Genomic DNA, 72,089 nt, shown 5'->3' with positions numbered 1-72,089 from the left:
TGCCCCCATCTCCACTTCACTTTTTAGGCTGTAAGCATATTTCCAACCGTGGAATTTTGGTGGTAAGTTGCTTGGCTGAACCTCTATTTCATCATGGTCCCAGAAGTCTCATATTTATCAGTGGGTACATCTCTATAGCTAGTTTCCAACAGTTTGGTCATACCTGAAGAGGAAGCTATTACTTAGAATTTTCTGTGACACTAACATTTCTCTGGAGGACAGTCTAGAAAGTCTTCTGGGAATTCCCAGGAGAAATACAATAAGCACTTGATGGATCTCATTTCTTCATGTAACATAAGTATTTAGACACTTCTTGTTCCTTTTTCCATTTAAACTATTTCTGGACTGCCTGATATAGCAGTTCAGAAATTTTAGCTTCTGTTTATCATGGCCTACCACTTTTACAGGTTTCCAGGGACATCCCTAAACAATAAATTGTCCTAAGGTCTCAAGTCCTTGCTTGTTAAGTGAGTGTTCCTGCATCAGTGATTCTTTGCCTTTTATCTGATGTCTTGCTCTCAGCTCAGATATTGCAGCAGTCCCAGAGGCTATCAACTAACTATGTCCTCATGGATGAATGACAAACTCTCTCTCTCTATCTCTATCTCTCTCAAAGGGCCATGCCATCTTCACACTTCCATGGCTGACCTGCAATAGTTGTCAATTTCCCCAGGGTCATGCAGTGAGCTAGTGTCTGATGTTGCAGCAGTTTGATGGGAGAGGCACAATAGTTAAAATATAGAAATATAGCAGATACTGTAAGGACATAAAACACATAGAATTGGGATGTTGTGAAGAGTTTAATATAAAATGGTTGAGTTGTACAATTGGTTGGTTGGAAGGTAGGGTACACTGAAGGCTGGTGTGACCTGCTAATCCCTCAGAGCATAAATACAAGATATATCTGTCCTCAGTGACAGAGGCAAAGCCAGGCTGTTATTCTGCCTAAGCTTAGAACAGGGATTTGTTTAAAAGGAAATCTCTAGATTCATATTGGAGCTGGATGGTAGATCAGGAACAGGGGGAAATGATGATTTTTATCCTCTGAGCTGTGAGACAGCTACACAAAAATGATAAGTGTAATATAGTTATAAGGAATTGGTCAAACATGATTGAGAAGTGAAGCCAGTTATACCTTGAAAGTATAGCTAACTGAATTGTTTGTTCCACTTTTACACATGTAGCTTAAGTGAAGAGAGTTCCCATCGAGCTAAGACAAGTTCCAATTAAAGAATTTCTTGAGAGTATATAATTTATCATTATGAGAGATAATGAGAGATAAAGAAGAAATGGAAGAGTTTTCTTCCAATCTTTCCTTTTATCCTTCTTTTCTTCCTCCCTCCCTCTTTCCTTCATTTTCTTTTCTTTCCTCTTTCACTCTCTTCCTCTCACATTCCTCCCTTTGCTTATGACATATTTAAGTGTTCAAGACATAAATCAGTCTGTCACTATTAATATTAATTAATATTTGTGTAGGAAATGTTCACAATCATAAGCCCATAATTTACAGTCCTGGGATTCTATCTGGTGACACTGTTTAAAGGATACTGATGATCTTGGTGCATATGCATTAATGGATTTATTTGCATATATATATATATATATATATATATATATATATATATATATATAACTTACTGAGTCCATATAGCTCTGATGGGTTTGACTTGACTATTTGGCTTATTTTCAGGGCCCATTGGTGTCGTTTGTCTTGGTCTTATACTCTCTGATCTTCCTACTATGAAACAATAATGACCCCCCTTTTTGGGAACCCCATAATCATGGAGCTTTGTGATAAAGGTCTCATCCAAATCAAATACTGAATAAAATAAAGCCTGGCAAGCTCAGTGCAGAAGCAACCAGCTGAGATCAGTTTAATAGCAAGTGAATTAAGTTATGGTTCCTCACTGGGCCAACAGGAGCTAGAGGAAAAAAGGAACAAGTTAAATGCTCCAAACCATGAAAAGCGTGTTGCTGCTTTTTTATTTCAGCTCTTTCTACTGCCATGCAAGAAACCCTGATAAGTGTCTATGTAATGGGCTTGTAGTGTTAGCCAACATATTTGTTTGCTTAACAAACTTCTAAAAGAAGATGCTTCCTCAGTACTGTACTGGGGTTTTCCTTCCCAGCATTAACAGAACCACAAGGAAGCTGACTGGCAATATGGTTCTTTTCAGAACCAAAAGGCCCAAACTAAAGAATGTGACACAAAGGCCTGGGACCCTGGGACCCTCTAAAATTTAACATGTCTTTCTCCCTGCCTACAGGCTACAACTTCTTTGTAACCAGTGTATTCCTAGATTTGTGATGTATAGATTTGTTATTGACTGTCTGCAAATCAGTTATGCATAAATAATATGTTATCTACATTAAAAAAGCAAACAGCTCTTTTCAATATGAGATCATCATGGTGATTGTACAAGCTTGTAGTTAAAATGTAAGAGCCAAGGCAATATTCCATATCCTAAAAGTGACATCATGATGTTGATTTAGCATCCTCTACAATAGCCCTGAAAATGTACCTCATGATTCCAATACATTCAGTAGCTGTTGGCATATAATAGAATATAAAGTAAGTTAGCATATTGAGAATTATAAATTAGTTGATTTTGATTGTCAAGTTTTTGATACTCATTTGCCTCAACAATATTTTTGATGTGGATTAGTTTACTAATATTGCTTATTTTTCTATAATATGATTATAGCAACTACAAGGAATGATGCCCTGAATCATCTTTTAAAATACATATTTGCAAATTATATGTTCTTACCACATGGCATTGGCTTAGATCCTCAAAGACAATGGTTAATAATGATGAGTTAGGACTCCTTCTCTCAATTTTTATAAAAACCAAGGTTTTAAACTTTCACAGTTGGCTGTGGTTGCTGGTGGTACTTTGTAAGTAACTATTGCATATAATGTGTTTCTGACATTCTTGTTACTTACATAATATATAGGTTTTTGGATGTGAGGTAGGTTATGCATATTTGCTTATGTTTCATTTGTTGTGATAAATTACCATTTTACTGCATAGCTAGCAATGAATTGATAATGTGTCATTAGGGGTGGTTCACATCTAAAATCATGAATAAAATTATACTACAGGCTCACTTATTTTATGCTTCAAAAATGTCCCATACATATTAATGGTAAATATTTTGATGAGAATTAAAAATTCTAATGAGAACAAACATATTGTCTCTACTATAGTGATACTTCTGCAATAAATAAGATTAAAATTTTAAGAAATTTAAAACTATAGTGTGATATTGAGGTTGTTAATGGGAATGGTGGATAAAATTTAGGCAAAAAATGGAATGTCTGGAAATATTTATTGGAAGAATTTCACACATTTGCATGAAAATACACGCCACCAGCTAAAGCAACTACTCTGAAAGGGATGTGGAAATTAACAGATCTAAGGCAAGAACAGCAGCTCATGCTGGGCACTCAAGCACTGACATGACTGAAAATTTGTCCATAATTCAGAATGTCACTTGATTTGATAAACACTAGATGATTGTAAGCAACAGTTTTTAGTAGGTAGTAAATATATAATCTATATATAATCTGGAGCACAAGATGTGTGTTATAGTTTAGAAGAAGGCAATCCTAACAGGGCACATTATCCCTCTCAACACACCCCCGTCTGCTTATTCTAAGGCATTCTGGTGTACTTCGCATACATACCTGAAATTGGAACACTTTAGCTCAAGTTTTTAGAGCATTAAAAGGCTACTAATCTGGCACTCCGGGTATCTGCTCATGTGTGTCAATAATGGAGCCAATGTGCCAATAAGAATGACTTTTGTGATAATTATCCTCCAATACAACTAGAGGAAGTAAAATAATTTACTCTCAAAGCTGTCTGCACTGCATTGCACTTAAGCCAGATCATACAATAGTTTTATCTTAGTGGATTCATACTTCAGAAAAGCATCCATGCCGAAATAGTATAAACCTGTCATTCTACTATTACTGTGGAGTGCATAGGCAGAAGCTGTAATTGTGACTATGCCACCCCACAAGGGACTGTTGCAATGCCAAATTTATTCACTGTCTCCATTATTTACAGGCCTGTTAAACTCCTTTGTGGCAGTTTTCACTTCCCCTGTTATTTAGCAGTTGATTTTAGGTCACCCCTCTTTCTCATCTGTGATATTGGACACAGGAGGACCTCACAGAGTCTTTGTAAAGAGTCCTGGGAACCCATTGGGAAAGATGGCAGTGCACTTTAAAACAAGGTGGGAGTGAATTCCAGCAAAACGCTCACCAGGAAGCACATGTGTTTTAACTAACTCACCACATTTCAGTACAAATAGAAGATGTCCGAGAAGCAGACTCCCATGCAGGTGTGGGAAGGGAACAACTTTCATTTTCACATTTACAGGCACACATTAATCATTCTGGTGTTCTTTTCAATCAAATATATATATATAATCATCCCTGTCAATAATGACAGTAATAATAAAGTATTTTTATCATTAAATAATTATTAGCTATTATAGGAATAGTTACTTTTAAATAGCTATTACAATCATTCAAAAATAGAACTGTTCTTTCATTTACCTTAAAACCTTGTACATATATGTCAGCATTACCAGATTGAAATGAAATATAACTATCTCTTAAGATACACAGTCTCTGACCTAAGTTGTTTATGATAGCAAATGCCTGCTTTCAACTTCTTTGCAATCATGATTTTTTTAAAAATCCTTTCTGGTTTTGACAGGGAATAATAACCACTCTTGGTCGCATCCTGATTTGTACCTTAAATGCATTTAAATATTAATTTCATAAGAAGGAAAATTATTTAGTTCCAATAAATGTCCAGTATACTTGGATAATGTGACTGAATTGAAACGTGAAAGCTTGCAAAAACTACCTGTTACTATAGTGTGTTTTATTGAATGACTATGTCTAAGAATGAGAGTGGCTAAATATGAAGTCATTTTACAAAAAAAAGAAACATGAAAAGCATGCACTCTGTCAGTGAGGTTCACCCCTGGCATCAAAAAACATATAAAGAAGTAAATCAAAACAGAAAACCCAAAAACTGAACAGCAAGTAAACAAACAACACAAAAAAATTAGATACAGATCTATATAGAAAACTCTCAAAAGAGAAAGAAAAAATCAATCAAACAACAACAAATGGCTTGGAAGTGGGAAGCACTTAAAATCATGTTTATCATCCTTAGTCATCAGGGAAATGCAAATCAAAACTACTTTCAGATTTCATCTTTCACCAATCATAATGGCCAGGATCAATAAAACAAATGACAGCTCATGCTGGCAAGGATATGGAGTAGGGGAATATTCACTCATTGCTGCTGGAATTGCAAACTTGTACAGCTGCTATGGAAACCAGTGAGGCAGTTCCTCAGGAAAATGAAAGTCAACATACATCATGATCAAGCTATACCCAGATTATTGCTTATTGTCCACAAACTAACAGTAAGGTCTTATTGCTGAGGATATCACCTACATAACTCATCAAACATAGAGGACTAACTGGTGCTTACATAGATGCTTTACTCTTATGAACTAGTGTTCTTGGTGTTGAAGGTACTTTGCATGATACCACAGAAAAAAAATGAAACATCCACCCAGGTGAAACCTCTTGAATTTACTAGCCTGCAAGATGTTCTAGTGCAATAGTGGCAAAAAGCTTATGGAAGTAACCAATCAATGCCTGACTTGATTTAAGGACAACTCCATGAAATGAACTCATTCTGACACTGCTTGTGTGGCCAAGAACCTGATACTAGATAGGTCAGGGACCTTTGCGAAAACCAAATATCACTGTTCTGCTAAAGGAACATAGCCATGGAATGTCTCCTAAAAACATTCTGCTACACTCATAGATCATTGTCTTTCTCAGCCATCATTAGAGAAACTTTCTTCTGCAGTAGATTGGAGGAAATACAGAGACCCACAGCCATACAATATGTTGAGAGTAAGTTGCTTTGGAACACTCTGTCCTAAATGGAATATTTCCATCAAATCCCTCCCACAGGGCTTAGGAAAGACTGCAGAAGAGGAGGCAGAAACAGTGTAAGAGCCAGATGTGATGGGAAGACACCAAAGAAACAAGACCTTCTATATATAGCAGGGCAAATGTACATATGACCTCACAGAGACTGTGGTAGCATGCATGGGGCCGGTAATAGTCCACAACAAATGGGGTCCCAGCACTGAGAAAAGAAGTTGGCACAAATTCCTATCTCTAACCCAGAATACATTTCCAATTAATAGCCATTCACAAATGAAAAATTAGTTCTCTCCAATGGAGTCTCACTGGTGATATGAATGAATCTTAAGGACATGCCCCATGCCCAGAAATAGATAGCCAGCAATAAGGAAACTCAGTGGTATTTTGAGGGTTCTTTGTCTCATAATACTTTGTCAGGGCTTGAAAATTTTTTTGATGTTGCAGGTCCTTTTCATATATTTAATTGGCATCTATTTTGTGCTCTTATGGGATTCCATAAATATGAACTTATATCTCTCTATGTCTAAATGTGTTTCTTTCGATTTGTTCTTTTACTCTTTTTCTTATTTTTCTTAATTTATCCTATTCAAGCTTGTTTGTTTTGTATTATTTTATTTTATCTTATTAATATTATTTAGATGCCTATTTTCTAACAAGGGACAGAAAGGGTGTAGATTAAGATACCAGGGGAATTGGGGATGATCTAGGGGAAGTGGGAGAGGCAAACCATAAACAAAATATGTTGTATGAAAAAATCTATTTCCAATGAAAGAAAGATGGGGTTGGGGAAAGCATATATCCCATACACTGGCACACATTTGAAACCTTAGCAACAGCAGAGAAATTATCACTTCCATCTAATAAGTTGAAATTAAAGTGCTGTCCAAATAAGTCTGTGAGGGGAATTGGAAATTCTCTAAGCTGAGCAGCCCTCTAAGATCTATGTGTGTGTGTGTGTGTGTGTGTGTGTGTGTGTGTGTGTGTGTGTGTGTGTGTGTGTGTTTGAGAGAGAGAGACTGAGACAGAGACAGAGAGAGACAGAGAGACAGAGAGAGAATGTGCCTGTGTGTGTGAGTGTTTGTCTGTGTGTCTGTGTGTGAGTGTGTGTGTCTGTCTGTCTTTGTGTGTGTGTGTATGTGCCTGTGTGTGTGTGTGTGTGTGTGTGTGTGTGTGTGTGTGCCTGTGTGTGTATAACATACACGTGTTATATAAAAGAAAATAGGGTGGAGGAAGGAGGAAAAAGAGAAGGGAAAGTGAGATAAGGGGAGAGGACAGGAGGGAAGGTAGGAAGGGATAGTGAATAACAGACCAAAAATATTTGTAACAAAATTCATCTAAACTAAGACAATTAAAGTTGTATCAATTCAAAAATTCCAATGGCTTATGAAGCCTCATAGTTTCACATAATTCTCAAAAATACACACTCACTGGAATCCCAGTTATTTAGGAGGTTGAGGAGCATTTTGAGTTCAAAGCCAGAATGAACTACAAAGCAAATTCTAGATCAGTTTGGCCAAGGCAAGGTTCTGTCTTGAATTAAAAAGTGAAAAAGCACTGTAGGTATAGGTAGAGGACAAAATCTTTCCCTAGAAGCGTCAAACCCTGAATCCAGTTTCCAGCAAAAAACAAAAACAAAAACAAAAACAAAAACAAAAAGAGTAAAAAGTAGTATCTTGAGAACTTTGAGTGTATTTTCAAATGTAGATTATTCCCATTTGTACAATCAGCTGATCTGATTCAAATTTTTACTTGTGTATGTTCATGCGTGTATTGTGTTTGAGTGTGTATCTACCTGATTATAGTCTTGCCACAGGCATAAGTAGGTAATGTATGGTTTAATTTCTGTACCACTGGAGGCAAATCATGCATATTTACCTTCTAATTTTGATGTATTGGAAAAGTATCATATATTCTGTGCCTGATCTGCTGTCTGTCTTGCTTCCCTGTATTTTTTTAACCTCTGTTATTTGCAGGTTATCTTTATGAAACATTCTTTTATGCTGATGAAGGACAACAGATTTAGGGTTTTCTGAAACAGGTTTTGGTGAAAGAACTAAAAATGACACTATATTAGATACCTATAAATATGTCCATGCTTATCAGAATCTGCTCTACCAGTCAATAACTGTAAAATCAGCATCTAATGTAAAATTCTACTATATTTTTCTCATTCCCTAAAGGAATCATTAATTTTGTTTATCTTTGTTTATCAACACCTCAAGCTTCCTGTAGGCCGGTGTTATACCTCACTTAATTTTCTAAACTCAGTGTCAAATGATTGGAATAAAGTAAGCCTTAAAATGTATCTCCCAATGGAGGCCGACTGTAGTATGAGATAAGGTGAAGGGGAGAAAATTGTTGAGTGATGTTGTACACACAGTGCTCACATTAACAATATTTATAGTATCACCTCCCTTTCTCTATAAGATCCACTGCTTTCTTCAGAGAACACCATGTGTTCAAGAGCATAAGAGCTTGAATTGAGTTTCAAGACTAGAAACTCACACCTTTGTGTGAAGAATCATTGAATTATTGCCCAGGACTTGCAGAACATAAGGCTGTATCAGCTATTTTGAGATCATTTCAGTTGAAAAACTAAAACATAAATTGCAACATTATTTTGAACAAAAAGAATCAGAAGTGAGATACAAGCCAGAGAATAAGCCAGGCTATGGATTATCTAAAGGTCATTTCAAGACTCATAATCCTCATGATCTTTCCACCCATCATGAAAAACCCAAAGAGGGGATACTTACTATAGCAATTTCTAGAAAATAAGCTTGCTTAGAGTGAACCAAAGACAGTCTGTTTCCATTTTATGGAGGCCCACCCACATCTCTCCACTTTCACCTAGCAGCCTTTCAGAGGCTAAAATGATAGTCAAAACAGATTTATTATTGTTTCTAACCTGCAGTTCTTTGTAGCACTCTTTATCATTTATTAAGTCATTCCCTATGTTATGCTGAGAGCTCTAGAGAACTGTCCTTTGAGAAGAAACACAAACCGTTTTAAGGACAGCAACAGACTGTCCAGTGGTTCATGTTAGCAAAGAAATTTAGCACAGGATTAAGCAAGTATTTTGTTTTTGTTGTTGTTGTTGTTGAGTTGATGTGCAGTGTGGGGCCTTGCTAAGTTCCTTCACAGCATGTTTAATTTTGGTCTTGGTCCACAAAAGTTTCCTTATTTGAGAAATGGGAGTGATTACAGACTTACTGCACATAGATTTCCAGTAAATAGAAGCTTGTTAGTGAAATACTGCAATGGTGGCTACCCATAGAAAGAGCTCATGAAAATGAAACCACGATTATTGCTATTATGGGTATATTTGAGGCTCTTCAGAGCAAATGCTTGAATTCTGGTTCTGTAAAGATGTTGAAAGCAGACTTTACATCCTTGGTGCTGGGCATGTTCTTATTTGCAGCAGGAAATCTATATCTAGAAGCAAAACCAACATTTTTGTTGTAGTATCAGGATGAAGGAGGAAGGCCTATGATTATGTTCAATGACATACAGAATTAGATGCTCAGAGTACACACCTTTGGCAATATGATGGTATACTTTATCATGTGCCATAATTACTACAATGTCTGATTTAAGGTACTGTTTAAATGATATCACTAAGGATCAAGATTAAGAAAATGTTTAGCTTTGAATTTGATACTTCCCCTTATAAAAATGTATTTTCAGTTTCAAAATGTCCTATCTGGAACCATTGCTGTGGTTTGCATGATCAAATAAGCAACAGATACTAAGACAGAGTGTCACAAAACACGAGGAAGAGAAATTATATTCTATAGAGCCAGATGAAAGACAGAAATTTGAGAAAATTTAGTTTGACATAGCAAGACAAGGGCCACCATCCCTAAAAGTCCATGTGTGCTTATATTAAATAACTTTGCAGAGCTAGAGAGATGACTCAGTGGTTGATAGCTCCTATTGATCTTCCGGAAGACCTGGGTTCTGTTCTCAGCATTCCTATCACAGATCTTTAACTCTAGCTCCAAAGTACCTTAAACCTTCTTCTGGCCTCCCCAGATACATGCAAGCACATGGTGCACATACATAAAAGCAGTTAAAATACTCAACCATGTAAAATAATAATAATTTTTGAAAAATGAACATTTTGGGCAATTTCTATTTCTCTGTATCAATGGCTCAAATATTTATGAATGTTTCTAAAGGAATTTGGAAGAATCTTTAATGCCCTTTGAAAGTCATATGTTTGCATTTTCTTTTTATTTTGGTGAGATACTTGGGACATATTTTTGTAAACATCTCTATGAACATTGTGATAACCTCTATTTGAGATTTCCCCAAACATTATCAATATTAATGAAAGGGAGTAGGGCAAATAATAGTAAATGTATACTTGCATCCTCAAATAAACAAATTCAGAGCCTACACACAGTAGCACAGGCTTGCTTCTCTTTGACATGAGATATTCTTGTCAACTGAAAACATGTGTGAAAAAAATGTTTGCACTAAAATTGTTACGAGTGCATACTGTAATGTCAGTTGCTTGGTAAGTAATGCCAACAAATTGAAACATTCTTTGTGCTAATGTAATAGCTATCATAGGTGATGTTTATTGAAGTTTCTACCCTGTGACATGTGTACTTTGGTAGACTCACATGCCTGATCTCTCATTAAATTTTATTAGCACGTTAACAGTGTGAATGTAATTTTCTCTTTTCTCTGCACTTAATGAAGAAAAGCAAAAGCCTCCAAAGCACAAACCACACGTAAGTGTGCTATATAAAAATTTTATCTTTGCCATGCTTAAGAGCTTGATAGAGGTCCCTCCACTCTAACTCTGATTTGGCTTTTTTACTTCTCTGAAGAATTAGCTACTGAGAAGTGATGTAGGTCTACCCAGGAATTTTAGAGACTAGGAGCTTTGACTTCTGATTCTCCTACCTGCATCTTTCTAATACTTTGACTTTGTCTATTAATAGGTGGCTTTGAGAAAACTTAGTTCTGGAACATTACTTCATAAACCACTGTGGTGAAATTGTGTCTTCCAGGTGTGACATGACCAAAGTCATTGTAAGGCAAGCAATGTAGTGACCTTTGGGAGAAACTCAATACAAAGTCATGACAAGAAACAAGCAGAAAACTTCAGTGACAACCAGATCTTTAGTAACGGCAACCAGAGCAATAACTCAGTGGCAGCCAGATCTGTGGTATTGGCAACCAGGGCAGTAATTCAGTGGCAGCCAAACCTGTGGTAATGTTAATTATAAATAATCCTTCCTGGAATTAGAGGGTCACAGCACCCTCATCAGAGATTCATCCATCAGTTCCTCTAGCCAGAGCTAAAAAATTCTGAACATTTTAGCATTGTTCTAGGAGGTAGAGAAAGTTGGCCAAGAATTGAGTCTCTTTGATGATGCAGTTATGAGATGAGCTCACACATTGGAGGAATAGGCATTCCATGTAATGTAGCCCTAAGGAACCCCAATAAACTCATTAATTTCCCATGCTGAACTTGGGTGGAACCTTGTATTTGGTCAGTTGGCTTCCTCTCTGTTTTAGGTGAATAGATGTCTCTTTGATTTTTTTTTTTTTTTGGTTTTTTGAGACAGGGTTTAATTGTGGAGACTATCCTGGAACTAGCTCTTGTAGACTAGGCTGGTCTTGAACTCACAGAGTGCTGGGATTAAAGGTGTGTGCCACCAATGCCCTGATAGATGTCTCTTTGAAATATCTTAAGATAATGCTACAACATCTTTCTAATTCAAGAAATTTATCTGTAACATTTTTAGAGCCATGACTTGTAAATCACCCAATCAACTAAGACAAGTTGATACCAGAAGTAGGGTGTCATTAAGAAAGACCTGATCATATTGTTTTTGGAAGGATTGTAGAAGGACTTTGGGAACTTTGGGTAAGAAAAACCATTGTGTGTTCAAAGCTTAATGAGCTGATCTTGGGAAGCTTGGAATATTGAGAATATTGAGAGTAGTAACAGAGGTAGAACTTTTCTTTTCTTCCAGCTGCCAGTCCCAAATAAGCTAATACTGATTACAAAATGTTTGGCCTATTAGCTCAGGCTTATTACTAACTAGCTCTTATATTGAATTAACCCATTTCTGTTTTGCCACGTGTCTCCTGTCCTAACTTGTGCTCTAGTATGTCTTGCTTCCCTGTTAGCTGGCTCACATGTCAGCAGACTTCCCATTTCATTCTTCCTGATTTTCAGTTTGGCTTTCCTGCCTAGCCTTATTCTGTCTTGCTCTAGGCCAAATCAGCTTTATTATTAAGCAATGAGAAAAATACCAAATTTTTATGCACTGATGGATGTCATCTGGTATTGTAATTTGGGCCCCAAGTATTTGGAGCATTCCACGTCTTTAGGTCTGCCATATACAGCAGACACCATTACTCTCTTAGACTTAGGCTTGTTTTATTGCACACCAGGAGCTCATGTTCGTGGCTATCCCATAGACCTTACATTGCCAATATGCTAGGATTTCTATTGTACTGAGATTTTACCTCAGTGGCCTCTCAGGGCCTCCTACAAGTATTCAGAACTTGCCATATGTTGTTCAAAATGACATTCCCAGTTGTGCATCTTTCATGACTTCAAAACTAGTACAAAGTTAACAATATGTGCAAGATTCTAACATTTGTGTGCCAGCTTGAGATATAGCCTGGGCCCTGTGAATCATAGCTTTTCAGCTGCTGTGTATTGACCCTGAGGAAACATCTCAGGAGGCCACTTTTGAGGAGCAGAGAAACACCTTCAGATTATAATTATTCCTTTTTAATTAATTTGGATCCTCACAAGTTGAAGCCTCTGATGGGTGCATCTTTCCCCCCAAGACATTATTCCTGTTGTAAAGTACCTTGAAGTGAGAATATCTTGTAATATTATTAGGGTGTGAACAATTTTTTTTGAAAAGTTATTTCAAGTAGGAAGACACAAAGACAAAATAAAAGACATACAACACTGGAAGCAGAAGCTAAGATTTGAGCATACAAGCTGATGATTTGTAGTTAGAAGTAGGACAAGGAATGTAGGTTGCCCAAAAGGTACATAATGACTCATTGTTTTAATATATGTGTATTTATATATTTATATAAAAATTAATTATATAATTTATTAATTAATTATATTTATTAATTATATAATTTAATTATATATAAATATAATTTACATATATTTAATATATGTGTATATATACACACACACACACACACACACACACACACACATATGGGGTACAAGACTTTGGACTCACCAAGATAGGATAGATAATGAAGTATGTTCTATGAATTTGTCAAATGCAAATGGACTAGATGTTTTCTCTGAATTTGTCCAAATCAAATGGACTAGATACTGTTGAAGTAATTGTTGCCTCATATATTGTTTACACTTATTGTATATATTTCTCTTATGTTAGTTGTAGTTTTCCTTTGTGTATTAGACAAAAAAGAGGAATTGTGGTGATACATTGCTTATGATTTATTAAAGCCATATACATTTGTGTGTTTATATAGAGATGAAATAATATTTCATATTATATATGTGCATATATAAATTATATAGATTTATATGGAAATGACACAACCTCTAGAAGCTGGGAAAAGTGGAAAAGAGATAGAGCTTCTCCTTGAAACCTCTATTAAAAATTAACTGTGATGGTACATTGATTTTATCAAAGCAAGGCTCATTATAAACCTCTGACTTACATGGTGTTCAGCCAGTCACGGGCTCCTTTAGTTCACCAAGTCATAGACTAGTGCTTTCCTACAGTGATATAGAAACAAATGCAAAACCTTTGCCAATTATTGAATAGCATGTGTCAGGTACCACTAATTTAACAGATTCCCATCTATAGAGAATGGTTAGGATCTAAAATGTTTCATCTATTTTCTGTAATATCTCAGAGAGGGAAACAAAAGTGTAAACAAGAGATAATATCCTGAGACAGAGTGTGGATTTACTTCTTCCCAAATATTTTAAGTATTTAGTCCCATTTTAAATGTGTTCCACATAAATTATGTGGTATGTGTCAGCAATGAAATGTAATCATCCACATTTAATTTGTATCCATGATTTCAGTTTAATCAATTGAAAAAGGCATAATATTACTGGTGGATTTATGGCTAATATTATACAGCTAGTGTAAAACAGAGTAATAAATTTCTGAAAATGAGGTGATTGTCGACAAGCCACTAAGCTGTGATAAACATCCTGCAGATTAGAATGTGGTTATATGTTAAGTAACCAATTTTACAACCAAAATGAGCTGCTAATGGCTACATTTTTTCTTTAAACTAATAGGTAGTCAAGTATCTCTGTACATTGACTCTGAACCAAAATATTGAGATCTTCATATTTAATAAAACACTGGGTTTTTTGTCTTAGGTCCTGACTGCAAGGAAGATTAATGATTTAGAAAGCTTCCCATATCCAGAATAAGCAGGGCTTGTCATTAATAACTGAAATTTGTATTGTTTCTTACAAGGTACTTTTGCCTGTATTATGTAGGTTGCTCTTCTCAATGAATTTTCCCATATATGAGACAAACTAGCTTTGGGTACATGGCATGTATTTCCTGAAGTCGTGGAGTTTGTGAATGGCACACCCATGATGTGAAGGGACTCATTTTCACTGAATAGCAATCAAGCTGACCTCCATCTCCCATATTTCTAGAGCTTGACTCATTTACACATCACCTCCAGAACGTTTAATTTTTTTCTGTGCCACTTATTTATGATATTTCTAGGTACATTTAAAGGAAAACTGGATAAGAATAGTTTATTCTAGGGTATCAATAAATATAGATTACAAACAGCATCACTATGATGACAGTTTTCCTTAAAACCTGCTCCATTTTCTGTTTGATGATTATTTCCTTTTGAACATGAAAGTGATTTTGTGTTTTTGAGAGAATAAAACCATATATATGACTTATGTTATTTAATCTTGGTTTCTCATTACTTAAACATGCCTTATAGAATACACAGTTCTTAGCCCACATTTTAGGGATATCGTGATTCTCAGTGCTGCTAAGGGTGGTCAAATATTCTACATCTGCACTTTTCATTTTTGATCAAAACTTGTCATCCTAGTATTTACTGGGATAATATACAAGCTTATTAGATTAGATTTTCAGAAAGGCATGTTCCAAGACTTGCATCCAGATTGACATCTCTCTTCTTGCAAATTCAGTCTTCAGATTCTAATAACCTGGAAGCTATGTCTCTAGTCAAGATTCCATTTGGTCTGTACTGCTCACTCAGGAATGTTTCTATTTGGGTGTTTTGCAGACATCTAAAGCTGAACAAGCTGCTGTGTGACATTCAAGTGGTTCCTATCTTAATTGAGTCTCTGTTATGAGGCAGTATTAATGCAGTGCCTTTCATTTACTTAGACCTCATAAGGACCACACCCATATTAAAGAACCATTTACAGTACTAAAAAATCTCTTCTATTTTTGCAATTATATAAATATAAGGCATATGCAAAGCATTTTCCAGTGCTTCAGACCAAATTCAGAGTAGTTATACTTATCTTCCTATTGTATTTATATAAAAATCAGGTAAACAAAAATAATGTCTGAGATTATCTAGACATTATGCTGAGGATCAGTGTTCATCACAGATACTCTAATGCTAAAGCATGTGTAGTCAATCACTATGCCATTTATCTTGCAGTCAGTATTGTAGCCATCAATCACTTTCACCAAATTTCATCGTCCATAACAAAGGAGACATGTCTTGCTCACATACTCCATGACTGAAGCATGTATTATTGCATGTTAGATAATCTATCATTATTAAAAAGAAATATAATTTGCTGATAAATTAATATGTATTTTTCTATGTGTGTAATTATTTCTGTTTACTTCTATTTTGTTTTTAGTTAACACATAAGGAAGTGTCAGTGATCTATGATATATTTATAAAATAATGGAAAATGGAGATGTCAGAAAAAAAGAAGCAAATAAAGAGAAAAACTAACAATAAAAACCCCACACTCAGCTAAAACTCTTACTTCAGTTTGTTTTGGAAAAGGGTGATGAGACAGAAAACTTTCTCACAAAGAGACCAGATGGGAATCTGTCTATTGACCGCCTCAGCAACTTTACATACACGTTTGGTTTATCATGGCCAAATGAACCAAAAAAGACACGGATCGATAATACTTGATTCTCAGAAGCAACCACACAAAATCTGTACAGGAATTCTCTCTTGGCCTATACTTAGCCAATATAGCTGGACAGCTCCTCCATCTGTCTGTGGGGAAAAAAAAAACAACAAAAAAAAAACAAACAGTAACTAACAGTAACTCACGAGGTTGAAGGCCCTTCTGGGCTTCACCATGAACTGCCTGCTACCACAGCTCAGTCCTCAGTTATCACAGTCTTCTAACAGCAACTTCCGGTACTGAGTTCCAAAGACATGCAGAGCTTCCTGTGTTTTAAACATATGGGTCTCCGGTTACAGGTGCTTTGAACACATTTTTTTTTAATCTGTGTCGATTTGTGGTCAAAATAATATGTGCCTTCTGGTCATGGACTACCAAGGGCTCTCATGTAATTTTTCCCCCACTGGCAATAAATGTTAGCAATGTGAACATGTTTGATATTGAAGTCGTTTTTCTTTCGTGTATCTGCAGTTCACTCTTTACATTTTAATGTGTTGAATGAAATCTGATTCGAGTTCACAGTGTGTAAATGTAGATGCACATACACTTTTATTGAAAGGAGAAAGTTTTCACAATTCCATGTGCAGAGTGACTTCTGTTTCCCTCAGCCATGGCTCACTCCACACCTTAGGGACTTTTGATGAAATATTAATGTTTGAGAGGAAGTATTTAAGGCCAGTTGATAGGAAGTCAGAAGCTGGGACATGGTAGCCTCTTAGATTTTTTTTTTTACTCAGCTGAAAAGGATTCTAAAGCAAAATGGAGTGATCACATTTCTATTGTCCTTGGTCTCTAATTCCAATCCTCACAAGACGCCAGCCATTCATAGTCCCAGGTATAGAAGCTTGTGTTTACATTCAGTATTTAGAGATATGTTGCTTTGTTTCAAGATGATGAAATTCACAGATGGCATTGATGCTGTTTACTTTCTGAAAGAGTAGATCATAGCACATGCTGGCAGGCCCTAATTTCTTCCCTTGTTACCTATTGTAGTGAACTACTTCATCTAGTTCCCAAGATGCCTCCTTCATAGGAGCTAATAATAAAAAAATGATCAATGAGTGACAGAAGTGGCAAGGCTTTGATTTATAAAGGCTGGGGGAAAAGCAATTGGCAGTATCCCTTTTCAGAGGAGATTAGTAATGTTCTTTTGAGCTGGAGTAGCTAGAACTGTGTGAAAGATTGAACTTTTTTCAGGCCACTGGTCTGGGCCATACTCTATAACTCTATAATTGAACTTACAAAAACATAAAATCCAATAATACAGGCTTATTTTGATTACATTAATTCCTTCTGCATATACTTTATGCCAATTGGTAAGCATTGTGCCATCAATGCAGAGATGAAAAGTTTAAGGAACAGAACATATTCTTATTCCTCAGAAAATAGAGTTCAATAGAAGAGATAAAAATAAAATAAACTCAAAGAAGAGGTATCTAAAACAAACCCGAGTTACCACTTTTATATAACTCAAAGATACACCGAGGTCTACTTGTACATATAGAATCAAACTTTACAGTCTTCAAATTATTTGTCTAAGTTCTTAAAAGTCATGTACCCATTATTGGTGAGGTCAGAGTCAAAATTCTGACTCTCAAAGACAAGTTGTGATTCAAGTGTTTCCTATTGAGCTGCCAATTGTATGTATCAGAGTCAGGCTATGTAGCAGTAAGGGGAGTTGTTGTCTGTTCTCAGACATGGCTGAAGCCACACAGAAACAATCTACAGCCTACATCAACATTTTATGGCAAGATACTTCAGAGTTTGTGGAAAGACTGGCCATGGTGTGTTTTAAAAAAAGCAGAACAGTATCCTCATTTGTGTTCACGTATGTTCATATGTATGCCTATGTGTACATGTGTGTGCATGATCATGTTTGTATAGGCACCTTCATGTGTTTAGATGCATATGTATGTGCATGTATGTAGAGGCCACTAGACAAGGCTGTCATTCCTCAAGTGCTGTTCACTTTGTTCATTGAAATCTAGTCTCTCATTGGTCAGGATCTTTTCTAGTAGACTAGTATAGCAGGCTGGTAGGCCCTGGGATCCATCTGTCTCCAACTGCACCGCACTGGGATTCCAAGAAAACCACACCTGGCTTTCTTAAATAAATGTGGAGAATTGAATTTGTGTCCTAACACTTACATGGCAAGATTTTACCAACTGAGATCAAGTATCTTTTTTTTTTTCAATTATCTTTTTATAAGAAATTATAGAAGTTACAAGTGGTATATTATAATGCAATAACATTACCAGAGACATTGGAAATTGACTCAGATCAAGTTACATGACTAGAAAAATAAATTTACAGGGTGATTGATTTAGATTCTGACTTTGTTCCATGAAGGTAGACTCTGGACGACTTGCCAGGTGGGACTGAGGCAATTCTCAGGATAAGGACTTTAACAGTCTTTGGAAAATCTCCACAAAAGGAATAGAAACAGACCTCCCATATAATTTGGGCCTTGACAGTATATGGGTCATGACAGACCTTGAGGTCATTTGCATAACTCTTTCCTTAGTTGAAGCTGCTGATGCCCAGAGAGGCAGAATGATTTATCCAAGGTATCACTTCTGGGTAGTGGGTAGGCTAACGAAGCAAATTTATTTCTCCAATGAAATTCATTACAATTCAGTTTTCTGTATATTATTTTTATATACCCAAGGCATGTCACAGTACATTATACATTTAGGATTACTACCATGTTTATCAAATCGTCTCATGCTTGCCTTTAACCTGATAGTTCTACACATCAATTATCCTTATTGAAAAGAAAGTAATATTGTGCCATATGTTTAAAAGAAACCTATTTCGTTACATTAGATTGAAGCAGTAATATTTCTGTCTCTGTTTTAGATTAAAACTAAATATGAACATGTATGTGTCTTTTGTCACCAGAAGCACAAAAGGCAATTTCCTAACATCTGAAAAATCCCTTTAGTGAAGATCAATTATATTTCATATTTGTTTGATTTTACTTTATAGAATGATGGCTTTAAAATCTATGGTAAATAGTAAGTTTCTCCTATTTAGAAGTTCTATGAGTACAAATAAACTTCATATCTCCTTCTGTCACTCCTGATTTTCTTCCCACCATTCAGAAGGGCTGCTGTTTGTTCAATTTTTTTCTCAGCATATATATTGCTTACTTTTACAACGCTGTGATCAAAATATACAAAAGAATAAGGTGAGGAAAGAAATACTAATTTGGTATTAAATTTCTAGTGTTCTACTCTTGGACATTAGGCAGAATACCATGTTAGCTGAAACATGTGAGGAGGAACATTGCTTACCTCATCATGAAGCACAGGGAGCAATGACAGACAAGAGTTAAGGACTATAGTGCTGCCCTAGTGGCCTGCTTCTACTAGTTAGACTCCATCTTTTGAAGTTTCTACAACATCCCCTAAACAGTGTCACCAAGTCAGGACCAGTATAAATGCTTCACATTCAAATCATAACATCATATAATTTGTATGTGATATTGTTATCGCTCAGTTCAGAATGCACCAGTCCTTATCATATACTGATGAAATCTGCTGTGTGTGTTGACTTTGCAACTTTGTGTGTGTTAATTTATTATTCATTCTCAGAAGTCATATACAATTCACAGACAAAACACACACACATACACACACACACACACACACACACACACACACACACACACACACATTAAATAACTTGTATAAAATCATGGAAACTTTTCTATCTAGTAAGTGACACAGAATTCAAAGGCTGGTGTTGCCTTCATATATAGTTCTGAATTCTTTTCCATTAGTCCATGAATATTGTTGAAAAGTATTTGTTAAATAATCTTAGAGAATAATAACAATGATCATGTTAGTTTTATAGAAATGTATGAAAATCTTTACATGGCTATCAATTTATCAGAAGAAATGTTCCAGGAATGCTTGTCTAATCTGATTCCTTCCATTAATATTTGATGTGTCTCTATGTGTCATCTCTGTTAATTTTTGATGGGAGCTCATCCATGTACTCATCCCTGTTATAGATGATGGATCAGTGAATTATTTTATCTGAGGCCTGTTTCAAGTTAGAAGTTCTTGCTGATTTTGACAGTTTTGTCTAGGCTGGAATATACCCTACAATAAGACTGTCATCTTGTTTTTAAGGCTGCACAGGACAGATATCAAGATACCAAGGTAAATCTAAAGTTAGATGACAAGGCAAATATCAGAATACCATAAACTATTGAAATCGCATAGATTCCATTCTTCAATCAGAACAGAATCAAATCTGATGCCAAGAGGAAAATGAGCAAAAATGCCTAATATATTCAGTCATGCTTGGCAGTAGTCATGATGAGGCCAGAAGGGATAAACCTCAGCTTCTGCACAGAACATCCCAGACAGTGTGATAACTTGCTAGGTCAATAGAGTAATGTTATGGATTAAAGATACATATTATCTCAGGTCAGGCCATTTGTTTTGTTTTGTTTTAGTTTAGTTTATTTTTTACATTCCAATCCCAGTTCCTCCTACCTCCTCTCCTCCTGCTCCCTCACCATCCTCCTATGTGCTCCTCAGAGAGGGTAAGGCCTTCCCTAGGAAGTCTGCTAAGTCTGTCCGATAGGACAGATGGATCAAGTTGAGGCAGGACAAAGGAACCTCTCCACCCCACCCCCAGACCCCTTTGTCTAGGCTGGGCAATGTATCTATTCATGTAAAACTGGCTCCACTAAGTTAGTTATTTTGTTCATTAGTGTTAGATCTTGGACCAACTGCTATTGGCCTCATATGTTGTCCCAGTCACACCTTGTCACCTATGTTAAGGGAGTCTAGTTTAGTCTTATGCAAGTTCCCCATTTGTCAGACCTGAGTCAGTGATCTCTCACTAGCTTTGTTCAGCCTTTTTAAATCAGGCACAGAACTGAATTAGAATAGTTTAGTGATGCTTAGGATAACATGTCCTAGGACATTATAGTCCCTTAGCAGCACTGTTAATGTATTCTTCCTTTCTGAGATGTCTCCTTGTTGAGTACCACGGGGGTGGGGGGGGGGAGAGAGGATGACAAAGGAAATTTATTCCAGATTTTTTAACAAAGGAAATTTATAAAAAGAAAGAGTTTAATTTGGAGTTTCCATGTTCCAGATGTTACTCTATGACCATTGTGAAGGGGAACATAGCAGCAGGCAGTCAAGCAGCGAACTGGAGCAATAGCTAAGGGCTTACACATTAGGGGCTCCAAACTTGAGACAAAGAGAAAAAGAACTTGCCAAGAATAGTGTGGACTTTTGAAACTTCAAAGCCACGTCCTACTACACAAGGCCACATTTCTTAACCTTTCCTAAAGAATTCCACCCACTGCAGACCTATTACCCAAGTATATGAAACTATGCAATGCATTCTCATTCAAACAACCACACTAATGATGTAAATTCCCCCTCCAGAAAAATCACATGGATTCTCTTGTTTGTACTTGCTGATGGGCCTGGGCTATCATAACACTGTCTCATCCAGAGAGAAAGCAGGTCAAATTACCTACTGGTCATAAGAATCCTCAATCTAGATTGATACTTATGGCCAGGAAAATCATATTTCTTCTAAAATTTTAAGGATAAAGTTTCCTGTCTTTGCTGTATAGCCCCAGATGATATCTGTGGAAACTTTTCATGCACCTAGATTCACAGTTGAGAGATCTGTCTGCAATATGGACCTAATGAATCTGCCTAGATTATTTTAAACATGGTGTGGTCCCATGAGTCTCCAGATTACACAGCTGGTTATTTATTAGGTCCCTTTAAATTCTAACTTTAGCTGATCTGTGATACAGTAAGAACCAGTTTATTATCAACTATTGTGAATCCAAGCAGGGGGTGAGTGAGGACTCTGTCTCCTAATTACAGAGGCAGGCCCTGGTAAGGAGACTGTCCTATCACACCAGATTTTGTTGGAGGCCTTGTTGAATTCATCAGTGATTCACATACCTAAAAGCTCTGATCTTTCTTACAAAATTTAGTTGAATTATTTTTCCCCTCTTTTATTAGAAAGAGAATTATTTTACATGCCAATCCCAGTCCCCTCTCCCTCCCCTCCTCCCCTGCTCCCCCAACTAACACCCTACCCATCCCATACTCTTTCTGCTCCCCAGGGAGAGTGAGGCCTGCCGTAGGGGGTCTTCAAAGTCTGTCATATTCTTTGGGATAGGGCCCAGGCCAACTCCCTTGTGTCTAGGCTCAGGGAGTGTCCCTCTATTTGGGATGGGCTCCTAAAGTCCATTCCAATGGCATCAATAAGTACTGATCCACTACAAGAGGCCCCATAGATTTCCAAGGTCTCCTCACTGACACCCATATTCAGGGGGTCTGGATGAGTCCCATGCTGGTTTCCCAGCTATCAGTTCTTGCTCATGACCAACTAAGGCAATTCTGAGTAATCCATGGACAAAAAAGTTCAAAAGTAACATAAATAAATAAATAAAGGGGGGATATTATGTTTTAGTGGGTACAACTAAATACATACACTATAACAAAAAATTCTCAAAGCAATATTTCAAATGTCTACTAAAAGAATCCTGAAAATTAAAATAAAAAGCATAAAATACAATTCTGCAGAATTAAAAGCATTAAAAAGGTAAGCAGAAAAAAATTCAAAAGGAATTAAAAGAGATTAGAAACAAAAATCAGTCTGTTGAGTAAAAAGAAAAATATGTCAGTGTCACAATAAGGAATGTAAACCAAGATGGAGCCCCAGACGCTGCAAACTTTGAACAGCTAAAAAGGTTACACATCTGTCAACTGCACTAGTGTAATCTTGACAATCTGAGGAAATAAATTTATTTCTGGCAAAATGCAATGACTCTTCCTCCAATCTGAAATACATACATTGAGTATAACTGTAACTCTTTAGAAAATTGAATTTCACAATTTTAACAAGTGCAAAAATCATAAATCTCCAGACACTGGCCATTTTATTACTTAAGAATAAAAAGGTTTTTTAAAGAAAATTAAATCCCAGTTCTGTAGAGTGTTTTTCCAGGAAGCAGATAGGATGAAACATCTCCCTACTGAGGTTAAGCCTCTGGTGTTCATGTAAAGTCAAATCTATGTAAAGACAAATTGGTCTGTAGAAAACCGTAAACCAACATGCTCAAGCATGAGGTGTGGAAACTGAATCAGAGACAGAAAGCAGCAAGAGATTTTTACAGAGCTTTCTGTCTTCAAGAACAAATGAGATTTTCTTGCTGGTAACATTGAACTCCACATTCAAAAAAAAAAAAATCAGCCATTATAGTCTATCACATTTGCAGGTCAAAGTAGAAAAATATCACATGATCACATAAGAGTAGAAAAACAAAACAGCATCCCTCCAGATGTGGCAAGCTCTGATACTATTCAGAGTAAAAATAGAGAAAAACAGAAAGGCAGGAATCTCGATATTAAAGAATGTAAAAAAAAAAAAGAACTGTAATTTATCTTACACTTAATAACACAAACTGAATGTGTCTCACCAAGATCCAGTACAAGGAAATGAGTATTACTTGCACCATTCTTTTCAGCCTTTTATTGTCAAATCTAGCTATCCCATTAGTCCAAAAAGGAAATAAAAGCCATACAGATTGAAAAAGGAGATCAGGCTCTTCCTGTTTGAAAAATGTCATTTCTAGAACTAACAAGTCCATTCAGCAACACTGCAAAACATACCATAAAACATTAAACATTCATGATTCTATAAGCAGCAGTGAGCACATGGAGATTTAAAATTAAAAATACAATAATGTCTGAAATCAATAGCAGCAAAGTAAGTGTGACTATAATGAAGTAGAAGTAAGAAGGGTTTGATAAAATCTACAAAGCATTCGGAAAGAAATCAAATAAGTAAAAGCACAGATCTCAAACTGATACACAACTTTAATATGAATCCTATCAACTTTTGTGAAAGAGTATTGCAGATGTGAAAATATTATGTAGGAATGTATACAGAAAATCTAAGGAAATAGGATAAGGAACATAGTCTTGAAAAAAAAGATAAATTGAGAGAAATCCATCTACATACTCCTTGCTGAAGCACATTTCTCAGTAACCAAGACTGTGACATTGATATAGGAGTAGGCAGGTAGATCAGTGGAACTCAGGGACAGATACACAAAAATACCCAATTGGTTTTCAGTATAAAGCACAGGAAGAGGTGGGAGGGAGCTAGGAGAAACAGAAGAGGAGAAGAGGAGGGATGCAGAGGACATGAGGGAGCAGAAAGGTTGAGTCAGGGGAAGAATAGAAGATAACAAGAATGGAGATACCATAATAAAGGGAGACATTTTAGTTTTACAGAGAAATCAGGCCCTAGGGAAACGTCTGGAGATATACAAAGATACACCAGGTAACCTTCTAAGCAACAGAGGAGAGGCTACCTTAAATGTTCTCCCCTGATAATGAGATTGATGGCTGACTTAAATTCCACCTGATAGCCCTCATCCAGCAGCCAGTGGAAGTAGAAGCAGACACCCACAACTAATCACCAAACTGAACTGGAATCCAGATGTAGAGAAGGACGAGTGAAGAGTAAAGGGGTCCAAACCACGCTGGTGATACCCACAGAAACATCTGACCTGAACATCGGGGAATTCTTGTTTCCCAGACTGAGCTGGAATACCAGCATGGGACTGACCCCAGGAACATGGGCTTTAGTGAGGAAACCTCGGAAATCTACGGGACCTTCTGTAGTTGTTCAGTACTTATCCCTAGCACAGGTGTGGACTTTGGGAGCCCATTCCACATAGAGGAATTCTCCCTGAGCCAAGACACACGGGGGTGGGCCTAGGCCCTATCCCAAAGGATAGGATAGACTCTGATGACATCCTATGGAAGGCCTCACCATCCAGGGGAAGCAGAAAGGATTATGTGATAGGTAGGGTTTTAGTTGGGGGGGGGAGGGGGTAGGAGGATGGGAGGGACAAGGGAACTGGGATTGTCATATAAAACAATCTTGTTTCTAATTCAAATAAAAAATTTGCAAAAAAAAAAGCTACACATATGAAGGAAGGGTGGTCATTTTAAAAAGGGTCTTGGGCCAATAAATTTTATTAATCAGCAAAATAAATTGTGTTATAGATAAGCAGCATATGTACCCTTCACTCAAAATTATTCAGAAAGCAAATACATACAGTTACAGTTTTTAAAGAAATAAACATGAATTATTGCAGGATCCAGAGATACCCATGATTCTCAGTGAAAAGCATGCCCCATGCTTATAACATAGCACTTGAGAGGCTGAGGCAGGAAGATGTTAAATTTAAGCACAGCCTGAGCTACAGAACAGACTTCAAGAGAGTGAGAATTTCACCATAAAGCCTGAAACAAAAAAAAATGCCTATAATTTTGTGATTTGAACTTTAGCAGTTTCTCAAGTTGGCATTTCACTGTAAGCCTTCTTAGGAGCTCTTAGCTAGGAATCTAACTGAGGTCCTGCAGAAGAGCAGTACATGTCCCTAAGACCTGAGCCATCGGTACAGCCCCAAATACTAACCATTAAAACTAGATGCTCTTTGTAACTGATTTGCTGTCTTGGGGAAGTTTTCTTAAATAAACACAAATAATAGTACTATACTTCAAAATGTGTAACAAATAATCCCATTTAAATTTATCCTCATACTTTTATTAAAAGGCTAAACACTATTAAATTGAGTTTTCAATTAGAAGACATCTCTGGTTATCACATATTAATTGAATATTGGGTTTTCTTGACTACATTAAAAATTCTTCCTTCATTAAATAAATTTAATTCTGGTAGCATATGTGTGGCTGAGAAACAAGTTTGAATTTGAGAGCATTTATGTACTTTGGCCTTTTACGTCTTACTCATTTTAATGTCTTTTGCATAATGGCTTCATGTGTGCCTCTTTCTCATATTTTAGTGTACAACCTGTAACTTGTGTCATGGAGTGGTGCACACATTTAATCGTTTCATGACACTACATAATGTCAGTGCAACACCTTTCTCCTGTGTATTATTTTATCACAGCTTCATTTGACTTCTTTACTTAGAAACAGTTTCAGAGATCCCCACTCTTTATATTTCATCAAAATCAATAATAATAATTCCTAAAATAATGATAAGCTGTGAAGTATTCTGTGTTTGTCCAAGGTTGACAGAGTTAACAGGCACAAGTTTGAATAGAGTGTTGAACGGTTCTTTGCCATCAGACAGAATCATTAATAGACTTGAAATGTGAAATATAGCTCATAAGTGGATATAGACCTTGACTTCCCATGAGGCCCAGACACCCAGGGTTAGCAATTTCTCCAGCAATGTTTCTGGATTAAAGTATTGAAAGATGTGTTGGTAGATTTCTTGAAATAAGCCAAGAATTAAATTCCTTACACGGGCCTGAAGGCTAGGCAGAGTTTTAGTATTAGGCTCTCCCTTTGTTTGGATCAAGGGATAATGAATGTCTCCATAGAGAACAGTGAGGAAAGCACACGCCATTCAATAACTGTCAATTCTCTTGGATTCTCCCTTCAGACATGTCAGCTCTGAGAAGGGAAAATGGCCTGTAGATTAACGCTACTTTTTATCAGAAGCCATTTGGAGCAGGGTTTTGATATCTGGGAGAAAACATGTCTACAGTGATTTAGTTATAAAGATGGCAACACATGTCATTATACAAGTAAATATAAATAACAGATCTTTGTAATTTGAAAAACATTATAGTATGTTCTGGCGGGGCAGAGGACATCTTGAATCACAAATCTACCAGGTAAAAGCATCATTATCTTAAATATCTTGCTTAATTTTTCTGAACCTTGATGTTCTTGGGTGTGAAATGGTTTAGAAAGCTTAAGGAAAATAACAAGTGTGAATTGTTTGACACTACTTGTAACATGGAAAACCTGAGTCCACTATCACATTCTCCTTAGTAGAAATGCAAGTGCTGAATACATGGATGATTAAAGCAGTGTTCTTTGATTTCAGCCGGGGGTTGGTGGCGCACGCCTCTAATCCCAGCACTTGGGAGGCAGAGGCAGGTGGATCTCTGTGGGTTCGAGATCAGCCTGGTCTACAAGAGCTAGTTCCAGGACAGCCTCCAAAGTCACAGGGAAACCCTGTCTCCAAAAACCAAAAAAAGAAAAGAAAATCCCAAGTTCAACAGGCTAAGGAGGAGGCATCAATGAATTCCAAGATGTTTTGATATACAGTGATATTACAGACGAAGAAACCTCATCTTGGTTAACTCATAAAATAATCCCCTTGTGTTGATGATATTTCTTAAAGGCAATAAAGGAAAATACATTTTCAACAAAAGTCTCTATATGAATTACCTTTATTTTCAGTGTGGCAGTTTGCAAAGAGTATTGGAGATGGATTTAGGCAGTCCCGGGTAACCTTGGGAAATATTTGTTTTCATTCATTGTACAAATGTCTATGGTAGCCAAGGGGGAATACATGGATGGATAAAATTTGACTCATGACCTACAGTCTAGAAGTACATCATCCAGGGAAGGACATGGGTTTATATCTGCAAAACTGTATAATTTATCATCCGTGTTTTGTACTGTTGGCTATGAAACTGTGTCACTATCAATAGTTCCAGCAAGACAAAAATTACATAAACAAGTTGTTCCTCTGTAAACCAGAACTCATTGTCAATCTATACAGATGGTTTGGGATCTAAGTACAATAGAGATTCAGCCAACAAAGGTATCAACAATATAGGTGAGGAGAAAAGACTAAAATTTATATAGTGCTTGTTAACAAAGAGTGGTTTGAAAGGTGTATGTCAACATCTGTTTTATGTGACCACAGCTTAGTGTAAAGGAAACAGGGTAATGTGTCGTCATATAATACTTAGCAAAATCAATAGCAAAAAAGATGTAGAGGGATCCCCTTTAGTTCAGCAATAAATTGAGGTGGTGCTACACTCCTCAAAATCAATTTTATATTTTTCCATGAAAGATTGGATCTTACTGCTGTGGGATATTGAGGAAAAGTATGGCAGCCTTGTCCTCATGACATCCATAGACTCTGAAAGAGCAAAACAACTTACAGTGAATCTTTCTCCGGATAGTAATGTGAACATATAAACAACTGAAAGCCCCACCTTGCAAATATTTCCTGAGGCTTAATGTGACATGTATACTTACCATGTGTTTCTTCGCTATAATAAGAATATTGATTTTCCATCTGGGAACTGGGGAAGAAAAGTTTTGTTGACAACATTGGATGGAGTGGTAGTTAAGAGACCTAAAAAGAGAATTTACTAAAGGGAAAAATAAAGAGACAAAAATGAGAGTAAAAACAGCAACTTCCAAAGAAACTTCTATTTCCTTTTCTATTCTGCAGGGGCTTCTCCAACTGCTAGAAAACTCAAAAGCATATTGATTCTGCTCTCAGTCTGTAGAAATCTATGCAGACACAACATTAAGAAACAGAATCATAAGCTTATGAGAAATTGTCATATTTAAAATCTTTGGGAATCTGCTATTTTTCCATGTAAATTGGTGTTAATTCAGTATATGCCACAGACTTGATTGCATTTTCCAAATAGCTTGTATTAAGCAGATAATATGTGCATGGGGCATCTGTATTTTATACTTTCATCCCCTGCAGTGTTTCACAGTTGATTGTTTATGCCTGACTTTCCATCTCTATGTATGAAATGCCCTCTTGATCATTGTTTTAACCTTTAGAAGGCAAACGTAGAGATGATAGACATAACAATAACCTTATGTGGCAGAAAGTCTCACTGAACTGCTTCCATAAATGATGGATTTAAGTTTTATCTATGTATCTAGTGATTTGGGGCCATATTTATGTAAGTCATCATGACTTTATGATTCTGAAATTCTTCTACAGTTGGAATTAAGATATTGGAACAACACTTGCCAATATGTGTCTCAAAGAGTGATTCTTCAATTTTTTTTTGTTCTTTTCATTTTTCCCAGTATCCATTGGTGTTATTGGTGTGTGTGTGTGTGTGTGTGTGTGTGTGTGTGTATCAATTTTCTCATTACAAAATATTAATTTAAAAAGATTCATTTTGTATAGAAACTTACAAAAGCTTTAAGTATTTGTTGCTACAAAATATGTGAGGATCATGAAAGACACAACCTTCCTAAAGTGTCAGATCCCAAAGTTCTTTGTATTTACCCCCTGTTGTACCTTGAAAGTGCCATGAAATACATGGCTCAGCTAAAAAATATTGGAAATTTCTTGACAAATGACAAAGTATGGTCTTTGGTAGTGTATGTTTTTTTTTATTTTGATTTGTCTAACATATAGAGTATTTTAGTCTCCATCAGTTCAACTTTTTCATACTGTTGCATTATGGTCCACATTAAGTTTGCAGAGATTATGTATGACTAACACAAGCAGAGCAACACTTCTATTTGGTGGTCAGCACTGACAAAGATGACCCTACATGGAGACATAGATATAGCGAACATGAAGCTATTGGGTGATTCTGACATCCGTGATTTGGGCACATACCTGTATTTATTAGTTTCCTTGCATTATTTTCTCCTAAATCTTTCAGTGTTGTGTAAGAATTGAACATGTTATAACTATTCCCAATAAGGAATATTGTATTGTTCTTAGCAATCAACTCTATATCTGGGTATTTCCAACCTCATACAAGTGATTTATTCATTTTACTGAGTAATTTAGACCTTGTACTTACTGTCATGCTTGTAGAGTTGAGTAGGCCAGGGAGAAAAAATAAAACAAATATGTGAAAAAAGGGTTTAAGGCTAGCCCCCTATTCTAATCCTAGAGCAAACTCTACTACTTACAAATAGGAAAGCAGAGCAACAGATAGATAGAAATATATAAAATAGAATTTAAATTAACTTATAGGTTGAATATCATAAAATAGTTTAAAGTGAATGTTACAGTGGGACATGTTTGTATTTAAAATATATTAATACTTGTGTTTAACAAATTCAAAGTTACTTAAGATGTTAAAAATATGATGATTAATCAGATAAAGTACAGAATGAATTATTTTTCTGGTAGTGTGTTTTCACAAGGAACAGAAGGAATCGAAGGGAAGAAAAGGAGGAAAGGGGTGAGAGAAAGTGTCGAGAAGAGGAAAAGTAACCTTTACAACATCATAGTTCTATGCAACATCTTATTTCTTGAAGGCTCTTAACTCTGTGTTTATCAGTTACATATCACCTCAGAAGGTATGACTGAAGCCTATAGTTCAGAATAAAATGTGTGCCTTGAAGTATACAGCCGGTAACTTGTGAGAGAAGAGTAAAGCCTGCTAATATCTGACGAGCAAGCTAAGAATATGCCCCTGGGGTTAGACTGTCCTAGATGTAATGAAGCAAGGGGTGTTGACGTCACATCTTTCAAAATGTACACCATCACAAAATGTACATGTGACCTTTATCTGGAGTGATAACTCCAGAGTTAAAGACTTTCTTTGTTCACCAACCCAAAAAAAAACATGATAGGAGAGTGTTTTAAAAAGAAAAGTGTCTTTCTATAGGTACATATCACACAAGTACCCAAGTGATTCTCAATGACATGACAGAGAGTAATCTAGCAGTTCTTAGATGTAGGGCTGCAGGTAACTTCTTTTTACACTGCACAGTGGTTTTGAGTCCACCACTTTAAGTGTAGAGCAAAAGAAAGGAAGGAGGAAAAGTTACTTTGAGTGTCTTTAGTGAATGAGGCATCAATCCAATCTCTCAAAACATAATTTCTCACCTAGAGCTTTATAGTCATCTTCTCTTATGAGAAACTGAGCTCAGCTTGTGAGCAGACACTTTTTATTCAGAGGCTCCAATTCAAATCTCCAACTTCAGCATGCTTTATTGTATAGACACAGTATCATGATGGCTAAGAGCACATGCTCCAGGAGCAGACAGCCTGGCTTGGATGTTCTCCCATTTCTAGCTGTGCTCTTGAACAGATTGTCCACTGTCTGCAATTCAGTGTCCTCCCCTGTGAAATAGGGGTGCTATCATGAGACTATCTGTTGCTTGAAATGAGTAAGCTCCTGTAAAGTGTTGAGAGAAGTACCAAGTTCATGGAAAGTTTTTCTATCATAGCCATGTCACTCCTTTTAAGAAGGTTCTCAAAGAGGAATAGTAACTAGTCTGCAGTCATGGAAAGTGGATAGACCAAAGATCCAGCATTATATCTCATGGATTATTAGCTCTTTCCCAATTAAAGAGAAATAAAATATACACATGTACTAAAACAAAAGCAGCTTGTTGTTTTTTTCCTTTTCCCTGGTAGCTAAACTGTGTTTGAAATCATATTAATAATAAAGCACTGAGTTCAGTAAGCACACATCCAATTTAGATGTATTAGCACAATTAGCTGTCTATTTCTACTATTATTAAAAACATAACAGAACACATTGCTTTTATAGTATAATGACATTTAAAGTATCCGAAATTAGAGAAACAGCTTGCTCCCTCCAAGGGACATGTGTGTCCCATTTCACAGGTTGCCATTGATGGATACTCCAAAGGCTGGCCTCTGCCTGGAATCTAGATCTGGGCCCTAGATCATCACTCTACTGTTCCTCATGACAACCATGTGTTCAGTCAAAAAGGTTCTGAGAAGTAAGGTTTCATAACTCAAAATGTAGTAACAGGATAGTTAAAACTTCATTGACCAACGAAGTACATTACCTGTGCTTTATCTCTTATGGCATGCATCAGCTTATGAGGTTTGATATTATATAGTCTATTCAGTTTTGGAAATATGTAAAAGGATTAGGAAGATGAAGTAATTGCCCTATGGCTACTCATAGTAAGTGACAGATGACAATATAATCCATGGATAGCAAGTAATAAAATGCATGCTGTAACCACTATTTCATACTGCTTTGAGAAAGAAGCATTTTGCCTTCTTGAACACACTGAAGAACACTTAAAGGTTCATGAAAACATAGCCACAGGAAGACACTGATGCATAAAATAGAGGACCTGCCTTGTTTAGTTATGCATATATATATATACTGATTTCATTTTATATTTATACATATAATGACTTCATTATATATAATGGTTTCATTTCATGTATATAATTATATATATCCATATATATATTGAAAGCAACATATCCCTAGCTATAAGAGGGTTAATTTCAGCATGAGAGTGACAGACATAACCAAATCTGTAATAGAGATAACTTTATTTATTCATACATTTTTTATATATGCTTTGAAAAATTTTTACTTAGCAGGACAAGAGATGTACTGTTTCCATTAATGAATATTTGGTTGTCATGCTGTTGTTAAATTGTTTTCATATGAAAGCTAAGATCTGGAGTGCAACCCAAAATGAGAAGGTTTTTCTGTAAATGCCTTAGGTTTAGAAATGATATGCCTTCTCAGAGACTGCTCTAGCGACCTTGCTAGGGAGCTAGAATGTCTTTCTCATTGTATTTTGTTCAGTGGACTTGATTGTCCTGTTGACATGGAGATTTTCCATATGACTTGTTCATGATCATCTTCTAGAACTATCATTTGCCATTACAGTTCCTATCTGCACTGAGAAGGTAGACAGCATTTAATAAGATTTAGACTGGCTATGAGAAGAACTCTTGACACAGGCTTTCTATCTACTTTCTGCTTGTCCTCTATGAAAACTTCTACTGTTAGTTCTCTTTGGCTTGGCCTCACTGATAGCATTTGATCACCAGGAGAATAAAGATTCTGTTCTTTTTATTTCACTGGTCCTGGGCTTTGGATTCCCTCATAGAATCTGCATGTCAATTTGACAACCACATAATGGCTGCTGAGGTTGGCAACTGCATCTTTACTGTCTTCAATATCTTCAGACATGTTTGAGGTTATCTCTTTTTGCATGTAAACAATCCATCACCATTTCACACTGAAAATACGAGCCTGCAAAAGCCTGTATTCTCAATGTCATTTGACTTTGAAACTTTACTGTAAGATTTGAAAAGTATATAAGATTTAAAAGCAGTAAAATCACACTTGGATTTGATACTTGGATTTTTGAGCAACCACAGTAAAGGCAAACTCTTTTTTTGTTTGTTTGTTTGTTTGTTTTTGTTTTTTGTTTTTTTTGAGACAGGGTTTCTCTGTGGCTTTGGAGGCTGTCCTGAACAAGCTCTTGTAGACCAGGCTGGTCTCGAACTCACCCCTGCCTCCCGAGTGCTGGGATTAAAGGGGTGTGCCACCAACGCCCGGCAAACTCTTAATGCATGCTTATGCTTTGGCTTTGGCTTTGGCTTACAAAGGATTCCTCTCTCTGAGGTTTCACACCTCTGTCCACACTTTCATTTTGCTCCCTAATGCTTGAAGTTCAGTTGTTCCATGTTGTTTCAGCTGCTCATTTGAGCATACTAACAGGTTGGTTCCAACTTTGATGACTTGCCAAATATCTAATGTGGATAACTTTAGGTTTCCTGCTGTTGTCCATAATATTCCAGGTGAACAGAGTGTAACTTGTTAAGAGGTCTGAAAGTGGGAGACATAGCCGTTAGGAATCTATTCCCTGGAGTCTATCTACTCAGCTGGGTTCCTCACTGTCTTACATCTGCTGCTCTGACAACCTGGCTCAATATATATTTATAGTTAAAACCGGAACCTCTGAATCAGGTGTCCTGATAATAAGAAAATAAGTTAATTAAACAGAGTGGCAAGAAGAAACCAGGAGAACTGGGAGAAGATGATGTTAGAGGAGTGGTTGGAGAGGATGTGGATATTGTCAGAACAAGGTTGGTTTCACTCTGTGTCCATCTCAAACCTGGGTCTGAATTCAAAACCCTGTGCATTAGCAATAGGTTGATGGGAGAAGACAGAAATCCCATTGTGTGTCATTTAATCAAATAGATTAAAAAGCCTTAAATAATTCCATGCATTTGAGATCCACAAATCTTTCAGAGGACTAAAAGAATATACAGGAAGTAAAGGCTGTTATGGGGAAACTGGGGATTCCACATGAAAAGGGTTCATGCTGGCTTCTTGCTTTTATGCCACATTAACTTTAAATCTACCAAAACCTTAAAGGTAGAATCTGAAAACATAAAATATGCATAGGCATGCATGCTCACCCACATCTACATATACATCTCTTGATGGGCACACACACACAGACACACACACACACACACACACACACACACACACACACACACACACACACCTCAATTCACACACACATATTTAATTTATTTTAATAGATGTTGAAAGTCATGCCTCGAATCTGTTCTTATCCTGATGTTGTGAATGGATATTTGTTTGTATTTTTTGAATGCCAGTGTATGTGGAAATGCATATGGACTGCTAGAATAGCTTCCCTTGCTTATAGCTATTAATACAGCTCTTAATACAGGATAGCTCTTAATACAGAGCCAGATATTTATTGCAATGAGTTTCTTAGGGGATTCTAGGCAACATCATTTAAGCAAGTAGGATCAAGTATGTGTTATGTTTAGAAGGAAAAATAAAAGTTAATATTTGGTGAATATAATCTATAGTCTCTAGTACATAATGTATTGCCAGTTTATGGTGTGTGTGTGTGTGTGTGTGTGTGTGTGTGTGTGTATGTGTGTGTGTGTGTGTTCTTAAACACACAGATATACTGTTTTCCATTCTTTAAAAGGTGAGCAGTTCATCCAATAGCTGATGGAAGCAGAAGCAGACACCCACAGCTAAACACTAAGCCAAACTCCTGGAATCCAGAGGTCAAGACCAGACTGGTGAAACCCACAGAAACAGCTGACCTGAACACGGAGTGGGGCGGGGGGGGGGGGTCATGGAACCCAGACTGACAGCTGGGAAACCAGCATGGGACTGGCAGACACTGGCTGAATGTGGGTGTCAGTTAGGAGGCCTGGGCAGTCTATGGGGCCTCTGAGTGGATCAGTATTTATCCCTAGTATATGAATGAACTTTGGGAGCCCACTCCACATAGAGAGATAATCTCTCAGCCTAGAAGCCCTGGGGATCAGAAAGGGGATGGGATGGGGGTCCATGGGGGGGCAGGGGAGGAGGAGAGGGAGAGGGAACTGGGATTGACTTGTAAAAGAAGCTTGTTTCTAATTTAAATTAAAAAGGGGAATATATATATATTTTAATTGATAAATAAAGATGGGAAGTAATTATGGGATATATTTTATATATATTTTATATATATATACTTATATATATTATAAATATAGTTCTCCCATTAGCCTTTCCATGACTCTTCATTCATTTGCTTTAAGGTAAACAGTCCAAAGTTTACCAAGAAAAAAAAACCCCATTCCCTGAAATCTGACAGCAGTACCATGTGCTGCTGATCTATTACTCCCAAGTTTTTTTCATGAATAATAAATAGAAATTATTGTCTTTATCATCACAAATATTTTTGCAGAATTTATGCATAAGAAATATTCCAAAGGATTGTCTATGCCAATAATGGATGAATATTTAAAAGAAAACTCTTTTTTAACAATTAATGAAAACACAAAATATTAGTAGAAAGCTGTGGCAGTATAGATGGAAAAGTGTTCCCCAATGTCAAAGGTGTGCATATTTCAAAATGCTGGAACAGGTCCTCTCAGACACTACTCCAATTAACTTTGGAAAAGAATGATGAATTCTGAAAGGACGTGGTGTTTTCTTCTAGCAAAGGAGTGTTTCAGTTAGTGTTAATTGTCAATTTGACAAAGCCCAGCAACATCTGAGAGGAAAGCCTGAACAGAGGAATTGCCTAGGTCAGGTTGGCCTGCTGGCCTGTCTGCCAGACACTTTTTTATTGCTAATTGATGTTGGGAGGGCCCTGCCCTTTGTGAGTGATATCAACCCTAGAAAGGAGGTCCTGGGTTGTATGCCAGGTTTCTGAACATGTAACCTGTATGCTAAAGCTTAGGCGAACACCTAAGATCCTGTCATCCATGTTGTCACAGCAGCAGAAAATAAATTAGAATGGGAAGAATACAGAATACAGAAACATAGTTCTGTAGAATAATATATAAGAAACATGATAACATTGGCAATTTTTTTACCTTTTTTAAGTTAGCGAAATCTGCGTAGAGGCCATGCCCAGCAGAAGAAAATCCCAAGGAAGAGAGTATAGTGTGGCTGTCCTAACATTTTCACATCAAACAAAATTAGAAATTTGCCCTGCATACTCCAGAATCATCATGATTTTCAATATATAGAAACGTCTAACCTAAGAACCAATAATTTCAATAGGTGTGGCAAGTTGATGGAACTCAGAGCACATATCTTCTCTATAATCAGCAGAATTCTCATAAACACACAGCAAGAGAAAGCACAGAGAAACGTGGCATGTACTACTAAGGCTTAGCTATTCACCAGCTGTTTCATTTTACTGTCGCTTTATCTCTGTAAACCTCAGGCTTCTTCCAATGAACTCATCCAACTCTGAAGGGAAACATGCATGCCTGTCACTGTAGCACTTCTCTCGGTGGCTCATCCGGCTCTGATTTGCAAGAGGTGCATATTGAAAGAGTGACTGATAAAAAAGTAAATGAGTGACTGCATCTCCTGTGATCAGACCATAAAAGAATATCAATTTAATACCCATATGCAAAACAGAAAATCCTCCTTGGAATTGTCACTGACTAGGAAGAGGCGCCTGATGATTAAGAACAAGGAAAAGATGAAATAGGAAAAGTAATTTAGAATATGATAATATACAATAAATATTACTGTGGCTAAAGCAATTTGGGGCAGGAGTAATCTTTTGGGGATTCAACTGAACAGCACAAAGATGCCGCCAGCATTATGAAAGCAAGTATGGGCGTCTTTTCATTAAATAAGCTCTGTCTGTACTAACCTTATCAGTACCCCCAAACCATATGTCACTTCCTAAGGAGGTTTGAGGGAGAAAATAGAGGGAAGTTGACAGTGTGTGTCTTCCAGAGGGCCACAGGGTGCTATTGAGTAGTCCAATAGCACTGCATCTGCCTGCTGTGGCTAGACTTCCTCAGGAAGGGAGTCTATTTCCTTCCTCTAACTTATGTCTTCCTGGGGTTGGCTATTCAATTGTCTTTATGTTACACTTCTCTTCTCAGTATTGGTCTATAACCACCCTCTATAAACTTAAAATTTATGAATAAAATCACAGAGAGCTGGATGCAGCAAAGTTTGTAATTCTGCCTTTCTGTTTGGTCTGCGTCTCCCTACAAGATCAATAATCTTGTCTCAACTGAAAACATGTTGGGTGTACATAGGCACAGACATATGAAGGAATGGGTCAGTAAATTTAGTACAGATTGTAGCTGGATATTTGCACCTGAAGCTGCTGCAATCTACCCCCAGTATCTTTCCCCATTAGACCCCAACCACAAGATACAGCTAGCTGTACCAGAAACACATGTTGCCTCCACTGGAGGTCTCCTCTATGGACAGGGGAATTTGTAGCATAATATGGGTTCCTGTGTCTTATTAATTTCCTATATTATTATTATTATTATTATTATTATTATTATTATTATTATTATTATTATATGCCCAATAAATCACTACAGAAATCTTGCTTTTTCCCATATAGCTTTCCCAGCTGGTCTTTTGCTACCCAGAACAGCACTACCTTTTTCTCCTGAAGTTTCTGATTGATAGTGTGGGGGAATTCCCTGAGGGGTGAGTTTATGTGAGTTTTGTGTCTTGAACAAGAACTGTATTGTTTTGTAGCCAAAGACTATTGTTCAGATAATTTTTAACAAGTTTCTTTACTAATATGAAAAGAAACACAAAACCCCAAACTGATGGAATAGTGTCACTAATGAGCAGTACCTATCAACAAAATGAACAAAGTGCTTAAACTGGACTGTCACTTAGGTGCCTTCTCAACAAAAGGGAAGGGTGAATGAAGATTCAGAAAAAGATGTTCTAGTTTACACTGTGGTGATTATGGAAGAAGAATCAGTGTTTTGTGAATGCTGTTTCATGAATGAAACTCAATTCTTGCATGGTACAGTTTTGTGAAGATAAGTAGGGTCTTGAACATTAGAAACAGGTCATTAAGTTTATTCATGCAGCAGTGAGTAAGTGAATGAGTGAATGAGTGAGCGAGTGACTGACCGAGACAACCATGCTTCCTAGATCATCTGTTTAAATCAGTTACACAGCCACTTTCTATTTAATAGATATTGAGTAACTACTTGGAAGTTTTACTTGGGTTTGGTGGCTCTAACAGAGTCTAACTGAAATCCGAGTTACAAGTATAGGATAAATCATAAGTCACTTTTCTAGCTTAAGTGTATCAATGCTAAGGTAGTATGTGGTAAAAAAAAAAAAAAACAAAGCATATTAATATGATAGAAGAATTTTTGTTATTTCTCTATTTTTGATGTTTATATTGTATATCTTAGATAAAATAATTGTCATAAAACATAACAAGTGATAGTAAACAATACTTCATCAGTAAACAAATGCTGTCTTTGCACATAAATACTTAGAATTTCAAATTTTAAGTGTCTTGCTCTTTACAGTGATTTCCTCCTACCTTTGTAGACAAATGTTATAGATTACCAAAACCTATTTTGAAAAACCTTTCCATATTGAATTCTAGAAAATCACCCTGGGAAAATTTTCTTTTATATTTAAGTCTTGTTGGAACTCAAACTTTATAATTTATGAAATTCTAACTATACATATATTTGAGCAGTGAGATTCTCTGGGGTCTCTCCCTCCCCCGAGGAAGCCATTAGGATCCAGCAACAGGTAAAAACAGTTTTACCCAGCTATGAGCACTGGGAGAGACAATAATGGTCAGCTTGCAACATGTATTAATGGGTACACTAGTGACTGTTTCCATCAAGGCCAATTCTACAGGAGGAAACTTATTGTGGCACTTATCTGGTCAGCACCTAAGCAGTATCTGGGCAGGTCCTAAGCCTTTGGGAATCACTCACTACCATCATTTTGACAAGTGGTCCTGTGATGAAATCACCTCCCAAATTAGTCAAATTTTTTGTGTCTCATTCCAGTTTTACAACCTGGTTTTCTCAAAACCTGAAACCATTTCTTGAAAGGTAATCATCTGGGAAGATGGCATTCCTGCTTCTTGTCTGTGCTGAGGAATCTTAATGTAACTCTGGCAGTGCCAATTAAAAAGTATAATGTGAAGTTTCTCTCGCCTGGCTAGGTCCCACTGCCCTTCTCTGCCCTAAAGAAACAGGCAGACACTATATTAGTTATAAATACTGTTGGCCTTTGGCTAAGGTTTCTTATTTGCTAGCTCAGTCTTAATTATTAACCCATTTCTAATAATGTAAGTATTTCCACATGACCTTATCTTACCAGAGATTGGAGATAAGGTCCAGGCCTCTTAGTCCATTGGGGTCTACATCATGTCTGCTCAGTGGCTCAGCAGAGAAGAGAAGGAAAGAGAAGAAAGTGATTTCCTGCTCGTCCCTGCCTATATACTGATTCTTCCCCCCCATGTCACTTCCTGACTGGATCACATAGTGACCTCTCCTTACTACATTTCCCAGAATCCTCGACTCCGAGTCCCACCTATCTTGCTTCCCTATTGACCAACAGTGTTTTATTCATCAACCAATAAGAGAAACATATGTACAGAAGACTTCCTCCATCAAAGAAGTATAAATGTTTAATCCAAGATACTGGCTTTTTCAAACCTAGAAGAAATAATTAAGTGTGTTCACATATCCCATGCATTAACTTCCCTTCTAATATTCTCCATTACATTTCCATTCACTAACTTTAAACCTTAAAATACTATCACCCAAGAGTCACTCTGATTTGTGGATGTGGTTCCTGGTAGGTTACTCATGATACAGCATAATGCCAGACAACCATGTGTTTATGGGCTACACCAAATATGTGCAGGGTATCAATGTCAAAACAAATAAATAAATGATCAGAGACCATAAAGTTGGGAGGGATATGGGGTAGGGGACGTAGGAGGAAGTAGTGTTGGATCAATATAATCAATGTGCCTCATATAAATATGAAAAACTTTCAAAAATAAAATATTTTGTAAATTCACATTATTATTAATTACAATTCATGAATATCATTTACTATATAGTCATTGTCCCCTTTCTCTGACTAAATAATATAGGTATGCATATATGTTTAAATAGCTATATTTAAAGTTATGATTTAAATAAGCTTATATATAAAGATAAAAATATTATCACCATTTGTTTCAGTAGAATTGATATTAAACTTTGCTATTGTTACTTCTTTATTTCAGTATCTTAGAATGATATACTCCTTAACTATTTTATTTTTATTATGACATTGTTGATTAATTTTTGTCAGGTCATATATTCTTACACAGATTTGGCAAGCCAGTAATTAGTTCTTAGTTGTCAAACTTGGATGAGAGTAGACAAGCAGAAAAAAATAGCAGAGATACAACTATAGAAATTATTAAAGAAGGAAATAAGAGCAGGAGATGGAGAAATAAGATGGAAGTAATTTCTGAATAAGAATAGTCATGTAAGAAGTGGAAAAACAGGCAAAGACAGACCCTAGTAGGATGAGTCCATGTGATTGATGCCTCAGTGGCCAAATGATAGCTCCTTTCAAGAAATACAGAGAAACCCTGTCTTGAAAAACCAAAAAAAAAAAAAAAAAATAGATTTCCAAGGGAATTTTTAAAAAAGGCTGGGCTGGTATTCAATGGAGAAAATTTTTCTGACACTTATCTCCCCTCATGTTCTCAAATCCTTTTGGGTAATCACGTTGTAGAAATCTCAAATGACCTACTCATGCTGTGATGTCATGAAAGCAATGGGTCAAAGCAGAAAGAAAGGTAGCTACTTTGAAAATTCTTGCGTGATGAAAATGAGACAGCAGATTTGGGCACGTGTGTGTGTGTGTGTGTGTGTGTGTGTGTGTGTGTGTGTGTGTGTGTGTGTGTGTGTTATGTTACATGATCATTTGGCAAACACAGCAACCACATTTTGTTTTGTAATTAAACAAAAACTTCAGGAAACACTGGCCAGGAGCTTTCATTACCTATGAAAATAAGGAATGCCATTTTTTTTGCGAATATGTTTAATTCAGCCTAGGCCTTATAAAATATATAGAGTCCCACTGATGGTCATTTTTGCATTTTTTTAAGATGAAAGGATCTTGCAAAAAGATCTTATGATTGGGTATTTGGATTTATCTAAGATACAGTCACAGCATGTTGCTTAAAATGCATATTAAATAAAGAGATGGCAGGCTTCTCACATTAAGCATCATTTTAGAAAATGATTGTTGAACTAGAAAAAGGTGGAAGCAATTCCTATGGGTCAACTTCAAATGCCAATATTACATTGAAAGAAAGAACCTTGGGTTTTCTGTGATTGACAAGTGCTATTGTAGAAGTGGAAATATGACCAATGAATGATGTTAAGGGGTCCTTGGGACATGAGAGTTGAGCAAACCTGTGATGAACTGTTTTATTTTCTTCCCTTTCTACTTATTTACCTTGTCAATGAATAGTCTGAATTGACTTGTTTTATGTACATACAATTTACATAAAACAAGTAAGTCAATCTAAATAGTGTCAGTTCTTTCTTTCAATATTAGTGCAGTGATTTCTATAAGCACAAACAAATGATAAAGTCAAACCATAGAGATTAAACTTCAAGAAATCTAACACATATATTTATATGTAGTTAGTAGATAGTAGATTTATAATACCTTGCTAACCATGAGGTATATATCTTTACCCTCTGTTTACGTGAGGCCTGTAAAACTCCAACAACATGTCCAAAGTAATAAGAAGTCACAGATCTTTATTTTTTAATTGAAAATAAATGTGTTTTATTTGATAAATAACATAAAATCATACATTGTTAATGAAGTTCTATGTACCATTTGATAAAAGTTCTTATACAATGATGTAGGTTAACTATATCTTCTCAAGTGGTTAGAATTTTCTTATGGTAGAGTTTTTAAATTTTCTTCTTCAAAGAACTTTGAATTTTAACTAGGTCATCTTATATAAATTTGAGATGATTCTAGGCATAAAAATGTAGAAGGTTGTTCTGTGTGCTTGAGGTAGGTTGTATATTCCACTTATGACTTATATTTACCAATACAAAATCTTTAGTGTAAAAATATTTGAGGAAATTTATGTTTGTAATGAAATTATGAATTTAAGTGTACTTGATTTGGGCTAAGCTAATGATATTTAAATAATAATGGTTGTTAATTATGAATTTTACTCAATAAATGAGGAGCTTATAGTAGTTACTGAAAAGAAAGAAAAATTATGCTTCTTTGATACATAATGGTTTTTAACATGGAATTATTATATGTAAAAACAGCAATATAAGGTATTAAAGTCAAATAACTGCCCAGTAAACAGATTAGATGAAGGTCAATTATTCATGAGCAGCAACAATTAATGAAGATAAGTCTAATTGACAGACAGGTCATATCAAGTTTGGGGTGATGGTGACCACAGACTGAGAAAGCCATAAATCCACTAATTTTTATTTCATTTTTAATTTTTCTTCTTTTTTTTCCTTCAATTATATTCACAAAATAATCACAAACTTCAGTCTTCTTCCTTAGTCTCTTTAAATTTCACCAAAATTTAAGGACACCATCACCAGAATTCACCACAAAACATTCCTCAATAATGCAATCATTGGGAATCAGAGTGTTCTTTGTGTAGGAATTCTTCATTTAACTCATGAGTAAAAGTTAGCATTCATGGGTTGTCTGACAATAATTTGACTCATTAAATAAATAGAAGTTAGTGTACTCTCTTTATGTCAGACAAATTTTCTAAGAGTTTAGTAAGGTATATTGCTAATGAAAAGACAAACTTGAACAATGTTCTCAGGACCTTGGATTATGGACTGGAATAACAGAGGAATAGGGTAAGCCAGCTCTTTGTGGGATACCTCAACATGCTTCAGATAGAAATAACACACTTCACTGAGAGTGAATAATTTATCTCAAGGAATTACAAATGGTCATGAAAGAAGTGAGGAAACAAGGACACTAAAAGAGATATGCATCGTCCCCCAGAGAAGGGGAAAGGGACAAGATCTCCTGAGCAAATTGGGAGCATGAGGAGAGGGGAGAGGAAGCTAGGAGAATGAGAAGGGGAGAAGAGGAGGGGTGAGGAGGACATAAAGGAGCAGGAAGGTTGTGTAGGGGGAAGAATAGAGGAGAGCAAAATAAGAGATACCATCAGAGAGGGAGCCAGTATATGTTTAAAGTGAAATCAGGCACTAGGGAAATGTCCAGAGATCTACAAGGATGACACCAATTAACCATCTAAGCAACAGTGGAGAGGCTACCTTAAATGCTGGCCCTGATAATGAGATTGATGACTAACTTATATGCCATCCTACAAGCCATGACAGGCCACAGAAAAGACACATAGGCCTTTAACAGGAGGGAACTCCTGATCCTCTGGCCTCCCAGAAGCTAGGGCCAAAACAGAACACAAAGAAACTACAGGACCACCCCCCTAGCCTCCTAGGTACTTGGTTCCTGGGAACTGTTTGGCCACAAAAGAAACTCCAGGGAAGACCAAAACCTCCCCTATAGTCTCCAGGATACAGTTCTGAAAACTATTGGTATCTATGAACAACAGACCACCTGCAAGTAACAAGACAAAGCTACAGAAACTACAGGATGTTCACTCTCAGCACTGACCAATGAGAATAATTTGTACACAGGTATTTCATGCCAAAATATGACTTTGAGAAATTCTCCTGATTGTTTCCAAATGTCAACCAATAAGAAACCAACCCGTACCTACGATGTAATCCTGTAACTTTTGTCTTTAAAACGTAGTAGTAGACAGGAAACTTTACCCCCTCTGGAGGCTGCTGTGTCAGCTTGTTAGACAGGGTCCCTCCTGCAGTGGGAAGGACAGTTTAATAAACCTCCTGAATTTACATCAGTGGTCTGTCTCCCTGGTTTCTTTGGGGATCCTTGTGACTTGGGCACAACAATCCATATTAATACTTAGTCTGAGTAAGACTGAATTGAATGGCATAAATATTTGCTTCTTATACTTGTTAGTATGGATCCGTCATGATAGACTCATAATTATTAGGGACACACAAACCATCTTATCATCCATAGAATTGGCCTATAAATCTGAAGTCATAGTTTCTGTCTCCTTGATCAAGTAAAGTATTCCAATGTATCCAGAAAATGTACATCTTTGATCTCAGCCAGAGATAGGGAAAAGATACAGAGTAGAGCATGTATAAATACATTTAATTCTCTCTGTCTGTCTCTGTCTCTTTTCTATAATAAAACTAATACAGTGAACACATGATGAAAATTAACTATACAGAAACTGATTTAATTTTCGAAATGGTTTGGTTTTAAAACAGATATATCGATATTTTGTTACTTTTAGAAACAAGGTTTCTCTGCAGAGCCCTGGCTCTCTTGGAACTCACTCTGTAGACCAGGCTGGCCTCAAACTCAGAGATCTGCCTTCCTCTGATGCCCTAGCACTGAGATTGAAGGTTTGTAAAACCAACACCTGGTTAAATGCTTATTTTTAGTAAACTAAATATAGGGGCAAAATGGAAAGCAATATTAACAGTGAGTCATGATTTCTGTTCCGTGTATCTGGCTCTGCATACTGCAGAATCATTCTTAACCAGGCCTGATATAAATAGTCACACGTGTAGCATTCCCCATGCCAAATAAAGCTCCTTTAATTACATCTAAGGAAGATGATAAAGAGATCAGTGAAGAGACCAAACAGAAATGTTGGCATGAAGACTGTACTTTACTAATACGAATTATAGCATTGTGTATGGGGGATTTGGGGATTATGAAGTGAGAAATAAAGTTGGCTACTCTCATCTCCATTCTATTGTACAATGCAGTCTGCAGTCTCACACCCGTGTTCATCTCAACTTCAACTGATGAGCAGTGTCTATGTAGGGCAAGTAAAAAAGTTATGTGCCTCAATCTACAACCCTCTCACTCACTGGCATCCTAATTTATCTTGGCTCATCCTATTTATCTTGGCTCATCACAGCTGTAATTGATGAGCATGTTGTTATAGATGCAGTATTATGTACTATTCAACAATATCACATTACTTTTCCTTATCTAAATGTGCATAAACTAATGTAGTTGTTTGAGCAATGCCCCCAAGAGGTTTAGATATTTGAACATTTGATCCCAAATCAGTGGTGTTGTTTGTGAAGGTCTAGGAGGTATGTCCTTGCTAAGTATGTATGTCACTGGGGATGGGTTTTGAGAGTTATAATTATTGCTCTACTTTCAGTTTGCTTTTTTTATTTGCTGACAATTTGGAAATATGAGTTATTTACTTCTTATTTCTGCTACCAAGCCAGGAACTTGCTGCAATGTTTTCTTAACATGATGGACTTTTACCCCTCTTAGTATCAGAAGCACAAGATAAGTAATTAAAGAAAAAAATTATAAAGCTCTGCTATGAATTTTTTTGGTTATGGTGTTTTATCACCCCAAAAGAATACCAAAAATACAACTAGTGTTGTGGATTCTCCCCACCAGTAAAAAGGAGAAAAGTAAATAAAAAAAAAGGAATGAAGGGCAGAAATGTATTTTGTGATAGGCCAAAGGTTATTCGAAAAATGCTATTAAGTTATGTGATTATACCTTGTTTTTCTTTTTAAATGTTATTTTTGAAAACATCATATATGATTATAATGTGTTTTGACCAAATTCACTCCCTTCCCCCCTCCTCTTCCACCCTTCTCCCAATTTATGTACTGTTTTTTAAACTCACGAGGTACACTTAGCACTGCCAATGTGTACAGAAATGTAGGATGAGGTCCTGGGTAAAAGATTTATCAGGTGTCAGCTCTTTGAGGATGACTGACTCTCCTTCAAGCAGCCATGAATTATATAAATTATATTATTTATATCAATTCAACAGTCATCTCTTAGATGGGGAAGGATGTCGTGAGACATGAGAGCCTCCCTAGCCCATGATGGGATTTTTGTTTGCTTGGTCCTGTGTGTAGGCCTTGTACACCCACAGCTGATATAGGTTCATGTGTAATGATGCTGTCATGTTGTTGTGCCCGACTCACAAGGATCCCCAAAGAGACCAGGGAGACAGACCACCGATGCAAATGCACGAGGTTTATTAAATTGTCCATCCTACTGCAGGAGGGACCCTGTCTAGGAAACTGACACAGCAGCCTCCAGAGGGGGTGAAGTTCCCTGTCTCCTTGCTAGGTTTTAAAGACAACAGTTACAGGATTACATCAGTAGGTATGGGTTGGTTTCTGATTGGTTGACATTTGGGAACAATCAGGAGAATTTCTCAAAGTCATATTTTGGCATGAAATACCTGTGTACCCGGCATTCTCATTGGTCAGTGCTGAGAGGGGACATTCTGTGCTTTCTGTGGCTTTGTCTTATTACTTGCCTGTTGTTCATAGATACCAATAGTTTTCAGAACTGTATCCTGGAGACTATAGGGGAGGTTTTGGTCTCCCCTGGAGTTTCTTTAGTGGCCAAACAGTTACCAGAACCAAGTACCTAGGAGACTGGAGGGAGGGGGCTGGACCTGGAGTTTCTTTGTGTTCAGTTTTGGTCCTAGGCTCTGGGAGGCCAGAGAATCTGAAGTCTCCTTGTGTCAGAGGCCTATATGTCTTTTCTGTAGCCTGTCATGATTGCTAAATCAGGGGCTGAGTGAAGGTCTGGTCCCTTCTTTCCTAGAAGTGAAGTCCTTTAGTTTAGTTTACTCCTTTCAATGTCTGTACAATACTTTCTCATACAATTCTTTCTTCTAACTCTTACAGTTTTTCTACCCTCTGTTTAGCTTTGAGGGGTATGGTGATTTAAAAGAAAATGTCCCAAAAAGGGAGTAGTATTATTAGGAGGTTTGGCCTTGTTGGAATAGGTGTAGTCTTGTTGGAGGAAGTGTGTCACTATGGGGTTGGGCTTTGAGGTCTCCTATGCTTAATCTACTCCCAATGTATGGGAAGCTGTCTTTTTGGGGCTACAGTCGCAGCCAGCTGACTCTCCCATGGTTCGTATCTGAGAGGTGGAGTATGGATAAAGAAAAGGCTAGCTAAAGACATTAAAGGAAAAGATGGAGACACAGAATTATATCATGAGGGCAATTCAGGCAAAACTGAATGCCATGGGTTTATTTTTCACTATTCTTAACTACCTTAACCAAAAAGGGGAACATGGTATCATATATATGGAACAAATACTCTTTTCTTCCTCAATTCTCCAAAGATTGGGTACCCACACCCTAGATTTAATATCGCATTAACTGGAGTTAAGGGTCAGAAGTAACCACACGTCAGACCAACTCTGTTGTTGTTTAGATAAGACACACCTAAGGCCAAGATCAAACATCCTACTGTACTTACATCTTTCACCTTTAGGTCTTATGGCTTACTAAGGACAGTTTTGAACTCTCTGGCCTTCAGTCAAGATGGAGTGGAGCCATATTTTTGGGCCCAGGTACCAGTGTCACAGTCTACATACTGTAGCCTTCTTATCAAGATGTAGCCAGCACAATGTTTGTTTGCATGCCTCCATGTTCCTCATATAATGATAATAGACTATACTGTACTATAAGCCACCACCTTTATAAGAGTTGCTTTAATCGTGGTGTCTTTTTACAACAATTGAAACCCAAACTAGACAAGGCAATAGGAGTTTCATATAAATGTCACATTTTAGATGTGAATACTTCATTGTCTCTTATTCTCTGCAGGGTGACCCAGCATGAGGCTCTATATTAATTCTCATAAACTGACAATAGAAACTTCTATGATGAGTTCTGGGAATTGCTTTAATCTATGTGTATAAACATAAGCATTTAAGGAACAGTTTAGTGCTACAGATGCTTAACAGAATAAAAGTAATAGGTTCTCCTCTGGGGTTTGTAACCTACCTGGCCAAAGGCTTTTGTCTCAGTTAGCTGTAGAGTAGCAGACACAGTTTATATCTTATGTGTTGGAACCCAGCATTATGTTGTCCCTGACAATTGGTGGGACATGAATACTGCATTCAGGCAGATACTTAGGCAGCTCAAAGGGCCTTGTGTTTTGTGGCCACATCATGACTACTTCAGATGTTGTGGGGCTGCGTAAGAACTCAGTACTCGTGGGTTTCAGTGAGGAGATCTCGAAAATCTACAGGACCTTCTGTACTTATCCCTAGCACAGGTGTGGACTTTGGGAGCCCAATCCACATACAGGGATATTCCCTGAGCAAAGACACAAAGGGGTGGGCCTAGGCCCTACCCCAAAGGATATGATAGACTTTGATGACACCCTATGGAAGGCCTCACCCTCCCTGGAGAGCAGAAAGGATATGTAATAGGTAGGGTTTTAGTTGGGGGGGCATGGGAGGGGAGGAGGGGAGGGAGTAGGAACTGGGATTGACATGTAAAACAATCTTATTTCTAATTCAAATAAAATAAATTAATTAATTAAAAAAGAACTCAGTATGCATGTGCATACTTCCCCTTTTTAAGTGAGCGCCTCTATGTGCTCTCTCTCTTCACCCCCTCTCTCTTTCCTCCTCTCTTCCTCTGCCCCCCTTCTCTCTTCTCTGCCCTCTCTCACTCTCCCTTCCTCACCCCTCATCTCTGCTTCTCTCTCTCTCTCTGCTCCTGGTTGGCCAACACCCCCTCCTTCTGTTCTTCCCTTTCTCTTCAATACACTCCATGTGGGTTTGTTGACTTGCGGTTCCTGTTTCATCGCCCATCGCTGCAGCAAAAAAACAACATTATTGGATGAGACTTTTCAATCATAAAGAAGTTGGCTGTTTCCTTGGCATTCATGCCACTATTACACCAATGGATATATCTCTTCAAGCTGGTGATTACTGTAGTTCCCAGGATTAAAAGCTGGGTAAGACTTTTGATTGCTTTTCAACCTCAGTAGTCTTCCTAGCACCACTGCACAGGCTTCAGTTTTCATGCTGAAAAACAATTAGTTCATAGGGGTTTATCAGAGGAATGTAGCTTTTATAGAAGACATTGATTCAGATACCACATAAGTAAATGCTACCAGCCACTTCACTTTTCTATCCAAGACCAAAAGAAAATTCAAGACCCAAACATCTTATATCTAAGCTTCTATTCCTTTAGGTGATCATATGAATACAGGTACTTCTTAAACGAGAAAAATTCTTCCCAAATGAAAACAAGCCAAGAATAAGGCTTAAGGAAAGCAATTCTCTGAAAATTAAGTAAGGATCAAATGGCCCTTTTATCATGCAAATGCATTCCTGCTGGAGCAGTGGGGCATCACTTCATAAATCATCCTATGCCTTTGAGCAGACTTAATACAGTTCCAAGTGTGACACTGGTTATTTAATTGAGCACTAAGGAAGTGTAACGGCTTGGCTGGCTTAGTGTGCACTTAGACATTGAACTTCTTCCAATAGAATGATTATGCTCTGCTGCCACATAGATCTGCCTAATTTTTGACTCAAAGTCCCTCCCATTAGGGACTAAGCAAGCTACTTGTGGGAGACGAGGTGATCAGCAATCATTAACTCATTTGGAATGAAGATAGCTACCATTTATTGATGATCCACTACTCACCAAGTAGTCTAAGTTCATTATCTACATAAATCTTCACAAATCAATTCATCGTATGAAAACAATTTCTCTGCTCATAATCAAAAAGAATGTTTCACTATCAAGAGATAGGAGGACTATTTTGACTTATATTTGGCCCTACCCCTACCTATGTAAAACCTCCCCTGGTATTTTTGTAACAGTACTTTGCAAAAGGATTTTTTGCAATTGCTGGACAATTCAGTATCTGTGCTGATAAAAGTTATTACTGTGCCCCCATGAGGCTGTTTTCTTTCTCGCGTGTGTGTGTGTGTGTGTGTGTGTGTGTGTGTGTGTGTGTGTGTGTTTGCTTTCACTGGTGAAAAGGTAAATGAATATGCAAATGTACACATACATATACACATGTGTGTGGAGACTAGAGGTTGTCATTGACCTTCCTTGATCAGTCTCGTGTTTCACATGAACTCAGAGATTCTGATTCAGGTAATCTATCTGGACAGCTTGCCCCAGGTATCTCATGTCTCTGCTTCCTGAGCACTGAGAAAACAAGTGGGACTTCCTATCACGGAGTACGTTATTTAGGAGAGTGCTGAGTTCTGAATTTTAGTCCTTGTGCTACTAAGGTAAGTGCCTTATCAACTGTGCTTTCTTCCCATCCCCCACAGGTGGCTTTGAAACATTTTTTTTTTTTAAGGCAACTGTGACTAAAAACCCATGTATTTACTGAAAATTCCTTTTTCAAAATTTTATTTATTATGTATACAACATCCTGCTTCCATGTATATCTGCACACCAGAAGAGGGCACCAGATTTCATAATGGATGGTTGTGAGCCACCATGTGGTTGCAGGGAATTGAACTCAGGACCTCTGGAAGAGCAGTCAGTGCTGTTAACCTTTGAGCCATCTCTCTAGCCCTGAAAACTCCTTTATAAGAAGGCACCAAACTATTACTCTGATTAAAGACATAATTCTCATTGATAAATAGCGCTAGGAATACTATCTTTCTATTTGAAGAAAGATGAATTTTTACCCGCATCTCTTACATTATACTAAATTCATTGCAAAGTATAGTGATACTTAATAAAAAACATGAAAATATAAGCATAAATTGCAGATAAAATACTTCACCCACATAGGATACAAGTTTGGGGTCAATTGCTAAAGTTCTGGCAACAAAAACTAAATTGACCAGATACATCAAGATGAGAAGTTTAAGAACAGAAAACCAAATGTTGAGTACAGTAAAAGGTCAGAATAAGAGAAGCAAAGAAAATATCTTAAGACCATTTATCTGACAAGGACTGATACAGAGAACATATAAGAAAGTACAAAAACTTAGCAAAAGAAAACAACAACAAACAAACAAGCAAAGCAGGTTGTCAAACCTAATTAAAAATGAACAAACATTTGAACAGTCATTTCTCAGAGGAAACAGCAGGAATGCAGGACAAATAGAAAAAGGATATAGTCAGTTTCATTGTCCATTAGGAAAATGTACTGAGATATCTTCTCACCCCATTTAGAAGACCGGTGCCAAGGAGAGAAATCACAAATGCAGACAATTGGAGAGAATTGCTCTTACACATTGCTGACAGCAATACGAAGAACCATATGATGGGTACCTTGAAGCTGAAAAACAGATCAAAGAGATGACCTCTACACTTTACTCCTGGGTGCAAGTGTTGGAAAAAAATGAAGTCAGCATACCAAAGAGGGAGCTGCAAGCCTGTTTTTAATTGTAGGCCTTTTCAAAATAGCCAAGATATGAATGGTATCAGCCTATATTGCCTAGCATAAGATGAAGAGGAGGGGAAAGTGATTTGGAAACACAATTAGACACATTACTAAGTTACAGATTAAAAAAAGATTAAAATCCAATAATCTTCAGCAACATTAGTATGTTAAGTGATGTAATGCATGTAGACACACAATCACTGCATCCTTTTACATGTGGAGGCTAAAAAGGTCAACATAAATGTGAAACAGTGTTTTTTTTTTAGCCTGCAGCATAGCAGTGTAGGTGTTTGATGACCAGTGCTGAGACAGACAGGCACAGCAATACAAAATATATATTCAATAACAAAGAGTGCTGCAAAATTTATGAAATCTTTTATTTAAGGTCCATATTAAGAATATCTATACACCTAAAACTAGCCCAATAATTTTATAATGCTTTCGTATATTCTAATAAAGCATCTGAAATCATGATAATAGCAACCTCTGGGAACAAACAATTCAAATGTAGAAATAAACTTAAAAATAAGATACTGTGACTGACTTGAATTTCCAAGAGCAATAAACATCAGAAGATAGTATAAAGAAAAACTTGCCAATGTGGAATTCTAAACATACTGAAAACGTATTCTGTGAACAAAGATGAATAGAAATATTTTCTTTGAAATAAAAACTATGACATTTCAGATGTGGTTTATATTACACAATAGAAAAGTATTTTTAAGAAAGAAACTAATGATCAGAAATAGAAAACATTGTCAGCTGCATGAATATAATCCTAAATTTTGTGTTGGGTGTACAGAAGTAGTGATAGAGGATTTCCTTACCAAGGATAAGACCTTGGCTTTGATACTCATAAGGAAAGTATATACATATTTTAGTATATGATTAAAATGAATTAGGGACCCCTTACACAAAAGACACTTATCAAAGGCTCCATCGGTCATCTGTGCAATACTATGGTTTGTAAACAAACATTAACAAAAATACAGTTTTGGAATAAGGGAGAGCAGATGTGTAACATGGCATTGTGATAGAGAATGCTACATTAGAATTACAGTAATACTCAGCAAAGACTGGGCATATACAAAAAACTTGGAAAACTTATGAGCACATTTCAAAAACTGTTGTTCTCATGAAAAAGTTATACTTCAATTCTCTCACCTCTCCATTTCCCTCCCCTCCCCTGCTCTCTCCTTCCCTTCCTTCCTTTTTTTCTCTCCCTTCCCCTGTTTTGCTACATTTAAAATTAAATACAGAGCTATAAATGGGAGTGTGTTCCTCATATCCCAGTAGTAGGTAGGTAGAGTTAAGCAAGAGTAGCTGCAAATTCTCACCTCTGAGCCTAGGCCATATTAGAAGTACCCCTTCCCCACAAAACAACAAGCACATTAAAATTGAAAACTAAATCCATAACTTTAAAGGGAAGGGTAATAGACGGAACAACAAAAACTAGGGATTCTAGCTTCTAACTCAGAAATCCAGGGGAAAAAAGAAACAGAAAATCAACATTGAGAAAGTGGAATGAAAGCAGTGGTAATGATTAGAGTATTGATGAGAACTGAGAGCAGTCCAAGCTCTTAGCAGATTAAGAGTCAAAACACCAAAACTGTTTCTGGTGTAAAACCCAAAAAGGAATAAAACTCTCCTCCAAATTAATCAAACACTGCCATCCCAACACACACCAAAAGTGACAAGATTATCCAATAAGTCACAAAGAGAGGAGATATCATTACCGAATCTGTGTGTACAAAACTTCCAGTGAGAATCATATGAATCTCTATTGCAAACATGCAGTGATATTTGGAAAGCTCATTCATTCTACAATAGCACATTTTATCAAAGCCAATATAAGAATGATCTTAACAGCCCCATTTTAATATCTCAATAACCAAGTTTGTAGCATTGAGTCCTAAACTTTTCCGGAAAAGAAAACAAGAATTTTCTTTAAATTGTATTAGCCATCAGCAATTAAAAACAAGGCAAAGTCATCCTAAAAAACAACAACAAAAATCACATTGATATTTTTGTAGACATTAAAATAAAACCTGTAACTGAGCATTAGCTATGCTAACACAGGAATATATTAAAATGGTAACAAATCTTGATTAATTAGGTTTATCCCAGGAGCAGAAGAATCACTTGTGTTTTATTAATTTACCTTTTTACTGATTTACCTTTTTAACTGAATAAGGGATAATAATCATGTCATCATATTGAATATAGGAAAGTGAGAAACTCAAATCAAGTAAAAAATCTTAATAAGCTAACAGAGTATCATTACATTAACCCAACCAACCCAGAAGCTATCTCCAACTGACAACCACTGGCAAATGAAAAGTTAGTTCTCTCCAGTGGAGTCTCATTGAGGATACAAACTATGTTAATATCCAGCAATAGATGGGGTAATACATAATGAACTCAAAAGACATCTTTGGAAATTCTTTGACTCATAATATTTTGTCAGGTTTATTTTTTTTCATCTTATAGGTCTTTTGCATATTTTTATGTTTGTGTGCTTATGGGATACCTGTGTGTGTGTGTGTGTGTGTGTGTGTGTGTGTGTGTGTGTGTACATGTTTCTTTGCCTCTAAATGTGTTTCTTATGCTTCTCCTATGACTCTTGGTTTCCTGTTTTATTCTATTACTGTTTGTTTTTGTTTTATCTTATATTATTATAATTCTGTTTGTTTTCTAATAGGAGACAGAAAGGATATGAATTTGGATGGGAGGGATGTGGGGAAGAACTGGGAGGTGTTTGGGGAGGGAAATCCATAATCAGAGTATATTATATGGGAAAAATCCACTTATTTTTAATAAAAGAAAAGTGGAGAAAACAAACAAACAAATGGACAAAAAAATAACCAAACAAACAAAATAGCAAAGTACCTAATATGCCCCACCTCTTCGGTGCCATTGCTAAGCCAAAACAATTCTATTGTCGTGCACATAAGGCTCCCATTGTCATTAAAAACAGAGCCAGATTAAAACCAGATCAACAGAAAGGAAGTGTGAAAAAAATTCTCTTCCTGAGTGCAGAAGAAAGCAAAGTCATTCTTGGGCAAAGTAGCTTTCTGTCTCCGCCTTTGTTAAGGTTTTATAACAAAACAGCTGCAAACTACAGATACATAGTTCTTCACCCACAATTGTGAGTTTCAAAAAGCTCTGAAAACAAAAAGATTATTTTATAACAACAGACTTAGTAGTAAAATGGAACCTAATCTGAAATTAACTCACCTGAAGAGATTCCAGAGACCTTTAAGTCTTTTTCCCATTAAATGTGAACATTCATGCTGCAGTTAAAAACAAAACAAAAACCACTGAAGTGTAAAACTACAGGGGTGATACCCACAATGCAGAGGGGGTAATATGTAATTCATATACCATGTATGTACTACATAAGAAGATAAATGTATGCAAACATTACTATGCAGTGTCACCTGACATGGAACTAACTCCCAACCACAAGGTCTCCAACGCCCTGGTGGTTAGTTACCATGAACCGTGAGCGAAAATGAATCCTTCCTTCTTTACATTATTTATATCTGGTAATTAGTCACACTGCTGTGAAACTAATTAATACATACTTTTAATTAATGGAGACGATTGCTGATAATTACTGGTTTGCTGCAAAGCATGCCAGTTATAAAGAAGCAAGCACATTAACAAGCTTCGACCTGATAAACAATCACTGTTCATGAAGAGAAAAAAAAAAAAAAGACTCAGAAACAAGAGATAGAACTTAAAAAAGGACACGTGATCATTACTGTATACTTCAAACAGCCAGGTGTCTGTAAGAGTTAAGTACAAGTCATTTGTCAATGGAACAGCAAACAGCTTGAACGTATAGCCCAAAATATCCATTTTCTTTCCTAGGGATAGTATTCAGTGTCTATTAGAACTGAAAGAACACTACTTACTTTACTGTTATTGGAAACATCATAACAAAGATATATTGATAACTTTTGGCAAAACATACCTGTATGGGGGGAGTAATGATAGACATGCAATGAAATGTCATTATGTAAACCATTTGTTATGCAAAACATGCTAGGAAAAACAACATTTTTCAAAAAGAAGAGACTAGAAAATATATGTGTGCGTATGTACATGCGTGTGTGTATGTATAGTACATATGGAGATTTCCCCAGAGTGTTATGTACTCTCTGTCCCTGGAGGTAACAGGTTTTCCCTGTTATATTATTGTTTCTGTGTTTTATTCTCTGCTAAAAGAAAGCTTGTGCTGCTGTTCTGGTTGTTTTTCTTTTCTTTTTCCTCAATAAAAGTAAAATAGATCACTTTAAGGCAAATGTAAGATACAAGCTCGTAATCTGAAGAGATGCCTTCCCAAACCTTAGACTAAAAGTCATCTTACTTACCAGAATTGATTGCAGTGTTATTATTAGTGTCGTAGTGATTCTCATAAGGAACCAAAGGAAGTTGCCTCTCAGGAAAGATGATGAAGTCCCTAAATTACAGTTGGCATCCATATGGATCTGTTCTGTGTATGGGTGCTGCCATGGCCAGACGCCAGAGAGAGGTCTGTAGTGTGTATCCAATTTTAAACTCTCCTAAGGGACCCTCACATATTTTGTTATGCTATATCAAGCCTGGATGACTTTGCTATAGTTCTCATTTGGTGCTTTGTATTTCTCTCTATTTCTCCAATTTTTTAAACTTTAGTTTTGACAGTTGCACAGGTGTCTTCATGTATCTTACGTACATTACCCTCTCCTGTTCCCTCCCACTCCTACTGATGTCTTCTTTTTCCCAACTAGTTCCACTCCTACCATTATATCTTCTTTTATTTTCCCTGCAGATTTTGCAGCTAGCCCGAGCTGCTGTATGAAAATCAAACTGTAATGGCCATATGAAAAATATCCCACATTTAAATCATTGGGGGAATGAAACTCTAAAGCACAGTGAGACATCACTGTCAGTCCTTAGAAGGGTTGTTACTAAAAGACAAGAAATTATCCTAATCAATTTTATGGAAAAGAGGACATTTGAATTCACTTGGCAGGAATGTAAGTTCCCACATTCATTATGGAAAGTTAGAAAAGAAATCCCTCAAAAAAGCTAAATCTAGGGCTGGAGAGATGGCTCAGAAGTTAAGAGCACTGGCTGCTCTTCCGGAGGTCCTGTATTCAATTCCCAGTAACCAAATGGTGGCTCACAACCATCTATAATGAGATCTGGTGCCTTCTTCTGGCCTTCAGGCATACATGTAGGAAGAACACTCTACAAATGACAAATAAATAAAACTTTAAAAGAAAAAAAAAAAGCTAAATCTACAACTGCCCCACAAGCTAGCACCTTAATTTGCCAAGTATATCATAAGGAAGTAAATTCCTAGGTCAATAAGATACAGTGAGTAGCATAAGTAACAAAGCTTATCAGAACTCCACTCAGGATCAAGGACTCACACCAGTGTGTATCACCAACTAAGTAAATAAGTGTGACTCCCTGTTTACAGTAACAAGGTTACACCTGGAGCAGCAAGCTGAAAGAAGTAATCCAGACTCTGAAAGTCAAAGACTGAATACATATGAGTAGAAGCTAAAAGGTAGAAGAGCTAGATGTAACTAGTTTTGACCAGGGTCTAGAAATCAGAAGTGGGAAAAAGCCAGTCAAAGCTGTAAGCCTTTACTTGCAGCTTGCAGTGTTACCTTGCTGTAGCATTCTATAATAGAATGGTAACATACACCTGAATAATCTGTATCAATTATTGCACAAAACCTGTGTCTGTCAAATCATCACACTGTGCACCTTAACTATATGCAACCTTTACAATCAATTAAATGTCATTAAATTTAGAATATTTTCTAAATAAATAAAATATTTAAGGAAAAATCTTCAAGCTACTTCAGAATTTTCCTTTTATTGTCATAGAGAAAATGGGAGATAATGCTTTATATTTATATGCTTTAAACTCTCTACCTATAAATAAGTGATTTTCAATGGATAGTTAAATGCCTTCTTTTGATTTCAACTCCTGCAAGTACGTTATTTTGTACAACAAATGGTATGTGATAATGTGATTCTTTTAGTGTTTGCGTGATGTAATTTTTAAAAGCCTCATATTGGAGTTGCCAGATTAAGGAAATTAAACACTGCACACACCTTTGCATTTTTAATGTTAATGAAGAGATAATGTGTATATCAGACAAAGGTTATTGGTACATGACTAAGTAATTAAATTGGCATTATATTCTTGTATGAAGCAAGATAAATCTACACAATTCAAATGGGATTTCTACATTTTTGTTAATTCACTATTTATGGAATAAATTGTACAATTATCTCTAACACTAGTTGCCCACTGCCAGGAAGATCATTTCTGTTTGAAAGGTTTAATGATGGAAGACACAAGCTTTACTAACATTGTCTCCTAACTGCTGCTGTGGCCCCCTGATTCTGTTACTTAAAGGAGGGCAGATACAGCCATTTTCTGCTTCCCTGTGTTGATTGATAGAAGATAAAAGAATCCAGTTGTGATGAAAAATTACCAGGCCAATTGTACTTTCCACACAAATGCCATGCCTTTTATGTTAGCAGCCTATTTATAGATGAAATGGTGCTTTTATGTAAAACACATCAATTACAAAAAAAAAGCTATTGGTAACTGCTCCTCTAGTTAAACCAAATTTGACTTCAAGTATTAACTGCATTTGTTCATTCAGTGGGTGCTTAAGGTGTAAACTTTTCTTTTACTTTTTTCTTTTTATTAGTTCTTTCAGAATTTCTTTCCATGAATTTTTTCATATTTACAGCCTCTCTGAACTCCTCCCATATCTAGTCTTTCCTACCTAACAACCCAACTTTGTGTCCTCATTTTGTTCTACATATATTTATATATAATCTATCAAGTCTAACTTTTACTGACTACATACTCTTAGATGTGGGGCTTTTCACTGGAGCATAGTTGACCTACAAGTGGCCACACCCATAAATAAAACAGACTTTCACTCTTCCAATAGCAATCAATTGCCAGGATGAGGCTTCATTCAACCTCCTCTCTCCAGGTCTGGATTTGGTCTGACATGAAATTGTACAGAGATTTTGTATATTGTCACAAATTCCATAGATTTATACATGTAACTAACTGATCTAATGTGTCCAGAATGCACTATTTCTTTGTTGTCACCAACTATATATAGGTCTTATGCTCTTTTCATCCCCTCTTCCAAAATCAACCCTAAGGTTTTGCTTGTGGGAGTGATAATGGATATTCCCTTTAAAGCTGAGCATTATCCATTGTTGCTCCCTGCACCACGTCCAGGTGTAGATCTCTATGTTAGTAACCATATATTGCAAAGGATTTCTGATGAAGGTTGAGAGAGGCATTAATCTATGGATATAATGGTAATTTGTTATGAGTCTATTTAATACTATTTATGTCCACTTAGCCGAGCAATAGTGGTAAGTTTGGGAAAATAACTGTTTTAGCCACAGTTTCTTAGCCCTGATAATGGTGCATTGTGTGGGTTCCTTCCTATAGAGTTGGCTTCATATAAAATCAGTAAGTAGTTGGTTACTCCCATGACATTCAAGCATGACTATTGCACTAGGGTGCATGCCTTTCTTGGCTTGTCTTCATTGTAGCTCTTACAGTTTGTATTGGGGTGAAATTTATGATTACTATTCTTCTCTGGTATTATCATAGTAGCTTTTATAGCACCTTTTTGCATTATGGAAACTGCCCAGTAAGGGGGAAGCTTCTGTATGAATTCTAGCTTGATTTATCTGAGGTGGTATCTTCTAAAATAGAATCTCAAAGTTTTAGACTGTGACCAGTGCATTAACAATAGCCTCTAATGTTTGTGTGTGAGTCCTCCCTGGCTAACAACTCCAAAGAAGTAATCCATTCCTGGCAATGGACTTCTGTTTACTATACTGTGGTGTCTGGTTGAAGCACTGTTGTCTCATTATAGAGGATCTCCATATAAAAGTTTTATATATACATGTGTATATATTTTAAAAGTTTCTACAATAGTAGTTCTCCATAAGAATTTTTTGAAATATCTCTAGTATTAGTTATCCCTCCACAATTCCCTCTACCTTCACTCCTCTCCCCTTACCATTTAACACTTTCTGAACTATCATCTCCTTGTAGTCCATTACATCAACATGTTTTACATTTTCTAGTTGAAAGCCCTTTCTAATTTCCATGGCCCCTTACTAATTTACTGACCTCTATGGTTATCCCCAATGGGACACAGCTATCTGAAAATTCAAAGTTAACATCCAGGATTAATCAAATTTGGGCTTTAAAATGTTCATGTTATTCATAATGAAATTTGCAGGCAAAAAATAGAACTAGAAAAAAAATCATCCTGAGTGAGGTAACCAAGACTCTGTAAGACAAATATGGTATGTATTCACTTTTAAGTGGATATCAATCACCAAGTAAATGATAACCAAGCTATAATCTGTAAACCCAGAGAAGTTAGGTAAAGAGGAGGAATTCTGGGAGTGGGAGATGAATGGATATTCCTGGGAATGGGAAATAGAATAGATTTTATGGATAGGTAGGTGTGAACAGAAGCATGATGGATAGTCAGGTGGGTAGATGAGATGGAGGAAGAGAGTGCATGGAGAGACCGATGGAACTGGAGGCATTTAGGGGTGGTGGTGTGGAAACCTAATGCAGTGGAAACTTCCTGGAATCGATGAAGGTGATCTTAATGAGACTCCTATTAATGGGAGTTACAGAGTCTCTTGTAACCAGGCAAGGCTTCCAGTAGTGGGATTGGATTGCATTCAGTTGAGTTGTTGGCCAAAGGGGTCCCTTGGAAATCTCCAAAGTACCCAGGCTAATGCTAAAACAAAGGGTTGTTCTCTGCAAACTGACAGCAGGGCCCCAATTGCTAAGGACATCCAATCAACTGATTGAACATGGAAAAATCGAACAGGTACCTACATGCAGCCTTGACCCATACTTTCTGGTGTCTTTGGTGTGGGAAGGTACTCCAAAAGGGAAATGTAGACAACAACCCAGTTAAAAATTCTTTGACCTATGATCATTCCTGCCTATAAAATGTTTGGCAATGGTGGCACAGTATTTGTGGGAGCAGTCAGCTAATGGGTATTTTGACTTAAGGTCCACTACACAATAAGGTCCACAACACAATAATAATAATAATAATAATAATAATAATAATAATACCTAACACTGCTAGGGTAAACAAGAACCAGAGGCAAGATAGTTCAGAGACCTGGGGTCAAGCCAAACACAACTGGTCTAAAGACAGAGAGAGGGAGGGAAGAAGAGAGGGAGAAAGACAGAGGAGAGAGAGAGAGAGAGAGAGAGAGAGAGAGAGAGAGAGAGAGAGAATACCACAAAGAGGAGGAAGAAAGATTGTAAGTGTCAGAGGGGAATGGAGGCCACCAGGAGAATATGGTCCGCTGAATCAACTAAGTAAGGTGCATATGAGCTCACAGAGATTGAAACAGCAAGCATAGGATTTTCAGGGGTCCACACCAGCTCCTCTGGGTATATATTATTGATATTGGCTTAATATTTGATGGGACTTCTGTATATGAGAATGAGTCAGTTCTTTGGGGACTCTCTTCCTCCTGTTGAGTTTCTGTGTCCAGCTAGATATGATAGTTGTTGCTTCATTTTATTATATTTTATCATGTTAAAAAAGAAAAGCTATTGGAATTTATACCTGCTATCAAAGGGAAAATCAGTTTCCTCCAGTGGATTACCACTAGATATATCAACCACATTCCAAGGCAGGCTTTATGCCAAGAAGTTGCTCAATTCACAACTTCATGTTTTTTTTGTTGTTTGATGTATGTATACATGCATGCATGTGCATGCTTTTCATTTTATTTTGACATTTATTTCTTTTGTCTTATTGGGATCTTTTGATTTGGGGTTGAGATTTGTGGGGTTTTGTTTGCTTGAGAGAGAGAGAGAGAGAGAGAGAGAGAGAGAGAGAGAGAGAGAGAGGAGAGAAGAGAGAAAACATAAAGTTGGGTGGGTAAGGAGGTGAGTGGGATCTTGGAAGAGTTGAGGGAGGGAAAAATAATATAATCAAAATGTATATAAAATTTTATTTATTTTTGAAACCAAATGTAACTATTTTTATTTTCTATTTAAAACTACCAACTTTGCAAATAAATTTTATAGATTCGTTTTAAATTAAAATTTCATTCCATAATTAAAGAAACAAACAGATGCAGACAGTCTATAAGCATTCAGTATACACATAACATACAAAATTTTGATTGTATACATATGCTTAATAGAAGGAAAAAACAACAGCTGATAAATTGAATGTTTTAAATTCTTTAAAATTAAAAAATATTCTGTAAATCAATTATTAATCTCACACAAGTTTATGTAACTGGTTTTGTAGAAAATGCCATCTTTTCTATCAAAACTCATACCTCAACCAGGAACTGGTAAATCTCAGATTACACTGTTATGGCCTGAAGTTGCTACAGGAAGGACACTGCTCTACAGTAAGAACCAACATTTAACAGCACTGCCACATATATATTCCTAGGTCTGCAATGGCACAGACATTAGTACCAATTCAGCTGCCTGTATTCCCACCTCTCCTGTTTAATCCTATTCTCTAACAATCCCTGTTATATCATACTTCTGAAATCTTGTCTCTTGAAGGAGGCAGATGTTTCTCCCATGTTGGATTCTTTAGTTTCAACCAGAATTTTTTCCTTTTGGTAAAGACATCTCTAGTATATTTTTCTGCATTCTGTAGAACCTCTCCAACATTCAATCATGTGTATTTTTCCAACAGCATCTTTGGGATACATAAAAAAGAGAAACAAAATTTGAAATGTTAAATATTCATGTAAATCAACATGTTAGTGCCTTTTTGTGTAGCGGGGAACTAAATCATACCATCAAGGTCTGTTTTTGTTTGTTTGTTTGTTTGTTTTGTTTTTTGTTTTTTTGAGCCAGGATTTCTCTGTGTAGCTTTGGAGCCTATCCTGGCACTCGCTCTGGAGACCAGGCTGGCCTCGAACTCACAGAGATCTGCCTGCCTCTGCCTCCTGAGTGCTGGGATTAAAGGCGTGCACCACTAATGCCTGGCGCAAGCTCTGGGTAGTAAATGGCACTCTTGATTGAAATACCTAGTTCAGCTGTGCATTACTTTAAAAATGGAATTGTTGAAGTTCTACCAAAAATTCATTAATTATACACATTACTGAGTCTAAGATGGATACGGAATTACACATATAAAACTGAACTCCTAAAGAGTGTTTACAACATTTAGGACCAATATAACAGGTGGAAAAAGTTTTCTGGGAAACCGTAAGTTGTCTAATTACCATTCACTGCAGTGATGCCTATAGATATAGCCACAAAGTCTAAACTATCAAATTGAGTGAGTCTTGATACACTTTGTGAGGCTGGCATCCCAAAGGTCACTAACGTTCCTGGATTTTGATAAAGCACTATTTGAAAAGTCTTAAACTTCATAAACCTCAGCTCATGGTTACAGAGCTTTGCAATTAACATTCTGTGCAATAGAGTTTGAATGAAACACTTATGGACCCATGGCTATCAACAGAAAATCCCAGTGTGGCTGCTTTCCTTGAAAGCACACTCACTGCTTTTTGTTCTGATTTGTTTCTACAAAGATGCTACTTTGTCTTTAAAAAGATGACTTAAAATTATGGTTACAGGAGTGTGTATTTCAAAGGTTATTTTTTAATGATTGAGAGAATTTTAATCATGTTTTTATTTGAAATAGAATTGCATCATTTTCCTTCCTCCTGTCTCCCTTTTGCTACTCCAAACTATCCTTTCTCTAACCCCTTCCAGGCTTCTCAACTCTAAAGTTGCAGATAATTTCTTTTAGAAATGATTGAAATGATCTTAGTTATAGAAAATAACAGCATCTGAGATCAAATATTTGAACACTGAGGGGAATATTAGAATTTTAGGAAATGATGTTTCTGGACACTTATAAAATTTTCTGATGTGCTGTTACCATAAAATTCAATAACATCTGGAGTAATGCATACTTGAATAAATATATGTTTTTCTGAGTTATCGTTGAATAACATTTCACAGTCATGCTTAGTAAAAAATTCATTGAATTCTTAATAACATTCTTAATTTTTACTGTTAGTATATTCTAGTTTTACATAATGAGTTTTAGGATGGCATTTCCATGTGTAGATTATTTTCCTACACTATATTCGGCCTCTCAAACCCCCACTTATTCCCCACTCCCCATACTCATAATGGAACAGAGTTCACTAAGTGCAGTGGCTGATCCAGACTCCACATTTAATTAACCTTTAAGTAAATATTACTTGTCAAGTTTTGGTGTTGCATTGAAGAATACCCTCAATTATCTGAAAAAAGCTATTAAAACTCTGCTTGATTTTCTCCCTGCGTATTTGTGATTAGGCAGATAATCTTTCTAAATTTCAACAAAGAAAACATATGTGAACAATATAAATGGAGAAGCAGACAGAGTATCTCCTATTAAGAAACATTCTAATGGGATGTGCAAAAAATATAAAATTCCCCTGATACACACACATGGACAAACACACACACACACACACACACACACACACACACACACACGTAAGTAAGTGCTGGTAACCAGGAAGCCATTTGTGTAGACCCTAAACCAATTGTTTACACTAGTTTATAATGGCTTTGCTATTAACTTAAACAACTTATTAAACATCCAGTTAAAATTTACAAGTTTTTATTTCCATTGTGACAGCTGGCAGGTATGACTCACAAAACATCCATGAGGAGCTGCTTAAGGATCTTCAATAATTTAAAGAACATGAGACCAGGATTTTTGAGACTACCAATCTCTGTGTGTCACACGATAAGAAGGACCGCCTGGGGTACTCAAGAGGGACCTACCTGGGTTCCATCCTTTGGAATTCTAATTTAATTGGTCCAATATGGAACTCAAGGCTCAAATGTCGAGCCAATGTATCATGCAATCTTTATTGAATCCATGTTAGTCTTAAGAGAATAGTGATGCATCCGGAGCATTTTCCTTCCCAGAGCATTCTGGTGGTAACTGCTGCAGGTCACATTGTACCCACACCTGTGCATTCAGGCAAATATACTTCTTACAATACATACACCCCATAGGTCACAGAAAAAAAAGCAAAGCAGATGTTAATACTTTGACCTTAGTCTTCATCAGTGATCTTTTCTGAAGACATCATTCTCCTGAACTCTGTCTGCTAAATGGGCAGCTATAAGATAAGAAGTCCAATTGCTGATTAATTTTTCTACCTTAGCATCCTCATAATGAGGATATAAGACATAGTTTATATAGTTTACTCTTGGGCTGTATTACAATACTTTCTAAGATTTTTGGATAACATTTATAAAATAATTTAGAATTATACAGCAACTGTGATTTCTGTCCAACAGGTTTTTTTCATTCAATATTAGCATTTTCTAAGGTACATTTTCTGTAATATTCTTCCATAGTCATAATAGTCAGTTCTGATACAAGGCATTATATTGAAATGAAAATACTACCTATAAACAGATAACAAAACCAATTTTGTTTAAAAACTGTGTGATATATGTTTAATATTTTTCATGTTTAGCCAAAATTAATGAAAGATGATTTCTCCAAAACAGTCAAGATTTTTCTGTGGAAAGCATAAGAATGTGAGAGATAATATGTATCTATAATGGAGTAAAATCTATATACTATAAAATAAAATACAATTGATATTTATCATTATATAAGCATATGAATTTGGTGCATATAAATACATAATGTGCTTATGAATACATAAATACAAATAGTTTTGTTATATCTAGCTATAATACTAACAAAAATAACTAATTATACTGTTTATTGGGGGGAGATTTCATTCATGAGTATGATTCATTTTCATTATATGCACCTCTCCATTGCCTGCAAATTATTCCTGTGTCCCCAGTCTGCATGTATGCTTATTAAAATTGGTGTGTGTGTGTGTGTGTGTGTGTGTGTGTGTGTGTGTGTGTGTATACACGTGTGTGTATACATGTGTGTGTGTATGTGGGGGGGGGAGTGTCTGGATTCACATGGAGTTAGAACTAATCACTTAGGCATGGAGGGTCTCATCTCAGAAGAAAAAGGACACTCTCCCTCTAAGCACTCACTACCTGCCTGTATCTCCTCTGCTGGGAGTGGAGCACTCACTCTTATCCCCTCCAGCACCTCTGCTAGAATCTAACTGATATAATTCTGTGAAGACAGCCATAGCTGTAGAAAGTTCAAGAAGTTCCAAAGACACTATTTCACGGTAGTCTTCCCGGTTCTGTGGTTCTTAAAATCTTTCCACCACCTCTTCCTTTATGTTCTCTGAGCCTTTGGTGTGGGAATTGTCAGTTATACTAATTATTAAGTAAACATACAGGTTTCTTAGGCAGTTGATTTTTTAAAAAATTCTTACTGCAAAATATAAAAGCCTTCTTTTATGTGTCTGAGCTCTCCATGACTGAGAAGCAGCAGATTGGAGCTCTGCTGTCTCTGATGACCTTGAAGCATTCTAATTTGTCATCTTTACATTTTCCAATTCTTTTATTAAAGTGGAAGTAAGAAACATACAAAGGAATGAGATAAAAATTGAGCTCAAAACCGCAATTGTTTAATCTGCTTAAAATACTTAAAATTCTTTTGATTTCTCCTTTATGAGTGGATCCTTATCATTCATATTTCAATCCAAATAAAAAAGTACAGTACAAGAAATCTAAAGGAAGTAAAAATAATCAGATATCATATATGTTTTGAACATCGATCTATTTTATTTTTCCCCAGTTACATAAAAAATGACTTAAACATATAGATGCTAGATTGGAAAGAGGTCTTATGGAGCATATTCAGGGATGGAGTTCAATCCCTTTGATCATCCAAAAATTGTGGGGCTTTCCATGCTGGCAGAGGAGAAATTCACTTTTACTTCTCTATGGGAAATAACTTCTCTATGGAAAAGGTCTATTGCCTCCTGGCCACCGTTTCTTCAGACCACAAAGTGTTGCATTATTCTATGCCACAGGGGAGTCACCTCCAGCCATCTTTTGCCACGTGTCATCCTAAGTTTCCCCTCAAGTCCACATCTGTGTTTGGCTTCAGTAACCCATAGAACCTTTCTGGAGCCCCTTGATATCACCTGGCTGCCCAGACAGCTGAAATCTTCAGCTGATGATGCTGGAGCTGATTAGAGGATCACCCACCACAGGCATCAGCTGCTGTCTCTTCATTCCAGGTGGTGGGAATGGGTGTGGCCGGCCCCCTTCCCCAACTCTCAGAGTGTGGAATGTTCATTGTCTACTTTCCATCAGGAAACAATGGCTTCTGAGGACCCTCACATTGCCTGTTACGGGTTGAATGTCTGCTTCTCTGATCAGAAACTGCATTTAGGATAATCCAAGGAAACTTCGGGCACCCATCTTGCTAAAGCCACAGATACATCACTGCTTTTGAAACCAACAGCAGTATGATAGCAGGAACTGGATCTTCGGGTGCTTCTCTGATCTTCACAAGTCTCCTGTTCTCTATGAACAGAATGCAAATTCTCTTAGATAGTAAACTTTTTTCAACAGAAGAGTTGGAGATGAACTCTTTGGCTTTCATATTGAGGATATTATTTTCTCTTGAGAGGTCTGTGACTCTCAGGACATAATTTCTGAACACTGACCATGACTTAGGTCCACTAGATGTCCATAAAAGCTGGGGGATAATGGCAGAAACAGGTATGGACTTTATCCTTAAACTCTGTCAAATAAAAAGGCAAGTAATATAAATAGAAAAATTTAACTTTATTCCTTTTGTAGTAGGAACCACACGGAGAAGCTTATCAGTGACCTAGGAACTCATGCTTCCTGAACACATTTTAGATGTAAATAAGGATACAGAACAAAAGGTAATTTGTAAAGAATCACTGAGGATAAAAAAGATAGAGGCATGTTTGCTCTGGACAATGTGTAGAATGGAAACTGGGCAAAAGAGATCAATCACCCAGTCTCAACAAAGCCAGTACAGTTGTCAGCATTGCTGCAGGAAAGTGTCACTGTTCCCTTCCCCAACTTATTATTATTATTAATTATTATTATTATTATTAGTTCAAATTAGAAACAAGGCTGCTTCACATGTCAATACCTTCTCTCTCACCCTCCCCTCCTTCCCCACCCCCCACCAGTCCCCCACCCCATCCACCCTCTGCTTCCCAGGGATGGTAAGGCCCTCCCTGTGGGATCCCCAAAGTCTGTCCTATTATTCTGGGCAGGGCCTAGGTCCTTTCCCATGTGTCCAGGCTGAGAGAGCATCCCTCCACATGGAATGGGCTCAAAAAGTCCTTTCTTACTCCTGGGATAAATACTGATCTACTACCAGAGGCCCCATAGAGTGCCAAGGCCTTTTCATTGACATCCACATTCAGGGATCTAGATCAGTCCTGTGCCAGCCTCCCAGACATCAGTCTGGGGTCTATGCCCTCCCGCTTGTTCAGGTTAGCTGATGCTGTGGGTTCCACCAGCCTAGTCTTGACCTCTTTGCTCTTCACTCCTCCCTTTCTGCAACTGAGGTTTAGAGTTCAGTTCAGTGTTTAGCTGTGGGTATCTGCCTCTGCTTCCATCAGCCACTGCTTCCATCAGGCTCTAGAATGGCATATAAGGTAGTCATCAGTTTCATTATAGGGGAAGGGCATATAGGGTAGCCTCTCCACTACTGCTTAGATTGTCAGTGGGTATTATCCTTTTAGGTCTCTGGAAATCTCCCTAATGCCAGATCTCTCCTCAAACCTATAATGACTCCCTCTGTTATGGTATCTCTCATCCTGCTCTCCTCTATTCTTCCCCCTACTCAACCTTCCTGCTCCCCCATTTCCTCCTCTCCCCTCCTCTTCTCCCCTCTCATTCTCCCATCTCCCTCTACCCTACACTCATGCTCCCAATTAGTCAGGAGATCCTGCCCCCTTCCCCTTCTCTGGGGTCCATGCATTCTTCTTGTAGAGTCTTGTTTCCTACTTCCTTTGGTGATGTGGATTGTAGGCTGGTAATCCTTTGCTCTATGTCCAAAATCCATATATGAGTGAGTACATACCATGTTTGTCTTTTTGTGACTGAGTTACCTCACTCAAGATGGTTTCTTCTAATTCCATCCATTTGCCTGTGGTTTTCAAGATTCCATTGCTTTTTTCTGCTGAGGAGTACTCCATTGTATAAATGTACTACATTTTCTCTATCCATTCTTTAGTTGAGGGGCATCTAGGCTGCTTCCAGGTTCTGGATATTACAAAGAATGCTGCTATGAACATAGTTGAACATATGTCCTTGTTGTATGAATGTGCATTCTTTGGGTATATGCCTATGGGAGGAATTAGTGGATCTTAAGGTAGACTGATTCCCATTTTCCTGAGAAACCTCCATACTGATTTCCAAAGTCTTCTTACAAGATTGCACTCCCACCAGCAATGGAGGAGTGTTCCTTTTTCTCCACATCCTCTCCAGCATAAACTGTAATTGGTGTTTTTGATTTTAGCTATCCGGGCCAGTGTAAGATTGTATCTCAGAGTTGTTTTGAGTTGCCTTTCCCTGGTGGCTAAGGATTTTGAACACGTTCTTAAGTGTCTTTCAGCCATTTTAGATGCCTCTGTTGAAAATTCTCTATTTCCCTTCCCCAACTTTTGCTGGTGGTTATTGCCATGGCCATGTGCTTGTCTTCATTTCATGTTGGGTTTTTATAATGGCATTAACTTTCCCCTTTACTTCACAGATCTTCAAAGTACAAGTAATCAAAATTATATCTCAAGTAGAGACTGTTTCCTATCTCTCACTAAAGAGGTATGATGCTGTAGATATAAGGAATTACTTCTTTGGGTGAAGGGTAGAAGGGAGGTATATTTTTTTCCAGATGGAAAGTGAGGCAAGTATTTAGTGATGGCAATTGGTTTGTTATAACTTTAGTTGGATGATTTTCAAATCAAAAGACAATTTTTACATCCTAAGCTCTCATTCCAATAGAAGCCGTAGTCTTCTTTGAGATTATCCCTAATATCTCGAGATCATAACCTGATCATGCTTGATTCTAATTCTTGGGAGAGTAAATACAGTTAACTTTCAATGAGAGTGCATCCAAGGCAAATTTTTATCTTCACTAGCACTGGGTGTGGGATAGCATTTATGGCAGAGAATGATCTGTGTTGTGGACACCATTATTAACTGGTCTCCATCTAGAGACTGATGTGAAGAACTTAAATACCAGGTGTACCAAGTTCAGCATCAGCTGTATCTAACAAGCTAGAACTTGATTTGTGGTTTCACTTTCAGAACACAATATCCCCTTTAAACATTTTTGTAATGTTATGGCCAAGAGCAATGCTTATGAATGGGATTGTCAGTCATTCACTAATGACTTCAGGAATGCATTGTGGTATTATGGCTGTTATCCATGAAATTATCCACTTAATGCCTGAAACCAAAATTTGGCTAGCAGCAGGTATTCTCTTGTGGCTTTGTCATCCAGATAAAGGCCACAGCATGACAACAAACGTGACTTCTAAAACTTCTGTCACCTAAATGAGTGACAGACTCATCAAGGTCAAATATTCAAGAACACTGCTGTTTAGAAGTAGATCATGTGGCTTTTAAGAGACATATAAGCAAGTGCTAATCATCGTGTAATCACCTTGAATTTGTATTGTAAACACTTATAACTACCAATTTTAAGTAGTTTTTCTGTAAAGCTTTTAAATGATTTTCACATAATCTTCTCATTGCACTGCATGTTAATGATAGTGGAAAAACACTCTCAAGTCTGTGGACTGTGACTACATGCTGATTCTGTTACTATTTTGGGGTATGTTTGAAATGGGCATATTTTTACAGCTAATCAAAAGAGGAGGGTTTCAATGACCCTGGTTCTAATTTTTCTATCAAGATTTCTTTTTTTAGGCTACTAAGAGTCAGAAATAAAAATCGTGATCTACCAGAGATGTGCTTCAGTTGCTTTGAAGGTCAAACCTCACAGATTTTGAGATCCATGCTAGAGTTTTAAAATCCAAGAACAAATAAGTCAATATTGGAGGGAGTGGATGCTGAGATAGATAATAGATGACATAAGCAAAACACTGGCAGTTTATAGTCATGTTTCTAATTCTTCTTCCAGTAATTTATATCAGTTAATGATAGATGTCCCCTGTGAATTTGCATAACTAGAACGAATCGACTCATCCTCCATCTCCTCCCTGTGTCTCAACTCTTTTATTAAGGTGGATATTTTGCATCCCTTTGGTCCATGAGTCAATGTAGGTACCCATTTTGATCTTGCTGAGGAGAGCTTAAATTGACTGACACCTGATTTCACATTGGTTCCTCAGCTCTGTACTAATCGTATCAATGTTCACAATTCTGGAGTGGGACTCTGTTTCTGTGGAGTGTGCTGAATAAGAAGTCAAGCTTATCAGAACATTCATAAGCTTCAAAGATAGGGACACAAGTATTGGAATCTTAAAATAAACCAATCTTAGTTGTAAAATGTGGGGATGTCACATGACTGTCTGAGATCTCAACTTTCTCAACAACTGTAAATAGAGTGACATTAATTATAAGCTCATGGATTATTTAGTTGAAGTAAAGCAAGGTACCATGATGTAACATTTATGGATTCAAGATAAGAAGATATGATTTTACATCCCCTGGAAATTGACAGAAATATACAAGTCTACAAAGTGACTGGAAGAAAATAGGTATTCAGTAAACCCTCAATGAATAAATGGCAAAATTATATAGAAATACTGAGATTAATTTGCTAGTATTTCTATGTCTTTTCTGCCTTTTAAAAATCATTCTTATAGTTTCAAACAGGAGCTTAAAATGAATAAACTTTGTTAGAAAGAAAGATTTTCTTTTTTATGTCTTATCATTTATTTTGTAAATTCTATAATCTAAACTTTATGATATATATGAGTTATCTCTTCATTAAGTTAATTTTTGATATAATGTTTAATCAACCACAGCAACAGAAAAGTAACTAAAATAGAAATTGTTGCTGGGATATTAGGTAAAGAGGAAATTACATGTTTGAAGTTAAGTAACAATGAGTTACTAAAATGGAAATAACCATAAAGAATTTCCTTGAGCAGCATCAAATTTTGATCTTTGATACAATTATAAATATTACATATTTTGTAAGTAAGCTATCCTGATTATGTAGATATTTAATATAATGGAAAGTATGTTATTCAGAATAATGATCTAGGCTGCAGTTGCATCTAAGCAATATTTTATTTAAATATCATCTTGTGAATGAATAACTGCATCAAGTTTACTGATCTTATATAGAGAAATGATTTGTATGTAGTGATAATGGAAAAAATCACCATGCTATCAGAAATAGAATTTGAATTCAAACAAAATTATGTGAAAAGTGGAGAGAATATATGTAAAACCAATGCTGTGTAATGTCAATTTAGTAATAATATTATCAATTTGGACATAAAAGATGTTATCTTTGGGCAAATGGGGTAAAGAGAAAATAAGATCCCCCTGTTAATTCATACAAGTGTATGAGAATCTAAAATAATAATATTGAAATAGTGTGATTTACAAAAAGAATGTTGGGAATTCTAATATTCCCATACCTACTCACATCATAAGTATTGTCTATTCTTTTCCCTACTCAAAGGCAAACATTTTGGTTTCGTATATCTATGGTAACTTCTCATCCATCTATAATCAGAAATCTGAAGAAAATTACTGTGAATATTGGCAGGCCAGCCATCACCAAATGTGTGATGGTTCCATTAATG

Source organism: Cricetulus griseus, chromosome 10 (genome assembly GCF_003668045.3).
Source record: "Cricetulus griseus strain 17A/GY chromosome 10, alternate assembly CriGri-PICRH-1.0, whole genome shotgun sequence".
Lineage (NCBI taxonomy): Eukaryota > Metazoa > Chordata > Mammalia > Rodentia > Cricetidae > Cricetulus > Cricetulus griseus.
Note: the sequence above shows the minus strand (reverse complement) of the source record.